This window comes from Malania oleifera, chromosome 10 (assembly GCF_029873635.1).
Source record: "Malania oleifera isolate guangnan ecotype guangnan chromosome 10, ASM2987363v1, whole genome shotgun sequence".
In the NCBI taxonomy this organism is placed as follows: domain Eukaryota; kingdom Viridiplantae; phylum Streptophyta; class Magnoliopsida; order Santalales; family Ximeniaceae; genus Malania; species Malania oleifera.
This window is the reverse complement of record NC_080426.1, coordinates 50,796,780-50,868,868: the sequence shown is the minus strand read 5'-3', so window position 1 is coordinate 50,868,868 and position 72,089 is coordinate 50,796,780. Positions and strand designations below refer to the sequence as shown.

Sequence of the window (72,089 nt, the reverse complement as noted above, 5' to 3'; positions counted from 1 at the left end):
AGGAAAATCCTGATCGGCTGGTTCTTCATATTTCAGAAGCATGGCTTGATGAGCGGATGCAGATGAAACTCACAGAAGCTCGGTCTGATACTGCAGAAAAGAAATCAATTGTTGATAAGTTAAGCTTTGAAATAGAAACCTTTCTTCGAGCTAAAGAATCTGTTGGTCCTAGGGAAGACACTAAATCTACTAAATCATCCCTGAATGAACTGAAGGAGAGTTGCTTACGTCGTCATTCTTTAGAGTCCTTCCACTTGAAGGAGGCTGTAAGTGCACCTAAAAATGTAGATGATGAAGATTCTACTGGCAGCGATTTGCATGGTTTTGAACTGCCCAATCGTGCTGTAGGAAAGCTGAGTAATGGCAACTGCAAACAACATGACAAGAATGCTCTCAAAGGTCCTCTTGAGGAAGTAAGGAAACTGGATCCAAAAAAACAAATTGGGTCATTGGAAATTGTCCAGGTTCATAATTTGCCCAGCCAGCAAATGCAGTTTGAAGAACATATGTCTGGGGCCATGCCCTCTATTGAAAAAATGACCCAGCTTGCGGGCACAGAACAAAGAGAAATAGGAGGAGACAGCTCAGTTCAAATAAAAAACGGCCAGAACTTTGAAATAACTGGGGCTACGCAGGAAGGTTCATTGGAAAGAACTAATAAACAAGTTGAAACCCGGGGATTGAACTTGAACCATAGGCTTGAAAACTTGGTCAGAAATCACTCATCATCATTGCAAGGTGAGAAACTTCGCTCTGCAAATAATTGCAGGGGAGACTCCCATGATCAGTCTCTATTTGTGGGTCATACCAGTCCCGTGCAACAGTGGAGGTCTAGATTCACATCTTTGGATCCTGAAGTCTCTGAATCATCTACAAAACGACCTCAAAGCCTAAAGGAGAATACCTTGAAGGCAAAGCTGCTTGAAGCAAGGTTAGAGGGGCAGCGCTCTCTCTCAAAAGCTTCCAAAGGTTCATTTTAGGTTGATGGGAAAGGCAGATTTGCTTTTAGTAGCAAATTTTTTTGTCAAGAAGTTCTGCACTCTGAATAGTGACCGATGTCCTTTTCTCCTGGTTTAGTATATTGGCGCAGTATTTTCATAGAAGCAGTGCATTAGTTAATCTTTTTCTTCAGTACTTTTTGGGATGTTACATGTACATATGTGCTATTATTGACACCATTAGATGGATCACCTAGAATTCAGAAGGCCTCTAAAATTTTGATTAATGTTGTCACTTTCCTCTTTCTGTTGATGCTAATGATTTCTACTTTTGCTACTGGAGCTCTGCTGCCATCTTGCCTTGCTAGCTGATGTTCTCAGCAGCTTTGCTAGATTGATGAGATCCTAACCTCTTATCTCTGCACCAGACTTGTAGCCACTGCTCACTCGCAGGATTGCACATGTGATAGTAGTACAAAATCTTTTGCACCACTACTTGAACCGTGGGACAATCTTGCCACAGAAGAAAACCATTTTAACTGATGTTTTTTGTGGGTTTGAGTTCTATGCTTAGATTGATGATGAGTTTTTTACCCTCCTATCTTTTCACTAGACTTGTCATGACTTCCTTACAGAGTTGCTAAAGAGCAATACACAAAATTCAAACCTGGTTATGAATGGCTCAAGAGTTGCAGGGAGATGGAGGTTGCTCAGATTTGACTAAAAAATAAGGTGCATTTCCAAAAAGGTGTTGTATAGTGGAATTTTTTGTACCAAATTGATCAGTAATTGGATTGTGTGGAGCCAATTAGATGCCTTGATTCTTCTTGTTGTTGTCGTTGTATCGTTGTTTTTCTTCTTTCTTTTCTTTTGCTGCAATATGCCATTTACTCTTTCCACTATTCTAGGTAATCTTTAATTTCATGATAATGTAGGCTAATGATCCCAGTCCTCAGATTGTTGCTCGGAGCAGGAAAACATGTGGGGGTGAGAAGCAGAGAAGAGGACTAGCCCATCTGAGCCAAGTTATCAGTTCGAGCTCGGCTGGATTGCTTTGAAAGGATCTTAAATATGTTGAGTTTGGCTCATTTAGCATATATATATATAACTCAAGCTTACCTTGAGTTTGACTCTACAAAAATCCTTTTCACATTAATAACAAGTCAAGTTTAGGTCTAGTAAAGCTCATTTCAAATTAATAAATGAGCTGAGCAAGTGGGAAAATATATTTTAAAATTTAGAAATCAATTATTAACGAGCCTAAGTTATATGTATAAACCTAATATGAGCTAGTAATAAGCTTGGCTCGCAAAGATGCTTGACAAGTTGGTCAACGAGTTAGCTTGTGAGCCTAACACGTTATTATGACTCAATTTGAACTCTACTCGTTTAGTTTATGATTTCAAAATTTTAGTTCCAATTGGACTCATTTAACTTATAAAATGAGTTCAAGCGAATCGTTATCAAGTCGAACATCAATTAGATCATTAGTGGTTCAACTCATTTACACCCTATAATGTATGTTAAGCCAAAGTTGAGACGACTTAAATAGCAATTACGAAAAATTTGAATCACTTACATAGTATTTTTAAAATCACTTAAAAAATTTGCAGATTTTTGTAGAGTTTAAGCTTCAAATTAGCTTTTCAGTTTCCTACATTTTTAGATGAGAAATTGTTGACATATTTTAAAATCAATAATGATATTTGTTTGCTTAAAATGGAAGATAATTTTGCAAAATACCCTATTATTATTTGAAAAAAATATACAATTTAAGGGGTATACTATGAGCATGTGTGCGTTTTTTTTTTTTTTTTTCTTGAAAAGATGGTTGTGTAAAAAAGATTGTTGGAATTTGTTTTTGTTTAAATTTTAAGTGTGCCTTATTTTTCAAATTTTCTATTTCTAGGGGATAACAGGAGTCAAAAATGATAGTGAGAAGTTAAAAGATTTTTTAAAAATAGAACTAATTTATTAAATTACTTGTGTATATATGTATATATATATATATATATATATATCCATAATTTTGTAAATTATTGTAATTATAAGATAATTTGTGAATGTTGGGAATTAACAACAAATTTCCGAAACCTGTGAGAAACAAAATATAGAAAGAATACACGCAAAAAAAAAAAAAAAAATCAATCACATGCACAAGATAATATTTACGTGGTTTGACAATTTTACCTACATCCACGGAGTTGCAGAAATTTCACTATTATCAGGAAGAAAATATAGAAAATGCAGCGGTATTATACTCTCTCTCTCTCTCTCTCGCTCTCTTACGAAGTGTGACGACTAATCAACCCTAATCACTACAACAGCGATTTTATATCCTGGGCATAGCAATGGGCTACAAAACAGGCCCAAAAATTTCTCACTCGAACCTAACCCTAGGCTCTGATACTAGTTGTTAGGAATTAATAACAAATTCCCGAAACTTGTGAGAAACAAAATAGAGAAAAAATATACACCAAAGAAAAATCAATCACACGCACAAGACAATATTTACGTAGTTCGAAAATTGTGCCTACGTCCATGGAGTTGCAGAGATTTCACTATTATCAGGAAGAAAATACAGAAAGTGCAGTGGTACAATACTCTCTCTTTCTCTCTCTTGCGAAGTGTGACTGCTAATCTACCCTAATCACCATAACGGCGATTTTATATCCTTCGCTCCATGGACTAAGCCTTAGGATAGAAATCTCTCATTAAAGAAAGGTCGGGTCATCATCCAGATCGAACGCAACTAGGCTCCACAAAGCCCAACAGTGAATTGAGGGTGTTTTTGAAAAATGATTATAAGTGACTTTCCTTAATTAATAATAGTGATCATAGACTAGTCTTATGCATGTGAAAATGTTTTGAGAATTTAAATTTAATTTAATTTTATCAATTTCTTTTTTTAGAATAGATGGAAAATAATATAGATAATTTACATATTTATCCTTATTTTGATGTGTTGATTTTTATTTGGAAGCATATACCATTTAAGAATAAGGCTTATTTATTTATTTATTTGTAAACAAACTTGTTTTGGATTTGTTTAATGAGTACTAGTTTTGTGCGCATCCTATGTGTATGCACACCCTACTTATGTGTCTCATATCGAGTGTGCATACTAGGGTTATGCACAATTCAACCTAAAAAAAAAAAAAGATAGATTCGGTTCATCTAGTTTAGTTTTGAAACTTGTTCAGTTTATTTTGGTTTGGTTCAAATTTTACTCTTGTAAAAAGGTCAATTTAGATTTTAGTTTTGTCATACAAATTTCAATTAGTGTTGAAAATAGAAACAACTAGCTTATTACACCTAGGTCCTTGCTGGCAGAAGTACCAACCTAACCAAGCCCAACTTCATTTAGCTGACCCTTAAGGAGTTAGGGTTGGTTTAAGAAGGTCGTTCCAAATTTGCACCCCCTCCTTATATCCTCTTCCTTGATGACGACAATGACTCTCAATTCTATAGCACTATGTCCATTGGCTACCACACCCATCCCTTTGGCCTCCTTCATCGACACTTCTTTCATGATTAAAGTGAAGACTCACAATTCAGACTCAAAAGTTATTTAGTGTAGTTATTTAGTGTATCCTCTTCTTCGATCATTTATAGAGAGATGAGTACTAGAAATTGAAAGTATCAATCATTGCATTTTTTGATTGTGAATTTGTGGTGCAAAAGATTCCAATGTGCTTGAATTTTATGTGGGTGTTGACCTTATTGGTCATGCCCGGTTTTGATTATGAAAAATACTCATTGTATCTAATGAGTGTTTGAGGTTTTGTGCAGGAACTAAGAGTGTTAAAATAAAGATGTGCACAAAGTCAAGTAAAGCTCGAAGACCAAAGTTTTACTTCATATTGTAATATATTTAATTGGTCTGTAATAGTAAGTAGGTACTTGATTTGTAATAAGCTCACACACATCACATGTATGATTTACTACGTAAGTTCAAACAAACCATAAATGAGAAAATGACCATAGAAAGACCTTAGGGTTTTCCCTTCGGTCGACCGACACCGGACCTTTGCGATGTCTCTATTTTGGACCCAAGTGACCCTAAGACACACACATGTACACATATGATTGTTAGGCACTTGAATAAGGCTTGTTTGTTTCAAAATGGGACCGAAATGCACACATGATGCACTTTCGGTCGACCACCCAAGCCAGTACATTTTGGCCTGGTCAACCGAAATCGGTTCGGGTCAATTGTTGACCAAGACCCTGGTCGACCGAGCCCTTACAGTTCATTTGACCCCGGTCGACCGAACCACCTGGGAGTCAACATTTGACCTCCTGGTCGACCGACCAACTTTGTACTCCAACTACCTAGTTGACCGGAGGGTCCTCGGGAGAATTCCCAGCGGTCTGGTCGACCGAACTAGCTAGTTCAAAATGGTCTTGTCGACTGAACCTCAGAAATTTGAAAAATCGCCTTGCCCCGGTCGACTGACCACTCAATTCAAAATACCCCTGGTCGACCGTACCACTTAAGTCTTGGTCGACCGAGACATTTCTGGTTGACCGGACCTCTCGGGTTGCCCTGATTTTTTACCTCAGTTAATATTTTTTAAACAGGGTTAAAATGTTTTAAACATCATTAAACTTTCTTAATAATACCCAATAGGTCCCCAACGGTCATATTTTCTCCCATGTCTATATATATAAGTTCATTTGAGAAAATTAAGTGTGATTAGCCACCTTGATTAGGGAAGAATTCTCTGAAAAATAAAAACCCTATACTACTCATTTTCTTACAAAAATCACTCATACTTGCCTTCTATTGTTGCCTACATCACTTGTAAGTTGATTGAGTGTTTTTGCTTTATTAGGTTTGCTCTCCCATTCATATTTGATTAATTTATTTTCATCGAGAGCTAAACCTAAGGATTCTTAGGGGTTTTTGCTAATAAGCCTATCCTAAGAAGACCTTGTTTGATCTTCTGAGCTTGCATTTTTATTGCAAGATCTTAAGAAGATCGTGTTTGTTTTTGGTTGCAAAAACCTTTCAAACACTTCCAAATATCTATTACGCTTTTATCCCATAAAATATTCGAAGAGATATTTGTTTTTGTAATAGCGATCTTTGTTGCAATATTCTTTCACTCATATATTATTTGCTGAATACAAAGATTACGCATCTTTTGCAAACCAAGCTTGTACTTCATTTGATACTCACATGCTTGAACTAATTTGCTGATTGAAATGCTTAAGACTAGACATCTTTGTGTAAGCTTATTTATTGAACATTTCTTGTGATACAAAGATTGTTTGTTTAACACTCTCACGTACGCATTACACTGATAGAAAATACTTTGAGAGTTGAACCATCTAGACCACATTAAGCTTACATATTGAATCATATTGTGGTGTATGTTATTGCACGCATTTGGGTACATATCTGTTTTACACGAAAGCACAATCACTGTACCATTTGATTGTATTTTAAATACGATTGTATTTCCAGGCACAGGCCTGAAGAGGGAGACTAGCCCTGGAATAGTCCCGAATTGGCTTAGACCCGGTTAGGAAAGCTAGGTACGTCGTCCTGTTAACGCGTGTAGGTTGAGGTCAGCCCCGCTAATTGACCTGGTTAAGGTTGAGTTCAGCCCTGTGTTAATTTGACCTGATTGTAAACGGTGCCGCTCCACCCTAAAGTGAGCTATTAGTGGAATCCTTCGGCTTGCGAGCTAGAGGCGGGGACATAGGCACAGTTGGCCGAACCTCAATAACATATCATGTATTCATTTACTTTTTCGTACTTTATATTTACCGCACATGTATGTTATGGGTGAATGATGCGTATGACTTAATTTTCACATTATATTTATCTACACATTTGGAAATTGCATAGACTGACCCTAGGTTTAGTATATACTGTTGTTAGATAGATTAACCTAGGAGAAAAAGTTTTAAATTCCAATTCACCCCCCCCTCTTGGGAATACACCAATTCTAACAGTGGGTGCTACCAAAATCTATTGAGTTTGATTATGCCAACGATTCCTTGAAAAGAGAGCAAAAAGACTTGGTGGACTCAGGGAGTACTCCAAGGGATTTCTTCGATACTTAATCAAGAATGGAAGGAATAAACCAAAATGACAATATTAGATAAATTATAGTTATAAGATATCTTACCTCCTCATGGAGTCCTTTATAGAGCAGTAAACAACCTCTTGATATTTAATTCCTTGTGCCTTAATTCCAAGAAGGTTACAAGAGTTACGTGCCTTTAGTCACCCCCTTTACTCAAGGATTATCCTCTTTAGTACCTTTAGTTACACCTCAAGGTGTTACTTTATTACATATATTTTGTGCCTTATCAGTTCCTCCCCCCTTATTTTACTAGGCTTTAGAGTTATTTATAACCCACTTTTTTTATTAATTACTTTTTTTTAAGAGTCAAGCTAGCAAAGGTAAAACCAAACCAAAAAGCCATTAAATGAGTGTCAACCTATTTATGCTCTCTCACTAACCTAAGATTTAAATTTGAGCTAAGATCTCCTTTTTGAGTCGTCCAAGCCATGCACCCAATCATTGAGTTGAAGGTCTCTTCTTCTAAGCCATTTGAGCCGAGCACCCCAATTCAAGTCTAGGTATCCCATTCGAGTTGTTTAAGTTGTGCACCTAATCACCAAGCTAAGGGGCTTTTCTTTGAGTCGTTTGAGTCGCATACCCCAATTCAAGCAGAGGTCTTATACTGTCCAAGCCTCCTATATCTCGAATTTTCCCTTGAGAGTCATTACATAATAGCTTTGTGTCATTTAATCTCCTTTTACTTCTACTACCCCATTTGGAGTAAGGAATTTAACCTCTAGGTGACGTGTAGAAGTGACAACTCGCATTTTGTTCAATTTGATGCATCAAACAATCAAATAATATACAAATGGTCAATTCATCGCCAAGTAATTGGTCATCATCGTAATTTGTTGTGGTTGAGTGCCCATTGTCATAAGGAGTATAATAGTCCCCAATGGATGAACTACATATTCTCCAAAACCCACCAAAGGAGCAGTCATTGGCTTCAAGTTAGGGGTGAGCAAATGGTCGGTTCGGTTCAATTCGAGTAATTAACCGAATTAACCGAAAAATTCGGTCAAATAATACCATTAAACGAACCGACCGAATAGACAAAGGACACTAAACCGACCCCGACCGAATTGCCCATTCGGGTAATTCGGTTAACCAATTTTAACCGAAATCATTTAAAATTAATTGCTAGAAATAGAATACAATTATAATTTTTTTTTTAAAACCAAATCCAGCTTAATTAAATACCTTATTTATTAATTTTATTAATGAAAATAATATTTTACCATAAAACAAAGAATCCAAAACAAGAAAAACAACGACAAAAAATAATAATAATAATGCCGAGTATAAGCAAGCTTAATTAAACTCCTTAATGCACTTGCATAAGCAAAATTTATATTCATAAATTATATTTAAAATCTAATTAATTAGTAATTCGGTTAATCGGTTAACCAAAATTTTTTTTACCCTTAACCAAACCGAAACCGATTAATCGGAATTTTTTAGAATTATAACCGAACCGGAATTTTTACCCGAACCGAACCGGCCAATTTCGGTCGGTTAATTCGGTTAATTCTGTTTTCGCCGAATTATGCTCACCCCTACTTCAAGCAGTTACATCCTGTTTCCATAGCTTGCAGAGCTGACCAAAACATTATGTCAATTGAGTTTTCATTATTAATTAGAATCCTTGTAACGCGGTTATTTGCACTAAGCATGGAAACCACTAATGCATCATCATAAGGTCTCTACACCCCCTTTGTATCTTCTTATCTGAGTGTAATTACATCTCCTTGGTAGTTTCTTTTGTCCATCTCATTCGTTTTGTATATTTTGATGAGCATCAGTTAGGAATGTTTATCGTTCATACCTTTGTACCAATCTCCAATCTCGACCACTAGTCAGCCTACAAAATATGACCATAATTTCACCTACTACATGTTTTTCTTTTGGTGTGGATTCCAACCTCCTTCCATCCTTCTTATTAGATCTTCGTCCTTCCCTTTTTACAAATTTTGAGAGATGTTCGTGCCAAATCAAGCCTTAATCTCATTTTTCAAGTGCATGCAATTTTCCATGTTATGTCCATGATCCCCATAAAAAGTCTTATTAATTTGAGGAATCCCACTTAAATGAAGGTGCCCTCAAAGGCTCAGATATCTTCACATTAATTTTTTTGCAATATACATTAATACATGTTTTTGAGTAATATACAAAGGAGTGTAATTGTTGTACTTAAGGCTTGGTCCCACATCCTTATAGAGATTTGGACGCTTATCACTATTGCCCTTCTTTCTCCCTGTGAAGCTTCCTCCAAGATCCTTACATCCTTCCTTTTTAAATCTACTCCATTCCCTCTAGTTGTCATCATTTCATCCAAGTTAATATACTTTAGTGCTCAAGCCATCAATTCTCTCATATCAATTGGGGGCTTCTTCTTTAGTGACGTTAGGAATTCTCTATGACAAAGTGCCTATATTAACACTACCATGGCTATCCCATGATCTAAATTCCTAACCTCTAGGGTAGCATTCGTAAACTAGCATATAAATTCCTTTAGTGAGTACTTTTTGCCTTGAACAAACTCATGAGATGAGGCAAAGGTCTTGGCAATCTTTCAGCTACTAATAAAACACTCAATGAATTGTTGCTCCATAGTTGAAAAGACACCAATTGACCTTGGTTTTATGCTCAATATTGAGATCTAGCATGCCTTTTAATGTTGCTACAAAAGTTTGACACACAATAGAATTTGTCATGCCCTGCATCTGCATTAGCATCTTAAAGGTATCTAGATGATCCACTTTATCTAAGGTACCATCATATTTTTTTTGAAACTTGACATCTTTAATTTTGCTAGTAATGGCACCTCCATGACCTCTTTGGTAAAAGAAGGATCTAAAAGTTTAATAGATCGTTCACTTGATACAAACTTCCTTCATCAACTTCTTTAGCTTATCAATATTCTTAAACTTATCCTCGAATGCCAAAAAGTAATCTTCATCAATGTCTACATTGTTCACATACTCAAGGCTAAGTGTTCTTTTTCTTCTTTTTTTTTGGGCATTAAGGTCTTAAAAGTTTGATCTTGTTGTACGACCACTTGAACTTCTTTTCCTTATGGCTACATGTTCAAAGGAGTGTTGCTTGATTCTACATTAGAGAATCATTATTTTGTTGTAGAATTTCTCCACGCATTTCCTTCCCTTTTTTTTTTGAAAATCCAAGAATTGCTTCACTGGAACCATTCCTTCTTGTGACAAACTAGCTAGCAGGATTATAGTGATTCAACTGATTAAAGAGAATGGTTCCCATCTAGGTTATTGGAACCAAAATCGTGCAAAGTTGCCATGATCCTATGGCAACAAGACTCCTTCAGTTCACAAACATGTCAAATTGTTGTTGCTAAAATATATTGAATTTGATCATGATCACGATTCCATGAAAAGAGATTTTAAAAAAAAAACTTAGAGGACTTAAGGTGGACTTTGAAAGATTTTTCTAATGCTTAAGTGAGGAATGGAAGAAGTAAGAAAGAATGGCAGCATTAGATAAATTGTATAATTGTGAGATTTTTTAGCTCCTCCTGGATGATATTGTATTAATTGTACTAATTGATGAAACTAAGGGCGAAGTAGAGGCCGAGTTAGAATTATGGAGAGAAGTTTGGGAATCTAGAGGCTTTAGGATAAGTATAAATAAGACATAATATATGAAATGTAATTTTATTAATAATAAGAGTAATATTGGAGACAAAGTTTTACTTGATGATGAAGAAATAAATAGCACTTGTAGATTTCGATACCTTGGATCTATTATGCAAGTTGGAGGAGAAATTGAAGATGATGTAATGCATAGAGTTAAAGTAGGTTGGGTAAAATGGAGAAGTGCTTCAAGTGTGCTTTGTAATCGTAAAATATCCTTAAAATTAAAATGAAATTTTATAGGACGACTACAAGATCAGTTATGCTATATGGATCAGAATGTCGGGCGACAAAGAAATAGAATATCCAAAAAGTAAAAGTCGCCAAGATGAGAATGCTTCGATGGATGAGTGGTATAACATTGAAAGATAAATTAAGGAATGAATAGATTCATGGTAAGTTAGGTGTAGCTCCTATAAAAGATAAGATAGGGAGGAACGACTCAAATGGTATGGACACTTGCAACGTAGGCCACATAGTGCATAAGTGAGGAAGAGTGTTTTTGTAACGACCTGCTTAATTTACTACATAATCAATCATATTAGATACCCTGATACCATTAACTAATGAGATAGCAACGTCAACCTGAACCCGTGGATGACGGGGACACACCTGTCATACACAGCAGAAACCTAAGTAGTAGTAAACATAAAATTCATTCACCCAACCTATACTGGAGTTGCCTACATTTTCACTATGTATTGTAAATGTATATATACAATCCCCAAAACACCAAAAGATAAAATCAGGATCTAATACCAAAAACCAGCTGATCCTAGCTCAAACTCACCCTCCTAGCGGGGTAGTGGAAACTGCCTCAACAGCAGGCTTGGTCCACCTGTCTTTCTGGGTTTCCTAAAATGGTTTAAACTGGGGTGAGACATCTCTCAGTAAGAGAAATAAAGTAAATATAGTTGTGTGACAACATGAATATTTGCGTGCTATAATAAATATACAGTACATGTCACATGCTTGAAAACATTGATAATCTCATAACTGAATGGACATACAATTTCATAGTTTTACTAAATCATACTGTATTTCACTGTTCATAAAATCATATGATACAACTAGTAATTCTAAAATTTACTCAGGATGAATAGCTAGCTGATGTCATGTATTACCCCCTATGACAGGTTGTGCAGCTCGAAGGCGGGACCCGACAATGGCAGGCCGACCACTACTGAGTCAAAAATGTCTGTAAGTACGATGGGCCCACCACACTCTGGTCCGGATTTTCAAATGGACGTCTACAACTCTACACTGAAAGCCACATCGATTATCCATCTCCCACCCTCTTTACTAGCAAGGGCAGTTAGCACAAGTCTGATGAATTGAACTGTATAGTTACGGTACCGTGCTTCTGAGAACTGAACTGAACTATCATTCGAGTATGATAACATATAATACATGATAATATACTGTTTTAACATAAATAGATTGATAGCATTTTCTGAATTATGTAATAACATAAATAGTTACAGCTTTACGCTGAATACATTCATAATTGCGACCTTGCACCGAAAACATGCATAACTACGGCTTTGCGCCAGATATCAATCATGGCCTTGCACCGAACATATCATACATAGTGACCTGAATAAATTACTGTTTATCATATATTTTGAAATCATGGTTTACTGTATTATCATGTTATTCCTGAAAATAACTGTAACATGCTTTTTCTGTAAAATTGGCTTAACATAATACAATATGTATAAAATAATATTCATGCCACACAATACTAAATAAAATCATGAATTCTATTCTGAAATCACATTTCCTGACATTTCATACTTAAATATATATATATATATATATATATATATATTCCTATGTAACAGCAGTATTTTCCCAAATATACATTTTCACAAATACACTCATATATAATATACGCTTTCTGAAAATTAATTTGCTATTAAATAATAATAATTTTTATGAAAAATGACTATCTTAGTTTACTCCCTTACCTGACTACTGAAAAGCCCCTACAATGACTAGTCCTACACCCGTAGGGTTCCCCGTTCAACACCCTGAAAACAACATCTACATGAACAAAACTTCAGTATTTCTTCGAGTACTATATTTTCTACAACTGTAGGAAAACCAAATACTAAATAAAAAGCATTACCCTGAATTTGGATGGAGTCCAAGTTAGCCCCACCAACGATGCACTCCAGCAAACTTAAAGAGAAACTCCCTAGGACTGTCGTGGTGGTCTCGGATAGTCGAACCGGCAAGAGACCGACCTAGCCCAAAATCTTAGAGAGAAGGGAGAGGGAACGAACAGGAGAAAGAGAAAGAGAGGTTCTTCTTGTGATTTCTACAGAAAAATTGAGTTTAGTCTATTTATACATCTGCACTCATCGACAAGCCATGTCACTTTGTTGACGAGGCCACAAAGGGAGTTTGTCGACGAACGCTTATTCTTCGTCGATAAAATTCAGAGCTGGAAATAGCCTCTCGGTATCTTCTCGTCGATGAAACATGTGTCCCCATCGACAATCCCATCAAGCGTGTTCATCGATAAACGTGCTGTGTTCGTCGATGAGACCCTTGTTTGAATTCCAATTACAATTTCCTTTTTCTCTCCTTCTCCTATTATTTAAGTAATATAATTCACTAGATTTCTACATTCTCCTCTTCTTATAAAATTTCGTCTTCGAATATCCCCTAAAACAAACAGTCTACTTATTTTATTAAATAGCCTCACTTATGGCGGATGAATACCGTGGTTACATTCAAAGTTCTGGGAGATTATATATATAAAATAAAATTCTCCCAAAACTAAAATACTGCTTATTAACTAAACTAATACATATACTGACTAACCTGCAAAAGAAACATTACATCATTACTTACGCTTTACTTGATTATAACTGAACGCCATGGAACAATTGCAGGTATTTCTGTCTTATCTGTATCTCAAGCTCTCAAGAAGCTTCTTCTATTGCGTGATTCCTCCACAAGACCTTTACTAGAGAAATCTTCTTATTACATAATTCTTGTCTTTTCTTATCCAGAATATGTACTGGTACCTTCTCATAAACTAATAAATCACTAAATTTTAATTCACCATAATTGATTACGTGAGAAGGGTCTATGACGTATTTCCTTAACATGGAAACATGGAATACATTGCGTATCCTAGACAATGCAGGTGGTAAAGCTAACCTATAGGCAACCGGCCCTACTTTCTCTAAAATCTCAAACGGGCTAATGAACCTAGGGCTAAGTTTACCTTTCCTTCCAAATCTCATAACCCCTTTTAACGGTGCTATTTTAAAAAAATACATGATCACCAATATCAAATTCTAATTTCCTACGACGACTATCGGTGTAACTTTTCTGTCGGCTCTGAGCTGCATTGATTTTATCTCTGATGAGTCGAACCTTATCATACGCTTGCTGCACTAACTTTGGTCTCACAACTCGCCATTCACCCATCTCATCCCAATATAGAGGAGAATGACATTTCTACCATAAAGTGCCTCAAATGGTGTCATGCTAATGTTGACCTGATAACTTTTATTGTATGCAAATTCCACCAGCGACATGAACTGAGTCCAACTACCCCCCAAAGTCTAACACTCATGCTGGAAGCATATCTTCTAATATCTGAATCATCCTCTTAGTCTGCCCATCTGATTGAGGATGGAATGTTTTGTTAAAAGATAACTAAGACCCTAGAGCCTCCTACAAGCTCCTCCAAAATCGTGACGTGAAACGCAGGTCTCGATCTGACACTATAGACACAGACACACCGTGAGAATGGACTATCTCTTGAATATAAATCTCTTCCAGCCTGTTAATAAAGTTTCTAATCTTGATGAGAAGGAAATGGACGGTCTTAGTCAAACGATCTACAATCACCCATATTGCATTCTGGCCATGTAATGCTGACGATAGTCCTGAAACAAAATCCATAGATATGTGATCTCATTTTCACTCTGGGATAAAAAGTGGCTGCAACTGACCTGCCGTCCTCTGGTGCTCAGCTTTTATCTACTGGAATGTCAAACACTATGCTACATACTCGACAATCTCCTTCTTCATACCACTCCACCAATAAGACTCTAGTAGATCCCTATACATTTTCGTGCTGCTGGGATGAACTGTGTACAAAGATCTGTAAGCCACTTCTAAAATGGTCTTTTTGATATCAGCATCAACAGGAACACATAATCTAGAACGAAATTGTAGAGCCCCGTCATCTGTAATACAAAATTCATCTCCTTGACCACTCTATACTCTGACCATTACCTCTACTAATTATGGATCCTCTTTTTGAGCAACTTTAATCATTTCTTGTAGAGTAGGTTTTACCACTAAACTGACAACACATGCCTGAGGATCACTCTCGACCAACTTTATGCTGAGTCTCTCCAAATTCATCATGATCGGATACTGAATCTCCATAACTGTCAGCGCTAGTCCCACAGACTTCCTACTCAACGCATCAGCTACCACGTTTGCTTTCCCTGGGTGGTAACTGATAGTACAATCAAAATCTTTAATAATATCCAATCACCTTCTCTGCCTCATGTTCAATTCCTTCTGAGTGAAAAAGTGCTTTAAACTATTATGGTCAGAGAGAATTTCACATCGCTCGCCATACAGGTAATGCCTCCAAATCTTCAATGCATGTATGACTGCATCCAACTTAAGATCATGGGTAGGGTAGTTCTTTTCATACTCTTTTAACTGTCTGGAAGCATACTCTACCACCTTATCATGCTGCATCAATACACAATCAAGTCCCTTCAAGGATGCATCACTATAGATAACATAACCCTTACCCTCTAATGGGATGATCAACATTGGTGTCGGGACAAACCTTTGCTTCAATTCCTAGAATCTCTACTCACAGCTATCGTCTTATTCAAATATGATATTCTTCCTAGTCAGTCGCGTCAGAGACCCTGATAATGCTGAGAATCTCTCAACAAAACAACAGTAATAACCAGCCAATCCTAAGAAACTCCTGATCTCTTGGACGTTCCTCGGTCTAGGAAAATTCACTACCGCATCAATTTTACTAGGATCCATAGAAATTCCATCCCCTGAGATAACGTGCCCAAAAACACAACCTTCTCAAGCCAGAATTCACATTTGCTGAACTTGGCATAAAACTTCTTTTCTCTGAGCGTCTGTAAAACCTGTCTCAAATGCGTCTCATGCTCCTCATAGCTCCTCAAATAGACCAGTATATCATCAATAAAAACAACAACAAACTGGTCTAAGTATTGGTGGAAGATTCTATTCATCAAATCCATGAATATTGTAGGAGCATTCGTCATACCAAAAGGCATAATAAGAAATTCATAATGCCCATACCTGGTTCGAAAGGCTATCTTCGATACATCTTCTGCCTTTACCTTTACTTGACGACAACCTGATCTGAGATCAATCTTAGAATACACCCGTGTACCCTGGAGCTGATCAAATAAATCATCTATACGGGGTAGAGGATACTTATTCTTGATTGTCACTTTATTAATTTCCCTATAATTTATATATATCCTCATGTTCTCGTCTTTCTTCTTTATAAATAACACTGGATCTCCCTACGAAGATACACAAGCCATATAAAACCCTTTGCAACTAATTCTTTAATTCTACCAACTTTGCAAGCGCCATTCGGTAATGTGCTTTAGAGATCGACGCTGTACCTGGAAGCAGATCAATAGGAAAATCTACCTCATGATCAGGGGGCAAGCCTGATAGCTCATCTGAAAGAACATTTGTATACTCCTTTATTACCGGCATAGTAGTGAGCTTCAATTCATTCACTAACATTTCCTTCACAAAGGCCGCAAATCCTTGACAACCACTTAAGAGTAGTCTCCTCGCCTGGATAACTGATACTAACTGGGGTAGGGATTGCACTCACGGCCCTATAAACCTGAATTTTGATCTTCTCGGAGGTCTGAAAATCACTTCTCTTGAACAATAATATATACTGGCAAAATTAGTTGCTAGCCAATCCATACCAAATATTACATCAAACCCGTGCATGTCCAACACTATCAAATCAGCAGGCAAGACTTTTCCTTGGATATCAACTAGACAGCCTCAGAGCACCCTACTACACTTTACTACTGACCCGTTCCGTGTAGTTACTAATAATTCAGTGTCTAACAGCTGTGTTTCTGTCACACATAATCTAGTGCACTTCATAAACACGAACGAGCGAGTGTGTGGCTTCTGAATCAAAATAATACAATAACTTTAAAGGAAAGCATGCTAACCATATCTGTCACCACGTCGCCAGCTGTCTCAGCATCACCCGACGTCAAATCAAAAACTCTAACTGGAGCCATATTCCTTTATTGGCCTCCACGTGAAGCCTGATAGCCTTCCCGAATAGGTCTAGCAGCAAGAGCAGCTCCAATCTAAGCCTGACAATCTCTCATCATATGTCCTGACTCCCCACATCAGTAGCAGATACCTTGCTCGGCACAACACTCCCCCAAGTGTCTCTTTTCACAAGTCGAACTAGTTGGAAATGACTACATACCCTAAAACCCACGACTCCCCGACTCCTGCCTCCGATCTTTATAGTAGCCACCTTTCTTCCATGAACCCTGACTGAACCTTTGTTGGGAACCAGATGACGGGGATCTCTTCCTCTGTCTCTGCTCCTCAGCCTCCAACCGCTCTCTAGCTTCTGCCATAGTTGTCCTATCTACTAGCTTGGTAAAATCTTGCAATTTCAGTATCGACACCAACTTATATAATTCTCTCCTCAGACCTCTTTCAAACTGTCTTACCTTCTTCGTCTTGTTTGGAATAATGTACGGGGCGAAGCGAGATAACTTAATGAACCTCACCACGTATTGCTACACTGTCTGTGGTCCCTACTTCAGATTCAAGAACTCCTTTATCTTGGCTTCCCTGGACGAGGCTAGAAAATATCTATCGAAAAATATCTCCTTAAATCACTCCCATGCCATCTCTATTAGCATTGTCCTCTGCTACTCCAGGAGTTTTACTGCCGTCCACTATCTCTCGGCCTCTCTAGTTAGTTTATACGTAGTGAATAACACCCTATGTTCTTCAGTACACTGCAGTATTGCAAAAACTTTTTCAATCTCTTGTACCCTGTTTTCAACGACTGCAGGATTAGTTCCTCTTGAGAAAGCCGAAGGATTCAACTTAATAAACTTCTTAATCGAACTGTCATGGCCTGCAGATGGACCACCCTACTCTCTGGAGTTCCTTGTAATTTCAACCATGACTTGTTGAGCCACGCTACGCAATACTGCATCTAAATCACCACCCGCAGCACCCGAGGGCCCAGCACCCTCATTACCACTAGCGTGAACGCTACTACCTCCAGGGTCTATCCTAAAAAGACAATAAACTTAGCTTAGGACCCTATTACCATAACATATCATCTAACTGGTATATTATATCCTTAACTAATTCATCACCCCTAATATTAATTCAAGGTTCAATCCTACAACCTAGACACCCAACCCAACAATAGTTTACCTTGACTTTCCTGAAATCGTTACCCCAGGAAAGACACGCAAACCATCACGGAAGTCCTGCATCTAGGCTACAAACCAAACCTCAAATTCCTTTATCCTATACTCTGGTATTGTTACTACTACATTCTAGAGTCTACAGAACCTAGCTTCCTAGGCTCTGATATCAAACTGTAACGACCTGCTCAATTTACTACATAATCAATCATATTAGATACCCTAATACCATTAACTAATGAGATAGCAATGTCAACCCGAACCTGTAGGTGACGGGGACACACCTGTCATACACAGCGGAAACCTAAGCAGTAGTAAACATAAAATTCATTCACCCAACTACAGAATACACTATACCAGAGTTGCCTACATTTTCACCATGTACTGTAAATGTATATATACAATCCTCAAAACACCAAAAGATAAAACCAGGATCTAATACTAAAACCAGCTGATCCTAGCTCAAACTCACCCTCCTAGCGGGGTAGTGGAAATTGCCTCAACGGCGGGCTCGGTCCGCTTGTCTTTCTAGCTTTCCTGAAATGGTTTAAACTGGGGTGAGACACCTCTCAGTAAGGGAAGTAAACTAAATATAGTTGTGTGGCAACATGAATATTTGTGTGCTATAATAAATATACAGTACATGTCACATGCTTGAAAACACTGATAATCTCATAACTGAATAAACATACAATTTCATAATTTTATTAAATCATATTGTATTTCACTGTTCATAAAATCATCTAATACAACTAGTAATTATGAAATTTACCCATGATGAATAGCTAGCTGATGTCATGTATTACCCCCCATGACGGGTTGTGCAGCCCGAAGGCGGGACCCAACAATGGCTAGCCGACCACTACTGAGTAAAAAATGTCTGTAAGTATGATGGGCCCACCACATGCTGATTCGAATTGTCGGGTGAACGTCTATAACTCTATACTAAAAGCCACATTAACTATCCATATCCCACCCCCTATACTAGTAGGGGCAGTTAGCACAAGTCTGAACTGAACCGAACTGTATAGCTACGATACCGTGCTCCTAATAACTGATCTGAACTATCATCCGGGTTCTGATAACATATAATACATGATAATATATTATTTTAACATAAATAGATTGATAGCATTTTCTGAATTATGTAATAACATAAATAGTTACAGCCTTGCGCCGAATACATTCGTAATTGCGGCCTTACGCCGAAAACATGCATAACTACGACCTTGTGGAGGCTATCAATCACGACCTTGCATCGAACATATCATACATACTGATCTGAATAAATGTACTGTTTATCATATATTCTGAAATCATAGTTTACTGTATTATCATGTTATTCCTGAAAATAACTGTAACATGCTTTTTTCTATAAAATTGGCTTAACATAATATAATATGCATAAAATAATATTCATGCCACACAATACTGAATAAAATCATGAATTTTGTTCTGAAATCGTATTTCCTGATATTTCATACTTAAGTATATATATTACCGTATAATAACAGTATTTTCCCAAATTTACATTTTCACAAATACACTCATATATAATACATGCTTTCTGAAAATTACTACTTTAATTTACTCCCTTACCTGACTACTGAAAAACCTCTATAATGACTAGTCCTACACCCGCAGGGTTTCCCATTCAACACCTTGAAAATAACATTTCCCTAAACAAAATTTCAGTATTTTTTTTAGTACTACATTTTCTACAACTATAGGAAAGCCAAATACTAAATAAAAAGTCTTACCCTAAATTTGGGATAGAGTCCAAGTTAGCCCCACCAACGATCCACTCCAGTAGACTTGAAGAGAAACTTCTCAAGAGTGTCGTGCTGGCCTCGGATCGTCAAATCGGCAAAAGACTGACCCAAAATCTTAGAGAGAAAGGAGAGGGAACGAACATGAGAGAGAGAGAGAGAGAGAGAGAGAGAGAGAGAGAGAGAGAGAGAGAGAGAGAGAGAGAGAGAGAGAGAGAGAGAGGTTCTTCGCGTGATTTCTGCAGAAAAATCGAGTTTAGGCTATTTATACACCTATACTCGTCGACGAGTCACATCACTTCGTCAACGAGGTTACAAAGAGAGTTTGTTGATGAACACTTATTCCTCGTTGATGAAATTCAAAGCTAGAAATAGCCTCTTAGTATTTTCTTGTCGATGAGACATGTGTCCCCTTCGACGATCCCATCAAGCGTGTTCGTCAACGAACATGCTGTGTTCGTCGACGAGACCCCTGTTTGAATTCCAATTTCAATTTCTTTTTTCTCTCATCCTCCTATTATTTAATTAATATAATTCACTAGGTCTCTACACCCATCGACGATCCTATCAAGCGTGTTCGTCGACGAACGTGCTGTGTCGACGAGACCCCTGTTTGAATTCCAATTACAATTTTCTTTCTCTCTCCTCCTCCTATTATTTAATTAATATTATTCACCGGGTCTCTACAGTTTTAGTTACTTTATAGGATAATAGAAGGGGTAGGGGTAAACCTAAAATAATTTGGAAGGAGATAATGAGTAAAAATTTAATAGTCTTGAATCTATCAAAAGAAATAGTTCATGATCACATAAATTGGCGAAAAAGGATTCATAAAACCGACCCCACCTAGTGGAATTTAATGCTTGATTTTATTGCTATTGTTGTTGCTGCTGTTGTTGTTGTTTAGCTCCTCTTGGAGTCTTCTTATATAGTAGTAAACAACCTCCTAGTATTTAATTGCTTGTACCTTAATTGCTACAAGATTCTAGAGGTTATTTTCACCCTCTTTACTCAAGGATTACAACCTCTTTATTAGCTCCTTTTAAGTACCTTAAGTTACGCCTTAAGGTATCTGCCACTTTATTATAGATATTTTATGCCTCATTAAAATGCAATAAATGCTAGGTTTTTTTTTCCCCTTTTCAAGTGTAGATTTTTATTATTGGTTTGGGTTTCCTAAAGTAACATTATATATTAGATTCTACGAAAACCCAATTTGCAATTCCTATACTCCCCACATCAATTCAAGGGATTTCTTTTGAGATTTCCAATTGCAGCCTTTCAATTTCCTATTTGTGTTCTCTCCTATTCATGGCTTCTTCAAATGATCTTGATTACCAAACATTTTTTAATTTGGTTAGTTGGATTTGGTAGTTTTTTTGTGGAGAATTTTTTGTGTTTTTACTAAGCATGTATATGGAGGATTTTTAAAGCACGTGAGGTTCGATTCGATTTAGTTCTTAAGATGTCATATTGAATCAAATCAGTTAGTTTGCTATCGATATTAAAAGGGATTTGTTTTATCTTTAAAAAAAAAAAAACTAAAAAGAATTTGATTAGTCTTAGCTGACCAAACCAATCAATTGCATGACCATGTACACAACTAATAAAGAAAGCCGAAATAATGAGTGGGAAAAGTAGGATATAAAAAAGGCATGGATTGTTTAAACTTTTGAACATTATTTGGTTAAATACAATTGTATGTATTTAAATTTATTTCAAATAGAAAATACATTAAAATATAAAGGGTATTATTATTATTATTATTATTATTATTTTTGCAAAAATAATTGAAACATAAGGATAACTAAAACTTCTTGGGTATTCAATAGTAGAGACTAAAGATTAGAAGTCAGTGGTGTAATAAATTATGAGTATTTTAATAAAAGTTATAAATCAAAAACTTTTTAAATCAAAAGAATAAATAATATATAATTGTCTTTATTGATTTTTATTTATAGTACTAGCTGCGAAGCACATATTATATTTAAAAGAGTATATCAACCATGATTAAAAATTCAGAACAATAATTATATTTAATTTTCATTTTGTAAAAATATTCAACATTTAGCTATTTTTTTATTAAATTATAAGTCTCACGTACACAAACACACACTAGTTGATCGTGTATGCCCTAATTTTTTTTTAAAAAACTCATTGTCTTTAGAAGATAATGAAAATTTAAAAATATTTATTGAAATTTAAATGTGCTTTTTTTTTTTCATATTTATTATTTTTAGGGAATTAAAAAAAATGGCAAATTATAAATATTTTTTTAATTTTAAAATAAAATAATTTATTAATCACTTATATATTTTTGTTAAATTATGAGTCGCGGATGTGCACAAACACACACATACTAATTGTGTGCACACACTATGTGTGTGTTTGATTTTTTAAAATTTATTTTCTTTAGAAGATAATGAAAAGTTAAAAATATTTATTAAAATTATATGTGCTTATTTTTTAAATTTCTTATATCTAGGAAATTAAAATGATAGTGGCAAGTTAGAAAGATTTTTTTTTTTTTTAAATTTTAGAATAAAATAAGTTATTAATTTCTTATATATTTAAATTATGAGTCTCACAATATATATATATATATATATATATGTATAAGCACACATACACACAAACATCATGGGATACACTAAGTGTGTGTCTACTTTTTAAGATTTATTTTCTTTAAAAAATAATGGAAAAAAATATTTATTGAAATTAAAATCTACTTTAATTTTCAAATTTATTATTTTTAGGAAACTAAAAAGGTATTGGCAAGTTAGAAAGATTTTTTAATTTTATTATAGAATAATTTATTAATAACTTATATGTTTTATTAAATTATCAGTCTCACAAATATATATATATATATATATATATATATGTATACAGTGAATACATATAATATGTGTGTGCTTTATTTTTTTTTAAAATTTATTATCGATAATAAAAAGTTAAAAATATTTATTAAAATTTAAAAGTACTTTATTTTTCAAATTTTTTATTTTTAGGAAATTAAAAAGACAGTAACAAGTCAAAAAGATTTTATAATTAATTAATTATTTATATATATTTTCATAAATTATTGTAATTATAAGATAACTTGTAAATAAAAAATATTTTCAGAAAGATGATTGGATAAAAATATTTAAAAATTTATTTTTCAATTAATGAATCGAGATTAAGATATTATTTTAGTTAATTCTTTTAAAAATTTTAATCTTAAAAATTCTTCCATTTGATTGTCTCTGACTCTCAGTCTCTCTCGCTCTCTCTCTCTCAATCGAGCAGCTCGGGGTGCATCTCGGGGAGTTCTTCACGTTTCCTGATTTGGTTTTCTCGGCTTAGGATTTTGTTCTTTATTGACGGAGGTAAGCAACGGAGATTCCACACGAGTTAATGCTCCATTTCTTGATTTCAGCTTCGTGATTTGGGATTTAATTTTATTCTGGTTTCGATTTTAGTGTTGTCAACTGCAAGAGTCTGTTATCTTTGGAGGGGACGAGTAGGGCATTGGAGGCAGCAGTGATGGCTTCGTTCAGGTGGGTATTGCAGCTGCACAGGGATGTTCCAAAAGCGGCTCGCTTCTACTCCGAAGGCTTGGGTTTCGCCGTCGATGTCTGCACTCTCCGTTGGGCTGAGCTTCAGTCCGGCCCTTTCAAGCTTGCCCTTTTGCAGTCCCCCAGGTAATAAAAATAATACTCAGTACTGACCCAATGAACAGCATTGTAAATGTTTGGTCATCATCACCACTATTTTTGTGAATTATTGCAACTCTGAATTGTAAGGTTATTAAACTTCTGGATGATCTCTTGTTTTTGGGCTCTTAAATTATTTATTTATTTTGGTTGTGGTTTAATTAGAAATACTGGTATCTGCCCTTTCTTATATGACGATGCATTTGTGACTGAGGTTGGGGGTAAACCTCTGAAAAATCTGAACGTTTAGTTTGCTTTTCCTTCTTCTTTTGCTCCTGAACTTTTGAGGTAGATGAATGAGCTTTAACTTTTGTTATGTGGTTTAATTAAAATTTGGGGCTTTTGAATGGAATGTTTTGAGATTCAAAATTAATGCCAGTGTTTACTTCAATAGGCAAGAGCACAAGCTTTTGGAAGGGCTAATCATAGCATGCTCTAGTTGGTCTACTGGATGGTGCATCATATCAGGTGTCAATGTAAGGGTTATCTTATTAGCTTCAAATTAAGTTTGGATTGATTACAGCTTGAACACATGGGAAGATGATATTTCATGATTGGTGTGGATTCAATGATCATGAGTATCTTTGAAGAGTTTGGATTTGGCTTCAAGTGATTGCAAAGTGGTACTTTAAAAAGGCTGTACAACCAAATGCAATTTGTTGCAGATGATCATGTTAGAAGAGAGATGATGGTGATGCTGTCTAGGATAAGGATGTGGATTTGTGGACTGTAAGTCTTAAGGATCAAACTTGTTTTAACTGATGTTGTGATTGTGCAACAGTTTGAGGAAAAAGGTCACGCATCATCATCTCTAGAGTCCTAGCAACACTCTTGGGACTTTGAAAAGCAATCGAAAGTGAATAGGGATGTTAGAGGACATCACTAATAAGGGTTGTACAATCCCTTAAAGATAAGTACATCTTTCTCCACCCCTCCATCTTTCTCCACCCCTCCAACCTCATATTTTCCCCCTCAATCACAGGAAAATTAGAATAGAACTGCCTTCAATCCCTCTAAAGGTGAATAAAATTATTGAAAAAGCCCCTAAGAGTGAGCCCAAAAAGAAGTAAGGAAAGAAAATCTATGCAATAATAAATGGGAAGGAGTTGATTTGTTATTAAAGATCCTAGCTCCCTTCTCACTTCCACAAAACCACCATTTCTTACTCGTAAAACCCCAAAACCTGACCAAAAAAGCTTCTTCAGTTTGTGTCAATATCGTTGCCTCATCAAAAGCAGGAAGGTTGTCCTAGAGCTGCTTAGCTACCACATGAAGGAGAAAAAGGTGCTTATTTTGTCCATATTTTGAGCAAGATGCAAATGTTTTGACTAACAGCATCATAAGATATCTCTAGCTACAACATGTCATTAGTATTAATCTTATTGAGAGGCAAAGTCCACGTGAAAGCCTTGATATTGAAAGGAGATTACCCTTCCAAATAACATTATTCAAAGGGAAAGATGGAGTAGAAGATTTCAACAAATGAGAGAAGATTTCATAGTAAAAGAACCAGATGCTTCCCCAATCCAACTCCTTAAGTCATTCCTCATTTGAGTAACAGTAGAATCCAAGGCTTTCAACAATATAGTAGGCTCATCAACTTCTTTTTCATTGAAATTTGTGAAGAAACGAAAATCCTAAAAAAAAGAGCTCCCCCTAAAGAACAAAAGCCATTAATTAGAGCATTATGTGCGGAAGACAATCTAAAAACACAAGGAGCCAACAACTCCAACGAAATATCAACCACCCAAATACCCTCCCAAAGCTGCACGAGATTTCGATTACCTACTTTAAACTTGGTAAGATGATAGGAAGTTGACAACCTTTGAAATAAATTTCCAAGGGCTTGCATGAGAAGCAAAGTATCCCACCATTCTGATGATGCTTACAATATTTCTAATAACCTTCTGCCATAAAGTTATCCTCCAAGAGAAACCTCCATGACTTTTTCCCAACTAAAGATATGTTTTAAGACATTATATTATCACTTACATTGGAAAGTTTATAGATAATTTTTAATTAGACTCCAAATGCTTCTCCGCCAATCCCACATTACTTTGTATTCTTTTTGTGATTAAGATTAATTAGTTTTAGCATTCTCATTAACACTTCTTATGAGCATATATGAATGAGGAAAGGCACAAGAGCTAGATGGCAAGATGTCTTTGATTCTCTTCGGAGACATATGTTAAAATTGGATATCAAAGACATTTTGCCATCTAGCTCTTGTGCCTTTCCTCATTCATATGTTTTTTTGAATCTCATAAGAAGCGTTAATGAGAATGCTAAAACTAATTAATCTTAATCATAAAAAGAATACAAAGTAATGTGGGATTGGCGGAGAAGCATTTGGAGTCTAATTAAAAATGGTCTATAAACTTTCCAATGTAAGTGATAATACAATGTCTTAAAACATATCTTTAGTCGGGAAAAAGTTATGGAGGTTTCTCTTGGAGTATTAACATTGTGGCAGAAGGTTATTAGAAGTATTGTAAGCATCAGAATGGTGGGATACTATGCTTCTCATGCAAGCTAGCAAAAGGTTGGGTCATGTTAGAGAGAGAAGCTCTGACCTCTCTCTAAGAGATGCGCATGACCTCAATCATGGATTTTTTCCTTGATTCTGGGTTGCTGTATGCTGTATGCTGTATTTTTTCCTCGTACATGGACAAGCTAACCACGAACCAGGATAGGGTCTCGTATGCTAGAGTCATCGTCGAGGTTGATATAGCTAAAGAGATTAAGCACAACATTAAAGTATGGCTTCCCGATGATTTATCTATTTTGCAGGAAGTAGTTTATAAAGGCCTCCCAAGATACTGTAACAAATGCAAGATCATTGGACACTCTGAGGGCTTCTGCTTTGATGGAAGATCAGGTGTTAATCATAAAGTAAAAGTGCCTGGGCAGGAAGTAAGACAAATGCCGGCTGGTGAGGAGTGTGTAGATGGTGCAGAGGGTAATTGTAGCAAATTGGAGACCCTGAATCAGAATAATGTGGTGAAGCCAGTGGTCAATTTGAAGGATACAATTACTGGTACTCCCACCAGCACTCCTGCAGATCATCCTGAGGGCGATGGCTAGGGGGATGACAGAATTTATTACTCAGAGTGTGGAGGGGACTCAGGTGACTTGCATACCCAGGTAAATGACTCGCTAAATTCCCAGCTTGAGAAACAGATTGAACTGTCAACTGAGGAAGGCACAGTGGGTAGAGGAAAAGAAGCTGGGGTTGATGTGGCCAACGACAGGGCTCCCCAAGTGGGAACTTCGAATCTGAAAGATAAAGGAAAGGAGAAGGCTCAAGAGTTCATTCCAGTAAAGAAGAACAAGAAAGGAAAAGGTCCACAATTTAATTTTCTGGTGTTTGGAAAGGGGTTAAAACCCCCTATTAAGATGAAGATTGCGAGTTGGAATGTTGGGGGTTTTAATAAACCCCTGAAACATAATGGGGTTGTAAGCCTCATTAAGGATAAAAAAATTGATGTGCTTGGTATCCTTGAAACCAAGCTAAATAATAGTAAATTGGAGATGTTTATGAAGAAGAGACTGGCCAAATGGAGTTATGCTAACAGCTTTGATGTTCACGAAGCTGGGACGATCTTGATAGTCTGGAACCCACAAAAAGTTGGAATTCAAGTGCTTGACAAGTCACCCCAGGTAATACACTGTTCAGTTACTTGTTTGATTCCTCTAAATGCTTTCAGGTAAGCTTTGTCTATGGATTTCATACAATGGTGTCTAGAAGGCCTTTGTGGGAAAATATTAATCAGATGGGAGCTGGTAGTTCAGTCCCTTAGCTGTTGCTGGGTGACTTTAACTGTGTAATGCAGACTGATGAGAAGAGGAATGGCAAAGCTGTTACAGCATATGAGACTAAGGATATAGCTGACTGTTTTTCAGTAAATGAGCTATCTGATCTAAGGTCATCTGGATGTTTCCTCACGTGGACAAATAACAGAGTATGGTGTAAACTTGATCGAGCTATTGTGAACAATGCTTGGATACGTATGGGGTTCACTGCTCATGCTGAATTTCAACTCCCAGGGCTTCTGTCTGACCATGCCTCATGTGTTGTCTCGCTGCTTGAAGTGTACAACCTTGGAAGAAGATCGTTTAAATTTCTCAATATGTGGACACAGCATGAAAAGTTTAAGGAAGTGGTGAGACATGCCTGGAGGGTCAGAATTGAAGGATGCAAACTGTTCAGGTTAGCAAAAAAAACTCCAAGCAGTTAAGGAGCCCCTGAAAACTATGAATGCTTTGCATTTTTCTCATATGTCATCGAGAGATGAAAGGGCTTGCTTAGAACTGAAGTATGCCCAACAGGCCCTACATGACAACCCTGAGAATGAAGAATTACAGAGGACCCTTATTGTGAAAAGAGAGGATGCTGCGAAGCTGGAAGAAGCAAATAGGAGCTTCTTGGCCCAGCAGGCTAAATGTAAATTTCTGAAAAACAGTGATAAGGGTACTGCTTTTTTTCACTCCCTAATGAGAAGATACACAGCAAGGAGTCATATTGCTGCAATATGTAAGGAGAATAGGGAGTACACAAGATCTCAACAGGGGGTAGCTGAGGAGTTTGTGACATTTTATAAGCAGTTGCTGGGGACAGAAGAACAGTGTGCTCCTGTTGATCCACAGGTGATTGCAAATGGACCAACCTTGGATGAGGCTCTAGCTAACAAGATGGTTGAAGATATCACTGATATAGAGATTAAAAATGCCTTGTTTAGCATTGGAGATGACAAGTCTCCGGGACCTGATGGGTTTACTTCGGGGTTCTTCAAAAAAGCATGGGACATTGCGGGTAAAGATCTATCTATTGCTGTTAAGGAGTTCTTCAGAAATAGGAGGCTCCTGAAACAGATTAACAGGACTGCAATTGTGTTGATACCCAAATCCCAGGATGCTAACAAGGTTCATGACTACCATCCCATCTCATGTTGCAATGTGGTGTACAAAATCATTGCTAAGATCCTTGCCAACAGGATTAAGCCAGGGCTGGAAGGAATTTTGAATAATGCTTGAAAAGTTAGGTGTGCTCCTGAGAGAGAGAGAGGGGGGGGGGGGGGGGGGTTGAATTGAGTTTTTAAAATTTCTTTATAAATCTTTTGTTAAGTCTTACTCCTTTTTCAATTTGAGTTAATTTGCAATCACACTCTTCAAACACAACAACTTCACAAGTACAATTGATATTCAATCCAATCAATGAAGTTAGCTTGATATCACAAAAATAGAAAATTCAACCAAGCTTCCAAAATTCAAATATCGATATCAAATAAGTATCTTGATTTTAAGTATGTAACCAACCAATATATTAGTGAGCTCTGGTATTAATCAATTGACGTATTCCCTTGTGGTTTCCGCAATATATTGATCAATCAACGTACTCTCTTATGGTTTTTGCAATTCCCAAAGACAAATTAATATCAAGAAAATTAAGTACACAACCACGTAGTTTATAAGTGCTGAAATTTAAAGAAAGTAGGGAATAGAATGACACCAAGTTTTTACGAGGTTCAGCTATACCCGCCTACGTCTTTATCTTAGGCAACACACCTAAGGGATTCCACTATACCACTCCTTTACGAGTGGAGCAAACTTTTACAACACTCCTTCAATAAGATAGAGCCCTCCTCTCCAAGCGATACCCCACGTTCGGTACAACGATTCAACAACCTGAACCGTAAAAAAACAACACAAAACAAGAACAAATTCCTGTGGACAAAGACACTCTCACAATAGAGCTGATTAGCACAAGTTAGAGCACTAATATACTTCAAATTTAAATATCAATAAAGAATGAATTTGAAGCTCAAGAAATTAATCACCGGGTTCTTCTTTTAGATTGAAAGAAGTTTGGTAAGAACACAAGACCCGAGTGGTTGTATCAGCAGGAATTTAGTATAACTTCAGCAAGAGTGAGTAAACAAGAAACCTTTGAGAATTAGAGACTTTGATTGCTTGATTACTTGTAGTTGTTATAAAAATATTTTGGTCTTCCATGTATTTATAGAGTTCTAAAAGTAATTCCTTGTTACCCAAGTTTACTTGGAGTATTTCCCAAGTATTTACAAAATTTGGAGCCCAAACAAACATTTTTGAATACTTTTCAACGCTGCTTTATTTCAAAAAATACGAACGTCAGTCGCCTGACCAAAAGGTGTCAGTTGCCTGTCACGTTAAAAACTTGGCATATTTCAAAAGCCAGTGCTCTATCAGTTGCCTGACAATGTTCTTTCAGTTGCATGACTACTTGTCAGTCGCCTGAGAATGTTTTGTGAGGCGCCTGTCACAGTTCTGTTTGCCTTTCTTAAAAACATATAATTTGTCAGTCGCCTGATGAAACCTAGTCAGTCGCCTAAGCATGCATTTTAACTGTTTTTAAGATTTTGTTTCCAAAACTCTTTTAGCTTTTAATCTTGGAATCTTTGATTTGAAATTTGAAAAATATGTTTTTCAAGGTTTTAAAAATAGGTCTCTAAGTCTGTAATCATACCTAAAGAGCTTCAAAGCATCCGTATTTATTTTAAGTTGAAGTACTTACATAAGACTTTCCGTAAGACTTAAACTCTCAAAGTGTGAAGTCTTCATGTATATCTTGCTTTAAGTCCATTTTGACTTTGAGCTTCAGAAGCCTTTAAGTTTTCATAAGATTTGACAAACTTGATCTGTTGAGCTTTCTTTTGATCACTTGTTTGGAATGTAGGCTATCAATGCACTCTTGATCTTGAACTCTAATGCTTAATTCCTGAAACATCATCACTTTAACCAAAACATGTTAAATACCCTTGATTTGTTATCATCAAAATAAGATTCGTAAGCCTTGTTAGGCCAACAATGCTCAGTCAGCTTTTGTAAAGCAAAGGTACATGGTGGAAAATATATTCCTTGTCCAGGTGCTGGTCAGGAAATACGCTAGAAAAAAGGATAAAGTAGATCTCAAAAAGGCATATGACTCAGTATCTTGGAGTTTCTTGAAGAGTATGTTAGAGCAACTCAAATTTCCTTCTATCTTGGTGGAGTGGATAATGCAATGTGTTACTACCACCTCCTACTCCTTATCTGTTAATGGGGGTTTATATGGATTCTTTGAGGGTAAGAAGGGTCTAAGACAAGGTGACCCTCTTTCACGTATCCTGTTTGTGCTGTGTATGGAATATCTGTCAAGACTACTAAAGAATCTGGAAAGAGACCCTGGGTTCAGATTTCATCCCAAATGTGGTAAACTTAAGATATCACATCTTGCCTTTGCAAATGATTTGATCCTATTTTCCAGAGGGGATTTTGCTTCGGTTAGAAGGATTATGGATTGCCTGAGGGATTTTGCTGACTGTTTGGGACTCAAAGCAAGCCTGCCTAAATCCAATCTGTTCTGTGCAGGGGTCTCGGGTTACACATTGGATGAGTTAAAGAACTTAACAGGTTTTAATGTGGGGGAGTTTCCATTCAGATATTTGGGAATTCCCTTGGCCTCCAAAAGACTTAATTCTTCACATTACTCCCCTTTATTAAGCAGGATTTCTCGACTTATTGGTTCTTAGTCAGGGCACACTCTCTCATATGCTGGGAAGCTTGAAATCATTAACTTAGTGATGCAGGGGGTGGACTGTTTTTGGCTCTCGATGTTTCCTATTCCATACAATGTTTTGGCTCACATTGTCAATTGTCAAACTTTGTAGGACTTTCTTGTGGGGTGGTAGGAGGAAACCCTTGGTAGCATGGAAGGATGTTTGCTTGCCAAAAAAGGAGGGTGGACTGGGTGTGATGGACCTTAAATGTTGGAACAATGCTCTCCTCACCAAGACTTATGGAGTTTTCTTGACAAAAAGGATAGCTTGTGGTCTAAGTGGGTGAGCCATTTCTACTTAAAGGGTGGGTGTATATGGGAGGCTACTTCTAAACATGATGACTCCCCTCTCTTCAAAAAGCTGATAGGAATTAAAGATAAGATGCTGATTCAGTGTGGGGGCAGATCTAGTGCTGATAACCAACTAAAGCAATGTGAGGTGGAGGGTCAGTTTATATGCTCCGAAGCATACCAATTCTAGAGGGTTAAAGGAAGGGTAATTGTTTGGCCGAACTTGATTTGGAAGAATTGCTGTGCTCCTAAGCATTCTTTCATCTTGTGGCTGGCAGCTATTGGGAAAATACTTATGTGTGACAAGTATAGGGGGGAAGGAGTAGATAGAACCTGTGTTTTTTGTGGCACTGAAATGGAAACAATCGATCATATGTTTTTCAAATGTAAGACATCCTCTACTGTTTGGAGCCACCTACGGGAATGGTTGGGAATCTCTAGACTGATGTCAACTCTAAAAGCAAGTTTGAAAGGGCTCCATAAAGAAGCTAGGGGTACTGGAATCCAAGCGGTAGCAAAGGGGGCGTGCCTGGCCATAACAGTATATTGTTTATGGCATTTTAGGAACAATAGGAAATTTGAAGGGATTGTCACTCAACCATATGCTATTATCAGAGTGATCCAGACTCACATCTACCGAACTGTGCATATGATAAGTTCCCATTTTTTTGTACTTGACCTCCCCCGGGTGAGGTCAGTTTCTGAATGTATGCTTACGAAGGGTTGTGGCCTTCTTGAGTTTAGTTATTTTGGCTAAATGGCCTCTGGGTATGCCCAAGTTTTGATGTATTATGGAGTCTCTGGTGAAGGCCTAAGTTGCCTGTGAGTTGTATATTCTTGTCTTTGGTTGTGTGTAAGCTTTGGGTCTCTCTCTTGGGTATGCCCAGAGTACTTGTACATATCCTTTTGATCTATATAATTATAATTTTCAGATAAAAAAAAAAACAAAAAAAAATGTCTTTGAACAACTATAAAGAAAATAGAAATTACAAAGGAGTTTCCCTAACATCTTTTCAAATCAGTCAAAAGCACAACCCTAAAAATCCCAAAAGGCAAGGCCGAAGGGAAGCTAGAAAACTCTATCAACAACTTAGATACAGGCTGATCTTTGAATATCCAGCCTTCCTCTCCATTTGTAAAGTCCAAATAATGGCATACGAAGCATACTCCACAATGCTTTTCTATTCTTACCTCCCACAAACCACTAAAACTTCTTAAACATGAAATCATCCACCTAAGGAGTCACTCGTATCTCACCACCAAGCTGCCCAGCCTCCCAACAGTGAAGAATTAATTGCTCATTTGACCTGTTAGAAACCAAGCACATCGCCGAAATGTCTGGTCTAATTACTTCATTAGGTCTCCTCATGATGGATTAGTATTACTTCTGACAAGAAAGAAAGTCTAGGTAAATGCTTTGTTCAGGAGGAAATTCCATCCTTCCATATTAGATTCCAGGGAAAGGAGAAGGGTTTGGGGATTCAATAAGTGCATTAGAAATGATTTTGAAATGAAGGCACAGGAATTTTCCCAAGCCAAATTTGACGAGTGATAAACCAAAGAACCCAGAACTGCCATTAAATGGACTTTTTTATCAACCTCTCTTCCGTTAAGATTTTGAAAGAATTGGAAATCCCATGAAAGAGAGCCTCCCTCTAAAGAATAAAAAGCAGTAGGGCAGTAAACATGGACAATATAAAAAGATGGGAAATCAAAATTGATGAAGAATTTTCACCAACCCAAGTATCCTCCCAAAAAACAAATAACATTGCCATTTTTTTTTTTCGGTTAGGATAAAGAAATTCTTTAATGAATGAAAGAGAGATGTATGGGCTGAGGAGAACGAGACATCCTTAAAGAAAAGCTACAATCAATTACAAATTCCAGCTCTCCAATCTCTTTGGAGATTAGATCGACTCCCCTAAAAAGTTCCCAAAGCACATGCTCGAGAAGAAGTGAGGAAAGCAACTCTATCCCATAACAGATGGGCAGGTGTTTTGGCATTAAAAATCCTCGCTGTTCCCTCAAGCCGTGAGGTCCGAACAACAATGTGGGTACTAACTGTGGAATGACTAAGAGGAAAAAACAAATGAGATATCTGAGGGAACTTCTGGGGACTTGCAGTAGTACCAAGAACACTTTCTTTGAAATCCTGCCCATTATGATGTAGACCATGCTTACTCTTATTTTTAAGGGTCTCTAGTTGGTCTATTAGATGGTTCTTCATATCAGGTGTCAATATAAGGTATGTCTTATTAGTTTCAAATTAAGTTTGAATTGATTACATCCTCAAACACATGGAAGATGATATCTCATGATTAATATGTATTCAATGATCATGAGTATTTTTGAAGAGTTTGGATTTGGCTTCAAGTGATTGCAAAGTGGTACTTTGAAAAGTTTGTACAACCAAATGCAATTTTTTGGCAGAAAATCATATGAGGGGTGATGTTGTCTAGGATGAGGATGTGGAATTGTGAATTTTTCAGGATCAAATTTGTTTTAACGGATGTAGTGATTGTGCAACAGTTCGAGGAAGAAAGTTTTGCATCATCATCTCTAGAGTCCTAGCAGCACTCTTGGGTACTCTAAAAAGAGATACAAAGTAAATAGGAGTGAACACTAATGAGGTACAACCCCCTAAAGATAAGTATGTTTTTCTCCACGTGTCCAGCCTCAAACTCTCTCAATCACAGGATCCAGAAATGACCTTTGCAAATAGAAAAAAGCCACCCTCAATCCTTCTGAAGGGCAACAAAACAACTGAAAAAGCCCCAAAGAATGTGCTCAAAAAGACGCAAGGAAAGCGACTCTATGCCATAATAAATGTGAAGGAGTTGATTTATTAATAAAGATCCTAGCTCCTTCTCAGGCCACAAACTCCAAAAAGAGTGAACATGACACACTTGCACAAACCACCCCTTTCTTACTCCTTGCAAAACCCCAAAACCTGACCATAAAGCTTCATCAGTTTGTGAAATACCATTGCCTCATCAAAAGCAGGTAAAAGGTTGTCCTAAAGCTGCTTAGTTACCCAATGATGTGGAAAAAGGTTCTTATTTGTGGCCATATTTTGAACACAATGCAAATATTTTGATTGATAGCATTATTAGATTTCCCTACCCACCACAAGTCATTAATATTAATTCTATTGAGAGGCAAAGTCCAAATGAAAGTCCTGATCATGAAAGGAGCCTTAGCCTTCCAAGTAACATTATTCAGAGGGAAAGATGGAGTAGTAGAAGATTTCAACAAATGAGAGAAGATATCATAGTTAAAGAATCGGAAGCATCCCTAATCCAACTCCTTGAGTCATTCCTCATTTGAGGAACACTGGAATCCATGGCCTTCAACATAATAGTAGGCTCATCGACCTCTCTTTTATTGGGATTTGTGAAGAAATGAAAATCCCAAAAAAAGAGAGCCCCCTCTAAAGAAGAAAAGGAATTAATCAAAGCATTATGAATGGAAGACAATCTAAAAAGACGATGAACCAGCAATTCCAATGAAATCTCAATGACCCAAACTGCATGAGATTCCAATTACCTACTTTGAGCCAAATAAGACGGTAGAAAAAATGAGCAGACTAAGAAATAAATTTCCTAGGGCTTGCATGGCTTTACTGCTTCTTCTAGTATCCCAACCATTTTGATGAATTTGACACTTCAAATAACCTTGTGTGATAAGGAGTATCCTCCAAGGGAAACCTCCATAACCATTTCCATACTAAAGATGTGTTTTAAGACATTAAATCATCATTTACATTGGCAAATTTATAGACCATTATTTTATTAGACTTCAAATGCTTCTCTTCCAATCCTGCATTACTTTGTATCTTTTTATGATTAATTAGTTTTAGCTTTCTCATTAACACTTGTTATTAGATTCAAAAAAATATATTCATGGAAGAGGAGAGGAGAGGCATGAGAGCTAAATGGCAAGATGCCCTTGACCTTAAAAGAAAATAACAATTACAAAGGAGTCTCCCCAATATCTTTTTAGATCAGTCAAATGCAGAACCCTTAAAATCCCAAAAGACAAAGCCCAAAATAAGGTAGAAAAACCACTCTATTCCATAACAACTAAGATATGGGTTGGTCTTTGATTATTTCAGCATTTATCTCCATTCATAAAGGCCAAATAATGGCATACTAAGTATAATTCTACAATTCTTTTCCTTTCTAAGTTCCCCTAAGCCAACAAAACTTCATCAAATTGAAATCATCAACCTATGGCAACACTCACATATCACCACCAAAATGCCTAGCGTGCCAACAGTGAAGAATTAGTTGCTCATTCTACTTGTTAAAAGCTAAGCACATCACAGAAATGTCTGTGCTAACTACTTCATTAGGTCTGCTCATGATGAATTAGTATTACTTTTGACAAGAACCAAAGCCTAGGTAAATGATTTGATCTAGGAGGAAATGTCATCCTTCCAAATTAGATTCTCCAGAGGGAAAGAAGAAGGGTTCGGGCACTTCAATAAGTATATTAGAAAAGATTTAGAAATGAATGCACAGAATTTTCTCAGGACAAATTCGACAAATGAGGAGCAAAAGAACCCAGAATTGCCATTGAATGGACTAATTTATTGATCTCTCTTCCATTAAGATTTGGAAAGAAATGGAAATTCCATGAAAGAGAGCCTCCCTTCAAAGAATAAAAAGAAGCATAGGGGCATTATGCATGGAGGACAATCTAAAAAGATGGGAAATCAAAATTGATGAAGAGTTTTCTCCAACCCAACTATCCTCCCAAAAAACAAATGACATTGTTATTTTTTTCTGATAGAAAAGGAAATTCATTAATGTATGAAAGAGAGAGGTGTGGGCTGTGGAGAACAAGAATCCCTCGAAGAAAAGCCACACTTTTAATAATCTTGTTTCATAGAGACTTTGTTTCTTAAAGGAAACCTCTTCAACTATTTCCCCACTAGAGAAATGTTTTTAGATCCTAAATTTCTAGTCCCAAATTTGACTCAGGTCACCTAACACAACATCTCAACTAATAAATTGATCTTTGTTACTATCACCCATGCCAACTTTAGGATATCTCATCATCCTCTCCAACCCGCCAGCTATGCTAAGCATAATTCTATAAGAGACAAAAAGTAAAGAATGATGCAAAGACAATCACTGATGAGCATGCTACGAGCCCCTAAAAAAATGAAGGTTGAAAATCTTCTATCCACTCTTTTGATAAAGGACGGAGTGTCCCCTACAGGAAGGCCTAGTAAGTCGAGGACCAAAATAAGGAAATGCGACTTGCTAACAAAGTAAACTCTACCTTCTCATGTTTGACTCTTATAATCCCTCCAATACCACCTTTAAACATATTAACTTCTAATATTTTCTTAATTTTTTTTTACAAAGCATACACTTATTGAAATTTAACATTGTCAGCCTTGAAGAAGAATTGTGTCATTGGCAGACTGGAGATGGATTTCCACATCATTCCTACTAACCTTAAACTCCTTAGTAACACCAAGGTCTTGTGCTTGTAAAACCATTCTGTGCAACACGTCTACCACAAGTGTGAACAGAAAAGGAGAAAGGGAATATGCAGTAAACCCGTTGTCTCAATCCATGAGAGGTAGTACACCAGTCCCTTGGATACCATTGACGATCACTGACAGATTTTCATATGATAGGCAACCTTTTATAATTTAAATCCTTTTCATATAATCTAATCCAAAATCCTTCTTCTCCATGTTGTCTCAGAAGACTCGACAGACACTATCATAAGCTTGCTCAAAATTCATATTTAAAAGCAGCACCCCTATTTCCCCTTCACTAATCCCACCTAGTGAGATTTAAGACTTGGTTTTTTTTTTGTTTTATCCCTATTTCCCCTTCTCTTAGCATCATCTACCACCCCACGAGCAACCTACACTGCATAAGGAATCAATCTATCCTCAATGGCATCACCCAAAACCTCCCTAAATCTCCTAGATAACATCTTAACCAAAACTTTATAGTGAGCAGTTACTAAACTAATTTGCCAATCATCTTTGAACTTGCAAGAGCAATGTTTCCTAGCAATAAGAGCAATAAAAAGTAGAACTCGCGCTCCTAGTAATGATTCTATTACCATGGAACTCATGAGGAACTATACTATTCTCTTAATTACTTTCCATATATAATGGGATAAAAAAAGCAATCATAAAATGTCTTCCTTAGGACTGAGAGCTTTATCTTCCTCCACCTTAAAAGCATGACGCTTTTATTTCAACATTAAAATCTCTAATTAGTAGCCTTGTTACCTTGCATAGGTTTCTAGTGAAGACCATAAATCATTGGCCTATTTATTTATTTATTTTTTTGATTACATCGGGTGTCCTAGGATCATCGGGTGCTACGCCCTAACCTAGACTAATCCCACGCCCACGTTCACCTGCCCCACAACCAACGCAGGAGTAAATCGGAATTTGATCGTGGATGGTAGGAATCTAACCTGGGACTTATACTGTCGAGCGGCCCATCCCAAGCCCGCCCTTGCCACCGGATCCAATGCCCGGGGGCAATCATTGGCCTATCTTGAATGTCCTATACATTGACTTATTAGAGTCTTCCTCTTGGATGCAATCCTAATTCTCTTTTGGAGAGGGTGGGTAGAAGTTTAGGGGTGGAGAGGGCTTATTTATCCTTGCATTACTCTTAGCCCCCTCTTGGGAGCATTTAAACAAAGTGCTTATGACACTTATCACTTAAAATAAACTCTTTTACAAAAAAATTGGCTTTGGTCTTGTACTATAGCAAATACTTATTATAAAAAGTGATTTTCCAGAACAACTTTTTGGAGAACTATTTAAGTAAATTTTAAGAAGCAATTTAAAATAACCTTTTGGCCACTTATAAGTGACACTATTCATAGCGGGGTCAATTTTGTAAATATAAGAATATTTAGTTATTATTTGATAATTTTAAAAATACATTAGAAGATAATCATATATTATTTCATTATGTGTTATAATATATTAATTATTAATGAAATATAATTCAATTTTGGGAAGAAGAAGAACCATCTATTAATTTAAATTAATATTAAAAATTAAAAATACTAGTTTAATTAATAATATTATTTTAACATAAATTAATATGATAATCATATATTATAAATATGAATTAAGAACAACATTATTGCTAATTAAAAAAATAATATTATATTATTTTTACTTAATAAAAATATTTAAATTTTAATTGAAAGAAACATTTAACATAATTATTAAGTAAAAATTAATCATTTATTATTTTATTATGCATTATAAACTATTAAGTATTAATAAAATATAATTAAATTCTAGAATGAATAAAAAGAGCCATCTATACATTTAAATTAACATTAAATAAACTAAAAGTTTTAATAACAAAATTATTTTTAATTAATAAATGATGTTATATTATTTCAGTTAATAGAAAATATTTATATTTTAATTAGAAAATTAATATGATTATCATTTAAACTTTTAATTATAAAATTTTTAATATTTTTATTTAAAATATATTTTAAAGTACATATTATTGATTATGATTCAATTTTGGAATGAGCAATTACTATTTATAAATTTAAATTTTAAATTTAATTAATAATATTATTTTTATCATAATTTAATATGAAAGTGATATTTTTAAATATACATTAATTAAAAAATTGTTATTAATTAAAAATGACAATCCTATATTATATTTTAATAGAAAATATTTAAATTTTAATTATAAATAATTATAATAATTATTAATGAAATTTTTAATTAAAAGATATTAATATTTTTAATTTAAAATATGTTTAAAAATAATCATATGGTACCCTATAATGAAAGTATCCAAATGCCGCTTATTTTAAACACAACTAAACACCACTTATAACTTTCAATACTTTTCCTCTTCAACACTTGTTAAATTCAGTATATATTTTGAAAAACACTTCTGCATAAGTTGTTCCAAACGAAACCATATCGGCGTGGCTCTTTCTGAAATTCTTGTTCATTTTCTCTCTCTTTTTAGAGTTCTATCGAGTGTGGCTGTAGTCCTGGAGAGGCTTATGAGATGTAAATATTTTCAGGTATAGGAGATAAAAGGAGGGGATCATCTTGTAAGTTGGGACATGACTAGAAGACCTAAGTGTGAGGGGGATTTAGGCCTTGGCAATGTGGTGTTAGAAAAACATTTCTTTAGTTAAAAATGGTTATGTAGGTTCCACAGGAGGTCAGCTTTTATGGCACAAGGTTATTAGAAGTATGGTATGCATTGGAAGGTCGGATGCTAAAGCAAGTGGCAATGCTTGTCTTGCAAGCTGGAGGAAGTTTCACATGTTACCCATTTATTCTATCCTCCTACTTGGTTTAGAGTTGGCGATGGGGATGTCATTTGGTTGCAGGAGGATATTTGGGTGGGTGAGTTCTCATTGGTGTCATTGGTTCCTTGTCTTTTCAGATTGTCTTCAGTTTATAATGCCTAAATTATTTCCTTTTATTCTTTTTTTGGGGGGGGGGGGGAAGGAATCCTTTTGTTCCTCAAGTGAGGAATGATTTGAGGATTTGGATTGGTGATGTTTCTAATTATTTTACTACAAAATCTTTCTTTTCGTACTTGTTGAAAACCTCAAGCTACACTCTTCCCCTTGAATAATGTTATTTGGAAGGTTACGGTGCCTAGATTAGGTATTCTGTGTGGACTCTAGCTCTCGATATTATTGATACTAATGACTTGTTACAAGGAAGGACTAAGAGGCCCTATAAAGCTATTAGTTTGGATTTATGCTTGTGTGTTTAGACTTTAGAGTCTAGTGATACCCATTCTTGGGTGGCTAAGCAGCTTTGGGATAATCTTTTTTCCATTTTCGATGAGATGATGGTATTACCATAAATTATTGATGCTTTTTTGTTGGTGTTGTTTTGGGACTTAGGGAGGACTAAGAAAAGGATGGTTTTGTGCAGGTTTGGCATGTTCTTCTTTCTTTATTTCTTTATTTCGTTCTTTCGTTCTTTCTTTCTTTCTTTCTTTATTTCTTTCTTCTTCTTCTTCTTTTGTTTTTTGTTTGTTTTGTTTTGTTTTGTTTTTTTTTTTTTTGAGGATCGAAATGAATGCTAGGTTTTCTAATGAGAAATAAACTCCTTCCTCTTTATTATGGGTTAAAGTTGTTTTTCTTGTTTCTTGGGAACTTCTTTGGGACTTTTTTGGGAATTTTGTTGTTTGATCTTCATAGGGATTGGAGGGCTTATAGTAATTTTTTCCGTGGTTATTTTCAGGATTGTCTTATTCTCCATTCTTTGTAATTTCCTTCTTTTCTATTAGTTGTAATGTTGTATTCTTTCTCAATTTTTTTTTTCGTAAAACTCTTTTGCTTATCAATCTATGTAGAAATGAATAATCACCTCACTCTATTATCTCCCACTACGATACCAGTGTCTTAACTCCAACTTCTTCACAAATATCTTCCTCTTCCTCCTATGAAACAACCTAGAATTACAATCACTTTCATTAACCTATTTTAAATTGAAATTTTGCCTTTAACTAATGTCCTCCTTCATAAAAATGTCCTCCAAGACATTACTTAATCTAACTGTTGTGGCCACATTGTTCCAAACTATCAAAACCTCCTATCTCCAATAAAATGCCAATTTTACCCTCACTTTATGGTTCCAAAGGTATCCTCGTTCCAAATTTTCAACTTCTTCACAAATTTGAAGCCCTTCCAAACATGGACCAGACACTCATGACTATCCCACCAACTCTTAGCTATAACGGTATCGGTCTGGAATGTGGATAGAAATAAGCCTAGGCAAAAGTTCTTCAACTACATTTGCAAAAATATACTCCCCATTGATGGTTAGGGCGTTACTTCCCTGACAGTCGCTGGATCAAATAACAGAAGTAGTCTCTCCAAATGTGCTTGTAAGACTGCATACATAATGCCTCCCTAGACCCCTGATGGCATGGGGGCCTTGTGCATAGATGTTACACACAGACATGCATATTTTTTTTTTTCACTGGTAAATGCTATCAAGGCTAGTGGAGGCATGCCTATCCCCTGACACCATCATGGCCAGTAGAAAGAGGAATGCTCCTAAGACCACAATCTCCAATTTAAAATAATCAAAATCCCTCAAATTTGTGGTGAATCTTACTAGAGTTATGAATAATAGTAAAATCACCGACAGACACCATGTCGGATTGCCAGCAACCAAATGATAAACTCAGGGAAAAACTCTTAAATAGATTGGGTTGGCCCATACATAGGCATGATACCCCACTCCTCAAAACCCCTCACCTCTAAAGGAACAGACAAGGAATAAACCCTATGCATGCATTTGCAATACTTAGTACTGGCAGTCCTAGTGTCTGAATAGATCACAATCCTCAAAGCACCTATAAATGGTAAGGAGATCCAATCCTTAAACCTCGCCTCCCAAGTACTTCTAACAAAAAACAAACTGACATCTTTTAATTTGGATTTGATTAGCAAATTTGAGGAGCCACCCTACCCACTAACTCCTTAATCATTCTCCTTTTTGCCTATCCCTTAACCCACACAGATTCCAAGAAGAATCCTCTTTTTAACAGATTGTTAGGACCTGAACATCTCCTCCATCCCTCTCATAATTAACTGATTAATCTAGCTTGGTCAACTCCATCGTCAACTTCTTAGCTCTCTTCTTCTCCAATCTTGAATCCTTCCCTAACTGACTCGAGAGCTAATGGGTCTAAGACCCAGTTCATCCAGAAGGGATTGAGCATCCTGGTTGTATCTCACATCTTGTTGGATGTCCACTGTTAGGACGTTCCCCTCAGCAACATACTCCCCATGGCACTAAAAAAGCTTTGAGTTAGTATTGTGTGACTTCTTATTTCCGAATAAGAAGAATACCTGTACAGGCATTTACCCTGTTCATATGAAGTTACGAACCTCTGATTGAGCAACTTCTGATCTCTAAACAGGAATGGAAGGTATAGAGCTGAGTACCAATTACCAAAGAAAAATAAAGAGCAGATGTGTATTTTGTATCTGAAGTTGCATTTATATGCCTAGTTATCCCTTTCAATCTGAGCATCGCCTGCCACTTTGTTATTCTACCTTCTTGTGAATACCATAATCTGCTGGCACAGTAGCCCCTAATGCAGCTATCTCATCAGAATTATCTCCTCCTGCAATGATGAAACTCCTACTTGACTGATGCGTTTCTGAAATGAGGTTGAACTGCTGAAGACGATGTGTTGTTCATTGTCTGAATTTTACTTGTTCAAACCCAAGTTAAATGAGCCTGAGCAAAATTAAGCTCATTTTGATGGGTCACGTTAAAGTCTTATTAGTCTTCAGCCAACATGCTTGTTATTATTATTATTATTATTATTATTATTATTATTTTTGGAGCCAAGTCTTTTGGTTTCAAATTTGGCCTAGTGTTTTTAAAAGTCAAGTGATGATTCAAATCATTATTTGTATGAGATTTGGGTTGAAAAACAGTGAATTTGTTGCCCTTAGCATTTGTTACTTGAGTCTGCACATTCTGCCTTGTGGCATAGTTTTAAAAAGCATCAGTGCAATGGAAATGGTTGCGGCCATAGCAAAATGTAGTAATGGGTACCATATTGAATTCATTTTTTGTATTAGCAAGCACATAAATTCACCTTTGATCCTAGAATTATGCATTACCTTTAATTGAAAGCTATCCGGGTTTCTTGAGTTGTTATTGGCGAGAAGAAGAATATATTTGCTAGTGTTTCCTATTTTATTGTTAATTATACCTGCAATTTAAACTAATAAATCATAAATATAACAAAATTTTAAAAAATAGAATGTTCATATTTCAAACAAGAACACAAATGGATAGCTATGAAATGTGTTTTTGTAGATTAAGCATAAGAAAACATAAAGAGCCAAATTGAAGGAATCCACAGTATGCAATATATATATATATATATATATATATATATATATTATTTTAATGAGAGAAAAGTTGAATATGTTTGAAAGTTCATTACTAAAGAAATACATAGTAAATATTAAATTAGTTGAACTTAAAGTTATCTTTTTAATAAAAAATGTACAAATTAAAATAAAACAACTTAAGATTGAGTTTCAAAGCTTTAGTATAGCAAAAACAAAGAAGGGGATTAAAAGCCCATTTTAGGCTTTCACTTCCAATCTGGCAACGTAGCAGCCTAGAATGGTACATAGTACTGTGTAGCGGTCTGTAACGACCATTACTGTGTAATGGTTTGTAGTGGCTTGCAGCAGTCTCTGACAAGTAACAGCTGTTATGGTATTATGATGGCCAATGCAGTTGTGAATTGGGAGGTCTCTAAGATATTGCCCAGTAATTATCTTCAAAGCTCCCCATACTGTGAAGTAATGGTTTTTAAGGCTGTGTCCAGGATGGCTGATTTCTAGTCGTGAATTGAGAGGAGAAGTCTCAGTAATGGTCTTGGAAGCTCGTCATACTGTTAAGTAATAGATTTTTAAACCTGTGTCCGGGATCCAAAATTGTTTTTCCGGAGTCCTGGCATTTGAGCACATAATCTCCTTCCTTGGATGCAGTTGGTCTGCCCATCGCATAATCTTCCTTTCTTTTCAGACGGTGCAAAATCCTTCAACCGCCCTGAAAACTGTCACCAACCTAAAACTTCTTTATCATCTAGAATGTAGAGCATCTCTGTTGCACCCTTTTTTGGAATTTTTCAATAAAAAAGAGCCATGACTGTTCCCTCTCATCCTGAATAAAATGAAATGATTGGATACCCTAAATGTTCTCCTCCAAAGATTTAACAGTCTTCGAGTGGAAGGAAAAATGCAATGCTGTGCTGCTCATTGCCTCATCACATTGAGCAATGGACTTTTTAATTGCATCATTCTGTGATGATCATTAATATCCTTTTTCAAGATAGAGAATCTCTTATTGTTGACAACGATGCTATGTCCCCCTAGGGCACCAATCATCGTCAAACTATGGCAGTGTCGCATATGATATTGGAAGCATTCTAAAGGAAAAGAAATACATGATAACTATGATAATTAGTTGTTAATCTGTTGTACTTATTGACAGGCCACCCATTCATCCGTCTAGCAGCCTAATCAATCAGACTTCTTTGTTTAGTGTGGCAATCATCCTTCCTCATTAACAATTCTTGTACAATTTCCTAGCTGCTTGTTGCTTCTATCTTTTCCCGCTGCTAAATTATGATGGTACATGTACATAAATTTTCTACACTAGAATATTTGCTAAATTTTGATGGTTCCAAATGGGGGAGGTGTTGAAGGTGTGGTGACAATAATTTAGTTTTGGTCTTTTGTTTGGTGGTATTGTTGTATAGTCATGTGGAAAATTATCTTGCTCGGTCATTTGCTTGACGTGGCTTTCTGAAAGTTCTAATATTGTCTTTATGACCGAGTATGACTAAAATTAATTGAATTAGATGCTAACTCCTCAACAGTGACCATGTCATGCAGAAGGGATACTCATCCCTCCTGTCCTTTACAGTGACGGACATCAACACCACACTGACAAAATTGATGGCTTTAGGTGCAGAGCTAGATGGTCCCATCAAATATGAGATCCATGGAAAGGTAAGAGTATTGCTTCTGCAGGACTGCATAGAGCATAATTAAAAATATTATTATTGATCACAAAAGTCAAAAAAAGGGGGCGCGTCCCCAGGCCCCAAGGCTCGCTGCCTTGCGAGCGTACGGGGAGGGTTGTCACAATGGATGTAACCTTACCCTCGCTTTTATTTAGAGAGGCTGTTATTCCACCGGTCCCATTCCCAATCACAAACTCATTAATCTGTCTCCAGGAATTTGCATTCCACAACAAAATAACTTTGGGAATGTGCATTCCTAAATCAACTTGGCATGCTGTAATTTGTAATGGTTTGATTGCGAGATTCGATTTTCAGATGATTTGCTCATTCAGTACAAATTATTTTGAATTTCTCCATCTAGGGAGTGTAACCGTATCTCTTTTTACTTGGTGTCACTGGCAGGTTGCTGCCTTGAGGTGTTTAGATGGGCACATGCTGGGTCTTTACGAGCCTGCCTGAAAAGAGCATACAGATATATTCCAAAACAAGAAACCAGATGAAGAAACTTCCATCTAGGATTCAAAAAAATGAAAAATGATTTGTTTGTTAATATTGGTTTTGAAGCAATTTGAAAGGGGGAAAACATTTTCCCCACCCTGGGTTCCTTCTTGCAGTGGACAGTTTCCCATTCACATGGATCAACCACGGCAATGCGAGTGCGCAGCTTCAGGCTAATCAGAAGTTTTAGGCCACCTGGAGGATGTATCAGCCAAGCAGAGTTGGAAACATGTTATCAGCTAATAGAAGGGTACCACTGGTCAGAAGCATTTGATGTGGAAGGGGTTATTTCCTTTTACCATGTAATCAGCTAGCAGAAGGGAAACACTGATCTAATACGTTGAAGGGATGTTTTCCATGGCCGCAGTGTTGAAAGTTGAGAGAAACTGGCTCTGGACTGTTTGGTGCCTGAACTGCCCTTCTGCTTCTCTCACGATTTGTTTAGCAGGCAAGAATAGAATGAAATTGGTATTTATATTTTTATACTTTTACCATGTATTCTTTTCATTTCATTTCACTCCAATCCTTTCTGTCCCAACTTGCCTACCATTGGGGCAGGTCATTGCTGCATTTTTAGCCTATTAAGTTAGGGAATTTGTCATATATTATTGAGCCACCCGACATTCCTTTCCATGCATATGCAAAGCTTTAAAGGGCATATACTCTCAAATGCATGTTTAGTTTGCAGAATAGGATGAGATTGAGAAGAAATGGAATGAAAATTTGAATGGAGAGTAATCAAATCTGATTTTATTCTCCTCAATTCTATCCTAGTGAGGGGTGTTAACTAGAAATTTCGAAGTACTTGGCATAATTTGGTGCAATGCACTTTTGTTTTTTGGTTTAATGCAGGAACTAGGAAGAGCTGCCCTAATATGTTTTTTGCCTCAATTTCACAAGTATCCAATTTGGAAAAAAAAAAAAAGAAAGAAAGGAAATCTTGCCCATAGTTGCATGATCTTTATATTTGCTACTACTGTTAGTTCAGGTGTACAAAAAAATTTATTGTATGAATTGGTAAGATAAGCGCCCACTCTCAATTTCTAAACTGAGAAACCGATAATTTTTTAATAAAAAATTATCAATTTTAAAGCTTGCAGAAATAATAGTATAAATTAAAGCTAGCACTTTCTCACTAATTTTTCCATTAGTTAAAAGAAATTAAGATGTGTTTGGAACCATTTATCATAAGTACCGAACTCAAGAAGTCGTTGAACTTGATAAGCCTCGACTTGGATCAATTTTGAAAATCATAAATATTGTTTGAATGTGGCAAAATAAATATTAAGTATAATATTTGCAAAACTTAGTATTTTAAAATAATAGTGATTTTTAAATAAATTTAAACATTTTATCATTTAGCAAAGTATAGTAGTCTTATATGTAGGAACCTGAACTCGGAAAAATAAAAGAAAATGAATATAAAAGAGAGAAACAAAGGAAAATAAAAGAAAAAGAAGGAATTGGGAAAGTGGGGACCTAAACCAGCGACGGTTTTTGAGTCAGAAGAAAATCGGCCACGGTTTTGGGTCAACCGTGCCAATCCACCACAAAACTGGCGATGATTTTGTGGATACAGGCAAACTGGTGTCGGTTTTCCTCTGGGCCTGCTCATCTATAAATAGGTTTAAGTTCATTTTTTTTTTAGAGAAATTCAATTCTCTCTCTTCTCTCTCTTAGGGTTTTGAAACTTTTTCACCAAAAAGCCTTTCCGAGCTCTTCTTTGCTTCTCGATTGCCTCTTTCACCCTTAGTTAAGCATGTAACGACCTGCTTAAATATTCATATAATAAAACATAATTAATAACAAAGTCAACCTGAACCCGGGAACACCTGTCATACACAGTGGAAACTTAAGCAGCAGTAAATTTAAAATCACATTTTCGTAATCATAAAATCCAAATACCAGAGTTAACTACATTCCCAAATATCTGTATTTATATACAATCTCCAAAATACAAAATATATTCATATCTAGGAACCCACCACACCAATCTATGGCTTATAGATAAAAAACTTACCCTCCTAGCAGAGTAGAACTACACTATCTCAACGGCGGCCTCGTCCGCCGGTCCTCTTGGGTTTCATAAAAATTATTTATGTTCTAGGGGGGGGGGGGGAGACACTTCTTAGTAAGGGAAAATAAACTAAATACAGTTGTGTGACAACATGAACATTTAATGCAATTATACATATACAATACATTTCATATATCTGTAAATATTCATCATAACATACTGAATAATCATATACTTTCGTATTTTCTAATAAATCATATAGTTCATAAAATGTCTGGTATAACTGATAATACTGAAAATATACCCAGGATGAATAGTTAGCTGGTGTCATGTATTACCCCCCCATGACGGCTTGTGCAGCTCGAAGGAGGGACCCGACAATGGCTGGCCGACCATTGTTGAGTAAAAAATGTCTGTAAGTACAATAGGCCAACTACACTCTGGTCCGGACTGATAGGTGGACGTCTACAACTCTACACTGAAAGTCACATCGACTATCCATCTCCCACTCCCTCGTGGGGTGGTTAACACCAATCTGAACTTAGATATCTGATCTATATAGCTAAGGTATCGTGCTCCTGAACTGAACTAAACTAACATGGGGTTTTGATAACATATAATAAATCATAATATAGTGTTTGACATAAAGGAATTGGTAGCATTTTCTACAATTTCATAAATACGGCCTTGCGTCGAACATTTCATAAAAACGGTCTCGCGTCGAACATTTCATAAATACGACATCGCGCCGATCATTTCGTAAATACCACTCTAAATAAATAAATCAATTATCATGTATTTTCAAAATCATAATGTACTATATCATTTCATAATTCCTGAAAACATTCTTGACTCGTAAAATTGCTATAACATAATATTTGTTACGTAAAATAATGTTAATGCCACACAATACTGAGTAAAATCATACATTTCATTCTAAAATTACATTTCCTGTATAATAGTAGTATTTTCCCAAATATGCATTTCCTCAATAATATTCAAATATATCACATGCGTTCCTGAAAATTAATTTGCTGATAAATAATACTAATTTGCATGGAAAATTAACTGCTTTAGTTTATTTCCTTACCTGACACTAGAGAGAAATCCCCTAAAAATTTCGGTCTTGCACTCATAGGGTTCCCTGTTCAATTAACTAAAAACAATAACTCTCAAAACTAAATTTCAGGATTTTCACGTGAGTATCATTTCCTATAACTGCGAAAAGATCAAATTTGACATAAAAAGCCTTACCTCAACTTAGGGATGAACTTCAACTTACTTCCACTAATGATCCACTCTGGCAGATTTGGAGAAAACTTCCCCAGGAGCGTCGTGGTGGCCTCAGATCGTTGATCCGGCGAATGATGGAGCCGAAATCGAAGAGAGAGGAGAGAGGAACCGTAGAGGAGAGAGAGAGAGAGTAAGAAATTTTTTGATTTTTTTTTGTGTTTAATCCAAGTTTTAGGCTATTTTTAGGGCCGGATTTGTCGACGAACCTACACCCTCGTCGACAAATTTCAGACTTCCAAAAGTCCTCTCTCAGTATCTTCTCGTCGACGAATCTTGTCTTTGTCGACGAGGCCCTCTTGTACCCTCGTCGATGAATCCCCTAGGTTCGTCGACGAGGACCTGATACATTTTCTTGTGTCATTGCGTCCTAAAGTGCAACATCGTGTTCGTTGACGAGGTCGACTATCTCCTTCTGTTACTATTTCCATTTCCCCCTCTCTTTATTTAAATACCACTATTATTCAGGTCATTACATTCTCCCCTCATAAAATTTTTTCCTCGAAATTTACTATTCATACAACTCATCATCCCTTAAAGGTAAAATGGTCTACTTATTTAATTACTTACCCTCACTTATGACGGACCGTGGTTACATTCCAAGTCCTGGGAGTTACATATATCAAAAGAAAATTCCCCCAAAACTAAAATACCACTTACTAACTAAAGTATTACATGCACCTGCAAAAGAAATACTACATATTTACTTACATTTCCTAATTACATCTGAACTTCTTGGAACAATTACAGGTACTTCTGTCTGATCTGTTCCCCGAGCTCCCAAGAAGTCTCTTCTACTGTGTGATTCCTCCATAGAACCTTTACCAGAGGAATATTCTTATTACGTAGTTCCTATTCTCTTCTGTCCACAATCTGCATGGGAATCTCCTCATAAACTAGCGAACCACTAAGCTCTAACTCACCATAACTGATAATAGGAGAAGGGTCTGGGACGTATTTCCTCAACATAGAGACGTGGAATACGTCGTGCATCCTGGATAGTATAGGTGGCAACGCTAGCCTATAGGCCACCGACCCCACTTTCTATAAAATCTCAAATGGACCGATAAACCTAAGGCTAAGTTTACCCTTCCTACCAAACCTCATAACCCCTTTCAACGGAGCTATCTTCAAAAATACATGATCACCCACATCGAACTCCAAATTCCTGTGGCGATTATCGGCATAACTCTTCTGTCGGCTCTAAATTGCACTGATTCTATCCCTGATGAGCCGAACCTTATCGTACGTCTGCTGTACAAGCTCTGGTCCCACAAATCGCTTGCTCATCCATCTCATCCCATATAAAGGAGATCAGCATTTCCTACCGTATAAAGCCTCAAACGGTGCCATGCCAATACTGGACTAGTAATTGTTATTATACGCGAATTCTATTAGCGACATGAACTGAGTCCCGCTACCCCAAAATCTAATACATATGCTTGGAGCATATCTTCTAATATCTGTATCGTCCTCTCAGTCTGCCCGTCTGACTGAGGATGGAATGCCGTGCTGAAAGATAGCTGAGACCCTAAAGCTTCCTACAAGCTTCTCCATAACCATGATGTGAAACAAGGGTCTTGATTTGACACTATAGATACTGGCACCCCATGAGAACAAACTATCTTTTTGATGTAAATCTCCACCAAACGGCTGAGGGGATAACTGATCTTGATAGGGAGGAAATGGGTGGTCTTAATCAACTAATCTACTATCACCCAAATCGCATTCTGGCCAAGCGATGCCGATGGCATCCCTTAGACAAAATCCATAGATATATGATCCCACTTCCACTCTAGGATAAATAGTGGCTGCAACTCACTCGCTGGCCTCTGGTGCTTAGCCTTTACCTACTGGCACGTCAAGCACTGGACTACATACTCGGCAATCTCTCTCTTCATACCACTCCACCAATTGAACTCTCGCAGATCCCTGTACATTTTCGTACTGCTGGGATGAACTGTATACAAAGATCTGTGAGCCTCCTCCAAAATAGTCTTCCTGATATTAGCATCAGTAGGAACACACAATCTGGAACAAAATCGCAAAGTTCCATCGTCTGACAAACATAATTCCTCCCCTTGACCAGTCTGCACTCTATCTATCACCTCTACTAATTCTGGGTCTTCCTTTTGAGCAGCTTTAATTCTTTCCTAAAGAATAGGATGCACCACTAAACTGACGATACATACTGGAGGATCACTTTCTACCAACTCTATGCCGAGTCTCTCCAGATCCATCATGATCGGATATTGGATCTCCATAGCTGCCATCAGTGGTCTCGCAGACTTCCTGCTCAATGCATCAGCTACCACATTTGCTTTCCCTGGGTAGTAACTGATAGTACAATCGAAATCCTTAATAAGTTCCAACCATCTTCTCTGCCTCATATTCAATTCCTTCTAGGTGAATGAATATTTTAAACTCTTGTGGTTGGAGAAAATTTCACACTGCTCACCGTATAGGTAATGCCTCCAAATCTTCAATGTGTGTATCGTTGTAGCCAATTCAAGATCATGGATAGGGTAGTTCTTCTCATATTATTTCAACTGTCTAGATGCATACGCCACCACCCCGCCATGCTGCATCAATACACAACCAAGTCCCATCAAGGACGCATCACTATAAATAGTATAACTCTCACCCCCTGACGGGATGATCAATACAAGTTCTGTGACCAACCTCTACTTCAGTTCCTAAAAACTCTGCTTATAGCTGTTGTCCCATTCAAATCTGACATTCTTCCTAGTCATTCATGTTAGATAAAGCTGAGAATCCCTCAACAAAATGACGGGAATATCCAGCTAACCCCAAGAAACTCCTAATTTCTTGAACGTTCCACGGTCTAGGCCAATTCACTACCGTATCAATCTTACTAGGATCCACATAAATTCTGTCTCCTGAGATAACATGCTCCAAAAACATAACTTTTCGAAGCCAAAAATCACATTTACTGAATTTGGCATACAACTTCTTCTCCCTAAGCATTTGCAAAACTTGCCTTAAATGTATCTCGTGCTCCTCATAGCTCTTTGAATAGACCAGTACATCATCAATGAAAATAACCACAAACTGATCTAAATATGGATGAAAAAACCTATTCATCAAATCCATAAATACCGTAAGAGCATTCGTTAAACCAAATGACATTACAAGAAATTCATAATGCCCATATCTGGTCCTGAAAGCCGTCTTCGATACATCTTCTGCCCTTACCTTTATTTGATGGTAGCCTGATCTGAGGTCGATCTTAGAATACGCCTGTGTACCTTGGAGCTGGTAAAAAAAATCATCGATACGGGGTAGAGGATACTTGTTCTTGATGGTTACTTTATTAATCTCCCTGTAATCTATACACATCCTCATAGACCCATCTTTCTTTTTCACAAATAGTACTGAAACTCCCCACGAAGATACATTAGGTCATATGAAGCCCTTATCAAAAATATCATGCAACTAATCTTTAAGTTCTGCCAACTCTACTGGCACCATTCGGTATGGTGCTTTATAGATTGGCGCTGTACTTGGAAGTAGATCAATGAGAAAATTTACCTCACGATCAGGTGGCAAACCCTGTAATTCATCTGAAAACACATTAGTAAACTCCTTTGCTACTGGCGTATTGGTGAGCTTCACTTCATTCCTTGTTGTTTCCTTCACAAAGGCCACGAATCCCTAAAAACCACTCAAGAGTAGTCTTCTCGCCTGAACAGCTGAAATCATCTGAGGTAGAGATTGCACTCATGACCCTGTAAATTTGAATTCTGGTCTTCCTGGCGGTCTAAAAATTACTTCTCTCGCATGGTATGTTATACTGGCAAAATTAGCTGCTAGCCAATCTATGCCGAAAATAATATCAAACCCTTGCATGTCCAACACTACCAAATCAGTAGATAGAATCCTCTCATGAACATCAACTAGACAACCACGGAGTACCGTACTACATCTCACCACTGACCCAGTCGGTGTAGCTACTAATAATTCAACATCTAATGTTTGTGTTTCAGCCCCACACAATTTAACACATCCCACAGATACAAACGAGTATGTAGCCCCTAAGTCAAATAATGCAATAACTTTAAATGAAAACATATTAACCGTACTTGTCACCACGTCCCTGGCTGTCTCAGCATCACCCAGTGTAAGAGCAAAAACCTTGGCTGGAGCCATATTCCTTTGCTGGCCTCCACGTGGTGCTTGGTAGCCTCCTCGAGCAGGTCTAGGAGTAAGAGCAACACCAATCTGAGCCTGACAATCCCTCATAATATGCCTTGGCTCCCCATACTTGTAGAAAATACCTTGCCCGACATGACACTCCCCCAGGTGTCTCTTCCCATAAGACGGGCAAGCTGGAGATGGCTGCACACCTTGGAAACCGCGATTCCCGGTCTCTAGCCTCCGATCTCTGTAGTAGCCACCTCTCTTCCACATACCATGACCGACTCCCTGCTGGGAAGCAGAAGGTGTAGATCTCTTCTTCTGTCTCTACTCCTCAGCCTGTAACCGCTCTCTAATCTCTACTATAGTGGCTCTATCCACTAGCTCAGCAAAATTCTGCAACTTCAGAATCGACACTTGCTTATATATTTCTCTCCTCAGACCTCTACCAAACTGCTATACCTTCTTTGCTTCATCTGGTATGATGTACAGGGTGAAGAGAGACAATTCAATGAACCTTGCCGCGTATTGTTGTACGGTCTTCTGTCCCTGCTTCAGATTCAGGAACTCCTCAATCTTAGCTTCCCTAGACGAAGCCGAAAAATACCTTCTGAAGAATATCTCCTTGAACCGCTCCCATGTCATCTCCACAGGTACCGCCCTCTGCTGCTCTAGGAGTTTCACCGCCGTCCACCACCTCTCGGCCTCTCTAGTTAATATGTAGTTAGCAAACAGCACCCTCTGCTCCTCTAAACACTGCAGCACTGCAAATATTTTCTCGATCTCCTGCACCCAGTTTTTAGTGACTGCAGGGTCAGTTCCTCCTGAAAAAGCCAGAGGATTCATCTTTATGAATTTCTCTATCGAGCTACCGTGACCCGCCGACAAACCACCCTGTTCCTTTGAACCCCTGGCAATTTCTACCATAACTTGCTGTGCCACACTACGTAAGATTGCATCCGAATCACCACCCATAGTGTCTGAGGGTCCACCACCCTCATTCCCACTAGCATGGGCACTACTGCCACCATGGTCCATCTTGAAAAATAAATAACTTAACTCAAAACCCCCTTCACTATACATATCACCCAACCAATATAGTATATACTCCTAATTAATTCATATCTCATGATCTTAATTCAAGGTTTAATCTTGCAACCTAGATACCCAACCCGACGATAGTTTACCATGACTTTCCTGAAATCGTCACCCTAGGAAAACCACACAAACTACCACGAAAGTCCTGCATCTAGACTACAAAACCAAACCTCAAATTCCCTTATCCTATACTCTGGTATTATTCTAGTTGCACTCCAGAGTCTATAGAACCTAGTATCCTAGGCTCTGATACCAAACTGTAACGACCTGCTTAAATATTCATATAATAAAACATAATTAATAATAAAGTCAACCCGAACCCGTGGGTATCGGGGACACCTGCCATACACAGCGGAAACCCAAGCAGCAGTAAATTTAAAATCACATTTTCGTAATCATAAAATCCAAATACTAGAGTTAACTACATTCCTAAATTTCTGTATTTATATATAATCTCCAAAATACAAAATATATTCATATCTAGGAACCCAACACACCAATCTATGGCTCCTAGATAAAAAACTTACCCTCCTAGTAGGGTAGAACTACACTATCTTAACGGCGGTCTCAATCCGCCGGTCCTCTTAGGTTTCCTGAAAATTATTTATGTTCTCGGGGGGGGGGGGGGGAGACACTTCTCAGTAAGGGAAAATAAACTAAATACAATTATGTGGTAACATGAACATTTAATGCAATTATACATATACAGTACATTTCATATATCTGTAAACATTCATCATAACATACTGAATAATCATATACTTTCGTATTTTCTAATAAATCATATAGTTCATAAAATGTCTGGTATATTTGATAATACTGAAAACATACCCAAGATAAATAGTTAGCTGGTGTCATGTATTACCCCCCATGACGGGTTGTGCAGCCCGAAGGCGGGACCCGACAATGGTTGGTCGACCATTGCCGAGTAAAAAATGTCTATAAGTACGATGGGTCTGCCACACCCTAGTCTGGACTGCTAGGTGGACGTTTACAACTCTACACTGAAAGTCACATCGACTATCCATCTCCCACCCCCTCGTGGGGTGGTTAGCACCAATTTGAACATAGATATCTGATCTATATAGCTACGGTACTGTGCTCTTGAACTGAACTAAACTAACATCTGGGTTCTGATAACATATAATAAATGATAATATAGCGTTTGACATAAAGGAATTGGTAGCATTTTCTATAATTTCATAAATACGACCTCGCGCTGAACATTTTATAAATACGGCCTCGTGCCGAACATTTCATAAAAACAGCCTCACAATGAACATTTCATAAATATGGTCTCGCACTGATCATTTCGTAAATACCACTCTAAATAAATATATCAATTATCATGTATTTTCAAAATCATAATGTACTGTATCATTTCATAATTCCAAAAAACATGCTTTACTCGTAAAATTGCTATAACATAATACTTGTTACGTAAAATAATGTTCATGCCACACAATGCTGAGTAAAATCATACATTTTATTCTAAAATTACATTTCCTGTATAACAGTAGTATTTTCCCAAATATGCATTTTCTCAATAATATTCAAATATATCACATGCTTTCTTGAAAATTAATTTGCTGATAAATAATACTAATTTTCATAGAAAATTAACTGTTTTAGTTTATTCCCTTACCTGACACTAGAAAGAAACCCCCTAAAAATTCCGATCTTGCACTCACAGGGTTCCTCGTTCAACTCCTTAAAAATAATAATTCCCAGAACTAAACTTCAGTATTTTCACGTGAGTATCATTTCCTATAATTGCGAAAAGATCAAATTTGGCATAAAAAACCTTACCTCGACTCGGGGATGAACTTCAACTTGCTTCCACCGATGATCGACTCTGGCAGATTTGGAGAGAACTTCCTTAGGAGCGTCGTGGTGGCCTCAAATCGTCAATCCGGCGAACGACGGAGCCAAAATTGAAGAGAGAGGAGAGAGGAACCGTAGAGGAGAGAGAGAGAGAGTAAGAAATTTTCTGATTTTTCTGCGTTTAATCCAAGTTTTAGGCTATTTATAAGGCCGAATTTGTCGATGAGACACGCCACCTCGTCGACGAGTCCTGTAGAAAGTTCGTCGACAAACCTGCACCCTCGTCGACGAATTTCAGACTTCCAAAAATCCTCTCTCAGTATCTTCTCATCGAGGAATCTTGTCTTTGTTGATGAGGACCTGATACATTTTCTTGGGTCACTGCGTCCCAAAGTGCAATGTCGTGTTCATCGACGAAAATCGGCTGCCTCGCTGCCTCCTTCTGTTACTGTTTCCATTTCCCTCCATCTTTATTTAAATACCATTATTATTTGGGTCATTACAGAGCAAGTATGCGTGTTTTCACCAATTAGAAGTTCCAGGGTTTTGTCATTTCAAGCCATTTGGGTTCGTTTTTTCAAAAATAGGTAAGGGGATTTGTTTACATTAGTTATTTTTGAAATCTAATCCACTAGAACTGTAGGTTAGGATATTATGTACGATATGACTACTTACTTGAAAAATTTCACCAGGTGGAATTGCTGATTTTTCGGTTTTACGATTTTGGTAAAAACTAGGATTTTGGAGTATGGTCTCCAATCTTCATAAAACTCCTTTATTTGTAGTAAACTTAAAGTAGGAGATGCTTGAAACCTTTTTTTTGAATTTAAATGATATTTTACGAACCATATTCTATACAAATGCTTTTTATACCAAATGAGTGTGGCATGAGATGTTAAATGAAAATATACTGAACTGAGAAATATGGTAATGAGATATGGAAACTGGAGTTCCAAAATGCTTATTAGGAAATGTAGAAAGAGATGCCTGTTAAATATCGAGCTATGTATGTACCAAGGTTAAACCGAGAGCTGTGTGTGCTGGTTTATACCAATGAATGAATGAAATGTGAAAAATACTAGAACTACTTAAATGCTTTATAAATAAAAAAAAAGGTTACTGTGCTTTTGATATAAATTGTATATATGATATACGAACCGCTTGAGAAAGCTTGTTACTAGGAAAGCATGGTACCGTTACGAGCATGAAAGGTACATTGCAACCATACATTATTCTTGAGTGTGGGTACTAGTCAACTTGATAAGAAAGGCCACTGGTTGATCATGGACCAGGGTGGTGTGGGCCAAGTCGGACTAGAGAATGTAGCGTGACTAGCCTGGTGGCCCTAGGACTAGATTAGAGCATTATGAATGCACAACCTGTGCCATGGGAGAAGTAAATGGTGTAGTTATGATGTTTCAAAGCTTAGATGAGTTCATTATGCATATACATGATTTAAAAATAAAATGAGCAAAGTTATAGCTTTGAGTACCGAGCCGAGGGATCGTACAGTATATATGCCTATACCCTACCCCAACCTCGGGAACTCTCGCTTATAATAAGCCAAATTATCTTTTGAATTTTGTATATATCTTCTATATTACAGGTTTATGAATGATTTAAATATGTAATTGTTTTTTACTGGAATAAACTCATGTTGTCACACACTGATGTAATATGATCTACCTTATTGAGAAGTGTCTCATCCCAATATACAAATCTTATTTCAGGTTCTACAGGAAACCGATCCTAGCATTTTAGAGGGATTCTAGAGTGTAGTGTTTTTTTTAGTTTATGTAAGTTCTTGTATATGTGCATTGGGTTTTGGCCTGGTTGTCTTTTTGGGAACTGTAATAGCAGGTTATGTTTTTAGTATGCATGGATGTATATGAGGAAACTGTTAGAGACTTTGGTAAATTTTTATTAGAAGATGTATGTTTATGTTTTCCGCTATGTATGATTATGCAGATCAATATGGAACATCTGTTTTCCCTTATTTGGGCAGGTTGTATATTTATGGTATCAAAGATCTGCATGTTATGTATGTTTAATGGCACTTCGGGTCCATCTAGAGAGTCAGGGCATTACAGTTGGTATTAGAGCATTAACCAACCGAAAGTGTGATGATTTTCGCATTGTCTGGTTATGGAAATGCTTGGAGCTTAGGTTGTTAGGTTCTACAGACTAGGATGGATGACTTTATTGGAGTATAGGATATGGATAGAACTTTATAGTTTTGCTTCGTAGGCTTGGAGATAGAATTCCATTGACGGATTTTTGTGTTTTTTTGGATCAGTCGATGGGTTCAGAAAATCATGGCAATCGATCGACGATTTTGTTTCCGAGTGGAGGGGCGGAACTTGAGCTAGAGTGAGAGTATCAAGTTAGCAGAGTATGTCGTTATTGGGGATGTTAATTCATTGAAATGAGTCTTATAGTATTGTAGTTGTAGCAAATATGTACGATACTAAGATTCTAAACCATTTCTCAATTTTCTCTTTAGGATGGAGTCCAAGGATAATATTGCCAACGCTGGAGGCAGTAGCAGTGAGGGGGCTGGCCATGAGGTTGGCAGTGATACTACGGTGGTACTTTGTGACTTTGCCTAGCAGTTTATGGCGGAGGTCATGCGGAGTTCTAAGGGGAAGGACCATCCCACGGCTGAGTTGGGAGGTTCTATTGATCAGTTCACTAGACTGAAGCCTCCCACCTTCGCAGGGAGTAGAGACTCGATCTGAGTAGAGAATTGGATTTGAGAAATTGAGAAAATCTTAGCTTTTCTGCGTTGCATGGATGAGTAGAAAGTGCTCTATGCAACGTTCAAGTTGACAGGAGAGACAGAGAGATGGTGGGAATCCTAAATATTGGAGCATCAGAGGCCAGTACAGGTGGCAATGTCATGGGGCCGCTTCAGAGAGGTGTTCTTTGAGTAATACTTTCCAGCCACTATCAAGAACGCAAAGATGGAGGAGTTTATGATCTTGACTCAGGGGCAGCTGACAATTCAGTAGTATACCTCCCGATTCATGGAGTTAGCACGTTTTTCTCCTTTTATGATACTGGATGAGGTGAGGAAGACCTGGAAGTTTGAGAGGGGTATGAAGAAGGAGATCTGGAAGTAGACGACGATCCTACAGATTTAGGACTTTGCTACTCTAGTGGATAAAGCCACGGTGGCAGAGAAGAGCCTACAGGAGGACACAATGGTAAAGATCCCGAAGAAGAGGCCAGCGCCTCCAAGTTCTTATTCAGGTGCGAGGAAGGGAGCTTGGAAGAAATACAGTGGTAACAAAGGCCAACGGCGAGAGACTGGTGGTGGTACATCTTAGGGTACCACATCTTTTTCAGCTTGTCCTACTTGTGGCAAGCAGCATGCAGGAAGGTGCTTATTGGGTTCGGGTGTTTGTTTCGGTGTGGTAAACCAGGGCATCTGGTGCGGGATTGTGACATACCAAGGAACAAAGCACCCCCACAGAAGCCATATAGAGGAGGTACTCATGCGCCACATGGTGGATATCAGAGGGGTACAACCCAGGCAAGGGCGTATTCCCTAACTCCTAACGATGCAGAGAATGTCGGAGATGTGGTGATAGGTAATATTTATATGTTTTTGAATAAAGCTGTAGTACTTTTTGATTCAGGAGCGACACATTCCTTTATTTCTTTGGGATTTTTCAAACTATGTGGGGGTAGAGGTACAACTGTTAGATGATGAACTAGTAGTGGCTACACCGTTAGCGTCTGTAGTCGTGTGTAGTAAGGTGATTCGGGATTTCCCAGTAGAGATTCAGGGAAGAGTACTACCAATCAGTTTAATTATGTTTGATATGCATGACTTTGATATCATTCTGGGGATGGACTGGTTATCAGCCAGTTATGCCAACATTGATTGCCACAAGAGAGAGGTGATATTCAGGCCTCCCGGGGAGTAGAAATTCAAGTTCATAGGATTGTGTGTGCGTTATGCACCACAGATCCTCTTAACTATTTAGGCTAGGATGTTACTTAGGGAGGGATGCCAGGGGTACCTGGCATGTGTGAAAGAAATGCCAAAAGAAGAACTTAAGCTGAAGGAGATTCACGTAGTGAGTGAGTTCCCAAATGTGTTTCTAGAGGACTTGTTGGGATTGTCTCCTGATCGTGAGGTGGAGTTCGCTATAGAGTTGCCTCCAGGCATGACACCAATATCGAAAGCTCCGTATCGTATGGCTCTAGAAGAATTGAGGGAATTAAAGGAGTAGCTATAGGAGCTACTAGATAAGGGTTACATTTGATCGATTGTTTCACCATGGGGAGCATCAGTACTGTTCGTGAAGAAGAATGATGGGTCGAAGAGGATATGCATCGACCATATAAAAATCAACAAGGTGATAGTAAAGAATGAATACCCGTTACCTAGAATTGATGATCTATTTGACCAGCTATAAGGCACACAGGTCTTCTGTAAGATTGATCTACGATCTGGGTATCACCAGTTGAACGTGAAATCGGAGGATGTATCGAAGACAACTTTTCGAACACTATATGACCATTATGAATTTTTGGTTATGCCATTTGGTTTGATGAATGCTCCTGCCGCATTCATGGACCTGATGAACATGGTGTTCTACGAGTACTTAGATAGGTTCATGGTGGTGTTCATCGATGACATTCTGGTCTATTCAAGGAGTCCAACAGAGCATGAAGCTCATATGAGGTTGGTTCTTTAGGTACTCAAGGAGAAGAAGCTATTCGCTAAATTGAAGAAATGCGAGTTCTGACTAGAATAGGTTGCATTTTTAAGGCACGTAGTGTCCAAGGAAGGAATATTAGTGGATCTGAACAAGGTAGAGGTGGTAGTTGACTGGGCAAGACTGAGGAACGTGCACGAGGTGCAAAGTTTCTTGGGTCTGGCTGGGCATTATCACCGGTTCATCGAGGGCTTTTCTAAACTGTCAAGTCTTTAGACGCAGCTTACGAGGAAGAATAATAGGTTTGAGTTGACTGGGGAGTGTGAGCAGAGTTTTCAGGAGTTGAAACACCGTTTAGTCACTGCTCCAGTATTAACCATTCTATCAGGTGATGATGGCTATGTGATTTACAGTGATGCATCCCAGAAGGGACTTGGGCGTGCCTTGATGCAACGGGAAAAAGTTATTACTTATGCTTCTCGCTAACTCAAGGAGTACGAGAAGAACTACCCTACGCATGACTTGGAGCTAGCAGCAATTTTTTTTGCATTAAAAATCTGGCGGCACTACCTATACGATGAAAGGTGCGAGATCTTTACAGATCATAAGATCCTCAAATACTTCTTTACCCAAAAGGAGTTGAATATGAGGCAACACAAATGGCTTGAACTGATTAAAGGCTACGACTGAATCATTAGTTACTACCCAGAAAAAGCTAATGTGGTAGCTGACACATTGAGTTGGAAGTCAGTGGATGCGGCGATTTTAGCAATTGTTGTTTAGCATCAGATCATGATGGATCTGGAGAGGTTGGGAGTGGATGTAACGACCTGCTATTTAACTGAGTTTTTTTTTTAATACTGTAAAATTTATAATGCTCTGATACCCACTAGATTAAACCAATCCATCAACCTAAGCAGCAAGAAGCGGAATTCGCATAAACATAATCAAGAAAATATACAATACCAGAGTGCTAAAAGGTTACTCAAAATATATATATATATGATTGCTTCCCAAAATACCCTCAACAGGGCTAGGGCTATACATTTATACTCTCAAAAATACTCACTCTAATGGCAGGGCAGTACTAAAGCCCCTCTATCTGTGAGCCTGATCTGCTTGCCTACCTGGATCACCTGAAAAATGTTAAAGTAATGGGATGAACCAATGCTCGGTAAGACGAAATATGCTATTGCTAGTATGTGGCAAATGAGTTACAATATTGAGAAGATCTGTTTCTATATAAACATATATAACTGAATCTGAAAATATAGTACAAATAATATAACAACCACCATCCCATGTTGCTTAGCATAACTGTGTTTTAAGGTTTCTATACATAATACTTCTATTATACATAAGTACGCCCTCTGTTACTGTAAAACTGTATATACATATAATAGCTGAAAACTTCCCTAGATGGCTGTATGTCATGATTTAACCCCTCATGACAGGGTTGTGCGGCCCGAAGGTGGGATCTACCCTGGCTGGCCGACGAGGATAAACTGCTATACTCCATCAGTCTGATCAGCCTTCCTCAACCCATATTTGATGGAGAGCTTGTCCGCTCCTCGGCATTTGATCGACCTACTTACCATGTATTATCTGAATAGGTGGTTGTACTCTATATTGAATATCTGTATATAGCAATGGTACCGTGCTCTGCTGTCTGATCCATCAGGGTCTAATACTAAATAATACACTACTATATACAATCTATCTGTTTTACCATGATTTTGTAATATCTGTATTAACTATGACGTTGTGATAAACTGTATCTGTATCAATTGTATTTTTGAAATGAACTGTAAAATTGTATGTCTTGGTATTGAAAATTGTATCTGTATCAACTGTATAATCATGGTATTCTCAAAATACTATAAAACATATTCCATGTCTGTATAATTGTAAAACATAATCCTGAAAATATTGTAAAAACATGTTTTTGTACTATATTCATATTCTCATGCCACACAGAAATTTAAAACATTTTAAACGTATTTGATAAACTGTGTAAATTCCTACTATAAAATAATAATATGGTAAAAAACATATAATTCATACTGAAATCATACTAGTACTACCTAGCATAATATATTTCCCTTACCTGATTTCTGCTAAAATCTCCCTACTATGACGGGTCCTACACCCGCAAGGTTCTCCACGCAACACCCTGAAAACCATATATCCCAGAACGAAATATCACTATTTCTACGTCTATAGCATTTCTTACAACTGCTGGAAAGCCAAATTTTGCTTAAAAGACCTTACTCTGAGTTTGGGATAAAATCCAACTTCGTCCCACCGATGATCCGCTCCAGCAAACTTGAAGAGAACTTCCCCAAGAGCGTTGTGGTGGCCTCAGATCGTCGATCTGGCGAACGATAGAGCCGAAATCGAAGAGAGATGGAAGGGGAGCCGTAGGAGAGAGAGAGAGGGAGTGAATTTTTCTGAAAATTTATGCATTTAACCCGGGTTTAGGCTATTTATACTGTGGGATTCGTCGACGAGCCACGTCACCTCGTCAACGAGTCTTGTAGAAAGTTCATCGACGAATCTACACCCTCATCAACGAATTTCAGACTTCCTAAAAATATTTTTTCAGTATCTTCTCATAGACGAGATGGGACCTCGTCGATGAGATCCTGAAGAACCCTTGTCGATGAAACCCCTGTGTTTGTCGATGAGGCCTGGAAAATTTCTTGGGATTATTACATCCAAAGTGTAACATCGTCGATGAACGTGAAGCGTTCGTCGACCAAGTCGGCTGCCTCCTTTTGTTACTGTTTCCATTTTCCTCACTCTTTATTATTTAAATACCATTATTCTTCGGGTCGTTACAGTGGAGTTGGTGGACAAGGATTTGCAAGCTTTTATTGCCAGTTTAGTTATTCAGCCAGTTTTGCAGGAGAGAATCAAAGCAGCTTAGAAGGAAGACACAAAGCTGATGAAGGTTAGGGAAGGAGTTCAGAATGGTTTAAAGCCGAATTTTAATATATCAGGCGATGGGGTATTGAGATTCCATACCAAAATCTGCGTACTGAATGACGCCGATATTAAGCGGGTTAATCTAGAGGAGACACATCATTCGCTCTACACAATACATCTAGGGAGTACAAAGATGTACAGAGATTTAAGGGAATTTTTCTAGTGGTCTAACATGAAAAGAGAGATCACCCGTTTCATAGAGCAATGCCTAACGTGTCAGCAGATTAAAGTAGAGCACTAGAGGCCCGTAGGACCACTTCAGCCACTTGACATTCCCAAGTGGAAGTGGGAGCATATCTCGATGGATTTTGTATCAGGGTTACTTGCAGCAGTGCATGGATAGAATGCCATATGGGTTGTAGTGGATCGGCTAACGAAGAATGCACACTTTATTCCTATCAAAGTTAGTTATTCCATGAATAGGTTAGCAGAGTTATATGTGCAGGAGATTGTACGACTCCACGACATCCCTATTTCTATTGTTTTAGATTGAGACCCACGATTTACTTCTCGTTTCTAGAAGAGTTTGCAGGATGCCTTGGGATCGCAACTCACATTTAGTACATTGTTTCACCCACAGACGGATGGACAATCCAAGATGACTATTCAGACTTTAGAGGATATGTTGCAAACATGTGTGCTGAATTTTGGGGACAGTTGGATTCAGTATCTATTGCTTGTAGAGTTTGCGAATAATAACAGTTACCAGACTAGCATAGAGATGACACCATATGAGGCTTTGTATGGTCGCCGGTGTTGATGTCCAGTATACTAGGATGAGGTAGGCGAGCGGCAGATTGGACCTATCCTTACAAAATAATGTCTCCAGAGATTACATACCCCCATCACTGAGGAAGTACGTGTTAGACCCTTCACACGTGCTAAGTTATGAACCTTTGGAGATCGGTGACGCGTTAACATACGAGGAGGTACCGGTTCAGATTCTGGATTGGAAGGTACAGAAATTGCGTACTAAGGAGATACCATTAGTGAAAGTATTGTGGCATAATCAAGCAGTGGAGGAAGCATCATGGGAGTTAGAGTCAGATATGCGGCAGAAGTATCCTCAATTATTCAGAGATGCTCAGAGTTAGGTAGGTAAGTAGAATGGTAAGTGCGAGGTTTGTATGTATGTTGGGTAAAGTAGGATGTTCAGGGTTTAGAGTATGTATGGTCTCTAGGAGGGTTTTGTATGGATATTGTAATCTCTGGAGACATTATTTTGTAACCACGGTATTCCTCCGCTACAAGTGAGGGTATGTAATAAACTTGTGCCAGAGCCCCTATGTGGGTGGTTGCCGACTCTTCTGAAGAGTTAAGTCATGAGTGTAGAGCATGCTTAGTAACAGTTGGCAAATTTGAGGACGAAATTCTTATAAGGAGGGGTGATTGTAGGAATTCGAACCCGAAAAAATAAAAAAAAAATGAATATAAAAGAGAGAAATAAAGGAAAATATAAGAAAAAGTAGGACTTTGGAAAGTGGGGACCCAAATCGGAGACGATTTTTTTGAGTCAGAAGAAAATCGACCATGGTTTTGGGTCAGCTGGGCCAGTCAACTACAAAATCGGCGATGGTTTTGTGGATACAGGGGAAATCGGCGCCGGTTTTCCTTTGGGCATGCACATCTATAAATGGGTTTGAGCTCATTTTTTTTTTTTTTTTAGAGAATTTCAATTCTCTCTCTTCTCTTTCCTAGGGTTTTGAAATTTTTTCACCAAAAGGCCTTTTTGAGCTCTTCTTTGCTTCTCGGTTGCCTTTCTCACCCATAGTTGAGCAAGTATGTGTGTTTTCACCAGTTAGAAGTTCTAGGGTTTTGCCGTTTTGAGCCGTTTGGGTTCGTTTTTAGGAAATAGGTAAGGGGATTTGTTTACATCAGTTATTTTTGAAATCTAATCCATTAGAACTATAGGTTAGGATATTATGTACGATATGACTGCTTATTTGGAAAATTTCACTGAGTGGAATTGCCGGTTTTATGATTTTGGTAAAAATTAGGGTTTTGAGGTATGTGTTGATCCTATGGGTCATACCTTGTTTCGATTATGACAAATACTCAAGTATTTAATGTCTTCCGAGTTGATGTGTAGGTTTATATTGGCAATATCATATGATGGCACTCGAAGATTTGGAGGAAAATGAAGACCCTAGTTGAATATTCATTGTTATAATTTATATTAATTTTAATTCAGGTATGTAATATTTAAATAGGAATGGTCTGTAATAATTGGTGCATATCATGCATGTAGAACTACAAAGCTCAAATACCTTAGAATGACTTTAGGTCCCTACACAAAATCATGACCTTAGAAAGACCTTAGGGATCACCCTTCGGTCGATCGACACCGGATTTTTTTGGTGTCCTCAAAATGAAAAAGGTTTAGAATGACTCTAGGACACTCATACATGCATATATATATATATATATATATATATATATATATATATATGGTCATATGAATAGGGTGATTGCATAAGTAAAAAGAATCGAAATGCACTTAAGTTGCATGTTTGGTCAACCGTACTGCACAAGTATATTCTCACCCAGTTGACAGAACTAGGACCGGGTCAACAGTTTGACCATGGCCAGGTTAACCAAACTTGCCTAGTTCATTTTCACCCGGTCGACCGAACTCCCTTAGAGTCAACAAATTGACCATATGGTCGATCGAACCTAAAATGCATGCCAACCACCTGGTTGATCGAGTTCCCACGTATGAGAACTCAACGGTCTGGTTGACCGATCTAGTTAGTTCAAAAGGTTCCCGGTCGAATGAATTGCGCTAAAAAGAAAAATCACCCCGGAACCTCCTTGACTGGTTGACCAAACTTGTAGTTCAAATGATGTCTGATCGACCGAACTTGCACAAACTCGGTCAACCGAACCTTGCTTCGGTCGACCGGTGCTCTCGGGTAGCCCCATTTTTTTTACCGTGGTTAATATTTTTAAATAGGGTTAACTTGATTAAATTGTATTAAAACTTTTATAATAGTACCCTATATGTCCTAACGACTATAATTTTTCCAACTTCTATAAATAGCCCATCATTTGCAAAGATTAAAAAGAGATTCAGATTTATGATTAAGAAAAATCCTTAGAAAATATTTTTTGGCCCAAAATCCTCATACTCCTCTACTTTATTTTCTTTGAACATCCAAGCCTAGAGAGAGTGTTTAGATTATTAGTGCTTTATCCTAATAGCCCTATACTCTCATTGATATTTGTATTATTTGATTTTTGTTGAGAGTTTGGCTAGGGTTCTTCCCACAAATTTAACTTGATAAATCTTGTGCTCGGAAAATTCTTTATCTTGAGGATCTTTGCATTGTTATTGTAAAATTCCTTAAGTTATTATTTTTGTGTGCAAAATATTTTATAAAGCTTGTTTTAAAAAAAACTCATGTGCTTGATACAATTTGAGAAAATATTTTTTAAGTTCGTTTGAATAATATTGTTAGCATCTTTGAAACACTAATATGATATTGAGATTTCATATACTTTGCTTTCAAAGATTAGCTTGCTTGAACACTCTTGTGCTTGACTGAGTATACTCATTATATTGAGTGTAGATTGCACGTATACATCACTGAGTTTATAGTTCTTATATGTTTGGTGTGGATTGATTATTACTTGCGCGTATTGTAGTACATATCTGCTTAGTGTGAGAAACATATTTCTGTGTACACAAAAATTATATTACACATTTGTTGTATTCTAAGTATGGGCCTGAAGAGGGAGACTAGCCTTGTTGAATAGTCTCAGACTGGCTTAGACCCGGTTAGGAAAGCTAGATGCGCCATCCTAGTAAGGTGTGTTGGTTGAGATCAGCCCCTTGAATTGACCTAGTTGTAATAGGTGCCACTACACCCGTAAAGTGAGCCATTAGTGAAATTCTCGGGCTTGTGAGCTAGAGGCGGGGACATAGGCATAATTGGCCGAACCCCGATAACATATTGTGTGTGCACTGTTTACATTTTCGTAATTTATATTTCTGCACGTGTATGTTATATTGTGAATACTGCGCATGATTTAATTTAGGCACGTTATAACATTATCTGTGCAATTGGTGTATAATTAGAAAGACCCTAGGTTGCGTTATACGACTATCTCGTTTAGCGTAGGAGATCAATTTTAAAATTCCAATTCACACCCCCTCTTGGGAATACACCAAAGACAACAGTATGGTCTCCAATCTTTGTAAAACTCCTTTATTTGTAGTAAACTTAAAGTAGGAGATGCTTGAAACCCTTGTTTTCAATTTAAATGATATTTTACAAACCATATGCTATACTAATGCTTTTTATACCAAATGAGTGTGACATAAGATGTTAAATGGAAATATACTGAACTGAGAAATATGATTATGAGATATGGGAACTGGAGTTACAAAATGTTTATCAGGAAATGTAGAAAGAGATGCCGATTAAATACCGAACTATGTATGTACCAAGGTTAAACCGAGAGCTGTGTGTGTCGGTTTATACCAATGAATGAATGAATGAATGAATGAATGACATGTGAAAAATACTAGAATTGCTTAAATGCTTTATGAATGAAAAAAATTTATTGTGCTTTCGATATAAATTGTATATATGATATATGAACCACTTGAGAAAGCTTGGCACGGTACCGTTGTGAGCATGAAAGGTACAGTACAACCACACGTTATTCTTGAGTGTGGGTATCGAGCTAGTTGACTTGGTAAGAAGGGCCACTGGTTAATCATGTACCAGAGTGGTGTGGGCCAAGTCAGACTGGAGAATGTAGCGTGATTAGCCTGGCGACCCTAGGACTAGATCAGAGCATTATAAACGCACAACCCGTGCCATAAGGGAAGTAAATGGTGTAGTTATGATGTTTCAAAGCTGAGATGAGTTCATTATGCATATATATGATTAAAAAATAAAATGTGCAAAGTTACAGTTTTGAGTTCCGAGCCGAGGGATCATACAGTGTATGGGCCTATACCCTACCCCAAACCTCGGGAGCTCTTGCTTGTAATGAGCCAAATTATCTTATGCAGGAATTTTGTATATATCTTCTATATTACATGTTTATGAATGATTTAAATGTGTAATTGTTTTCTACTGGAATAAACTCATGTTGTCACACACTGATGTAATATGATCTACCTTACTGATACGTGTCTCATCCCAATATACAAATCTTATTTCAGGTCCTATAAGAAACTAGTCCTAGCATTTTAGAGGGATTCTGGAGCGTAGTGTTTTTGTTATTTTATGTAAGTTCTCTTATATGTGCATTGGGCTTTGGTCAGTTGTCTTTTGGGGAACAGTAATAGTAGGTTATGTTTTCAGTACGCATGGATGTATGTGAGGAAACAATTAGAGACTAGTAAATTTTTATTAGAAAATGTATGTTTATGTTTTTTGCTATGTATGATTATGCAGATCAATATGGAACACTCGTATTAGAAGATGTATGTTTATGTTTTTTGCTATATATGATTATGCAGATCAATATGGAACACTCGTTTCCCTTATTTGCGCGGGTTGTATAAGTATGGTATTAGAGATCTGCATGTTATGTATGTTTAGTGGCACTCTAGGCCCACCTAGAGGGTCGGGGCATTATATTATACATCAGAATAAATAAATAAAATAAATAAGAGATTAAAATTAATAAATATTATTTTAGTTATGGCAAAAATGTTATTAATTTCTATAAATATATATGAATTATAGTAGATTTATTAAAATATATTTTATAACTTCTACAATTAATATATATTTATTTATAAATTTCAAATATATAATTTATAAAAATATGATTTTATTTTTAATGATATGTTAAATTATATTTATAATTATTAAATAATAATTTTAAATTCCAGAATATAAAGTTTATATGTAATTTGATAAATTAATTTTATATATTTATAAAACTGTTTCATAATTAATTTTATATTTCGAAATATAAGAATAAAAATAAATAAATTATAAAATATATGAATCTTACTAAAAATTATTAATATAATTTATAATATTATCCATGAAATTTAATTGTATAATTTATTAAAATATAATTTATAATTATTATAGCTGCTGCTAATAATAATTTGTTACTAAATATGGTTTTCTTAGGGCTTTATATATATATATATATATATATATATATATATATATATATATATATATATATTTCCATGATTTTTTTGGGGATACTTGAACTACTAAATGGGAAGATAACAAACACACTAAAATTAATGAAAAGATTAGTTAAAACAATAAGACATTCACACTTGAACACTGAGATTAACATCTTTTATAAATCTACCGAGCTATCAAATCACGTTGTATATAAAGTAGTATTTTTGATTTTTTAGAGTATATAATATGTTAATGCAGACTAGATAAGTTTTACTTATTCATTCATCTCTCCTTGTTTTTCTAAGATTGACAAGTCATCAATTAATTAAAGAGAATTCTTTGAACTCTAATTTGTTGAGTATGCAGAGTTAAAAAATAAGGGTGCCCTTGTTTCAATGCCATTGTTATAGTCTTGCACGAAGCATCAACAATTTTCTCCCAATATAATAACTATAATATAATTTATTAATATATAATTTATAAATCACTAAAATTAATGATTTATTATTATTATTATTATTATTATTATTATTATTATTATTATACTATTTCAGTGAATTTTAAAAAGAAATTTAAGATAACTTTCTGACCACTTGTAAGAGACATTATTTATAGATAGGGTTGATTTTGTAAATATAAGAAAATTTAATGACTAGTTTATAATTTAAAACACATTGCACTATAATCCTATACTATTTTATTATGTATTATAATATATTAATTATTAATGAAATATAATTCAATTCTGGAATGAAGAAGAAGAATTATCTAATAATTTAAATTAATATTAATTTTTTTAAAAATATAATTCAATTAATAATATTATTTTAACATAAATTAATATGATAATCATATATTATAAATATAAATTAATATTATAATATTTTTAATTAATAAAAATAATAATATTAATTAAATTTAATATTTGGCATAATTATTTAAAAAATTATTAATTAAAAATTAATCATATATTATTTTATTATGTATTATAACCTATTAATTGTTAATAAAATACAATTAAATTCTAGAATGAATAAAAAAAACAATCTATTAATTTAAATTAACTTTAAATAAACTAAAAATTTTAATTTAGTTATTAATACTATTTTGATCTAAATTAGTATGGTAATCATATATTGTAAATATACATTAATAATAAAATTATTAATAAAAAATAATGTTATATTATTTTACTTAATAGAAAATATTTAAAATGTAATTATAAAATTAATATAATTATCATTTAAAATTTAATTATAAAAATATTAATATTTTTATTTAAAATTAACTATATATTATTTATTATGTATTATGACATATTAGTTATTATAATTCATAAACAAGAACTATTTATTAATTTAAATTAATATAAAATAAATTAAAATTTTGAATTCAATAAAAAAATTATTTTTATCATAGTAAAATGTCATGAATATACATTAATAATAGGATTATTGTTAATTAAACATAATTGTCTTATATTATTTTTATTAAAAAATATTTAAAATTTAATTATAAATAATTAAAATAATTATTAGTAAAATACTTATTTAAAAATATTATTTTTTTAAATCTAAAATATATTTAAAATGATCAAATAGTACGTTGTAAAAAAAGTAAGTATCCAAACTAGTTTTCTTTTGCCTAACTTCACTCAAATTGATTTTGTAGGGATAAAAAATAATTACTTGAAGGTCATATTTATTATTATTATTATTATTTTTGTAGACTTCAAAATCTAAAAGGTAAAATTCAAAAGTATGTATCCAAAAAATAGCAATTTTCACATTTATTGCCCACAATCAATAAATTGAGTGAATTATAATACGAATACAACTTTATCAAGAAAATTTAATTTTTTGGAATCATCATCCGCTTTATTATTTTTACTTTCATCAAGTATAAAATTTTATTCCCTTCAATAAGGAAGATAATAGTTTGAGAAGATATAAAATCAAGAGTTAATTAATTTTTTTTTCTATGTTCAAGTATTTTGACTTTAGATACTAGGATCATTACGAGTTTTAGTTAAAACATTTTCCTTTTTGCTGCTACAAAATGAATTATAATTAGTAAGTAACTCTTACATTTGAATAAGTTCAGAAACAAAAATGAAATCTCTAAGAACTTTATTTTCAAAAAATTCAAAATATTTTTCATTTCAAAATCTTATTAGATTCCATTGACAATTTTAGAATGTCTTATTCTCAATTATGTAATTTGGTTGATCAATAAAATCACTTAGTCTTGAAAAAAAATTAAAAAAAAAAAAAAAACTACGTACATATTTTGGTTAAACTGATTGACATGCAATTCAACTATAAAAAGATATAGAATGTTGGTGATAAATAT

The 72,089-nt window shown here is 36.3% G+C and overlaps 2 protein-coding genes across 4 annotated transcripts in view; both read left to right on the top strand.

The window, feature by feature from the left end:
* Nucleotides 1-2,122, top strand: part of LOC131166187 (uncharacterized protein At5g41620-like) — a 6,829-nt gene extending 4,707 nt beyond the window's left edge. The window contains exons 3-5 of one of the 2 annotated variants that reach the window (XM_058124518.1): nucleotides 1-931; nucleotides 1,574-1,670; nucleotides 1,874-2,122. The exon at nucleotides 1-931 is cut by the window's left edge and continues 574 nt beyond it. In XM_058124518.1, coding sequence (XP_057980501.1) covers nucleotides 1-931; nucleotides 1,574-1,658 — 1,016 coding nt within the window. In that variant the 3' untranslated portion in view covers nucleotides 1,659-1,670; nucleotides 1,874-2,122. Of the gene's footprint in view, nucleotides 970-1,573; nucleotides 1,671-1,873 lie in introns of both variants that reach the window. The other variant, XM_058124517.1, reaches the window with a different exon arrangement.
* A 21,035-nt stretch (nucleotides 2,123-23,157) lies between these two features.
* LOC131166186 (uncharacterized) lies at nucleotides 23,158-46,355 on the top strand. Of its 2 annotated transcripts, none has more exons than XM_058124516.1 (4): nucleotides 23,158-23,310; nucleotides 23,404-23,625; nucleotides 44,938-45,070; nucleotides 45,487-46,355. In XM_058124516.1, exons 2-4 carry the CDS (start codon nucleotides 23,468-23,470, stop codon nucleotides 45,541-45,543), a joined length of 348 nt encoding a protein of 115 aa, XP_057980499.1. In that variant the 5' UTR covers nucleotides 23,158-23,310; nucleotides 23,404-23,467; the 3' UTR covers nucleotides 45,544-46,355. The 2 variants fall into 2 exon arrangements, with proteins under 2 accessions (XP_057980499.1, XP_057980498.1); XM_058124515.1 differs by having other exon boundaries at nucleotides 23,186-23,310; nucleotides 45,699-46,355.
* Nucleotides 46,356-72,089: the final 25,734 nt, after the last annotated feature.

Bases quoted from the DNA above. Each gene is read 5' to 3' on its own strand.
- LOC131166186 (XM_058124515.1), top strand. From the start codon at position 23,468: ATGGCTTCGTTCAGGTGGGTATTGCAGCTGCACAGGGATGTTCCAAAA. The intron at 23,626-44,937 runs GTAATAAAAATA...ACTCCTCAACAG, and splicing joins GCCCTTTTGCAGTCCCCCAG to TGACCATGTCATGCAGAAGG. The intron at 45,071-45,698 runs GTAAGAGTATTG...TCCTTCTTGCAG, and splicing joins AATATGAGATCCATGGAAAG to TGGACAGTTTCCCATTCACA.